This window comes from Cariama cristata, unplaced genomic scaffold, assembly GCF_000690535.1.
Source record: "Cariama cristata isolate BGI_N322 unplaced genomic scaffold, ASM69053v1 scaffold12740, whole genome shotgun sequence".
NCBI lineage: Eukaryota > Metazoa > Chordata > Aves > Cariamiformes > Cariamidae > Cariama > Cariama cristata.
Genome location: NW_009594154.1, coordinates 21,910 through 83,843, shown reverse-complemented (window position 1 = coordinate 83,843; position 61,934 = coordinate 21,910). Strand labels below are relative to the sequence as shown.

General features: G+C 39.4%; 3 protein-coding genes across 3 annotated transcripts; 2 read left to right on the top strand and 1 right to left on the bottom strand.

Annotated features, from left to right (window-relative positions):
* Nucleotides 1-3,137: 3,137 nt before the first annotated feature.
* PDILT (protein disulfide isomerase-like, testis expressed) lies at nt 3,138-29,544 on the bottom strand. Its single transcript, XM_009696967.1, is given in 14 exon segments — nt 3,138-3,208; nt 4,991-5,084; nt 8,895-9,076; nt 9,855-9,977; nt 11,295-11,496; nt 12,446-12,571; nt 13,491-13,573; nt 13,627-13,685; nt 15,938-15,970; nt 15,972-16,058; nt 19,040-19,121; nt 19,124-19,248; nt 29,310-29,368; nt 29,401-29,544. Coding segments are annotated over 14 exon segments (1,470 nt in total).
* Nucleotides 29,545-32,953: 3,409 nt separating this feature from the next.
* On the top strand, nt 32,954-43,538 carry LOC104154838 (acyl-coenzyme A synthetase ACSM3, mitochondrial-like). Its single transcript, XM_009696946.1, has 13 exons — nt 32,954-33,112; nt 33,359-33,569; nt 34,866-35,073; nt 35,936-36,079; nt 36,938-37,094; nt 37,971-38,050; nt 39,028-39,151; nt 39,925-40,005; nt 40,156-40,257; nt 41,740-41,867; nt 41,976-42,075; nt 42,693-42,812; nt 43,452-43,538. The coding sequence occupies exons 1-13, from the start codon at nt 32,954-32,956 to the stop codon at nt 43,536-43,538; spliced, it is 1,701 nt and encodes a 566-aa protein (XP_009695248.1).
* Nucleotides 43,539-46,909: 3,371 nt separating this feature from the next.
* Nucleotides 46,910-55,595, top strand: LOC104154816 (acyl-coenzyme A synthetase ACSM4, mitochondrial-like). Its single transcript, XM_009696936.1, has 13 exons — nt 46,910-47,107; nt 47,969-48,179; nt 48,598-48,805; nt 49,187-49,330; nt 50,083-50,239; nt 50,877-50,956; nt 51,737-51,860; nt 52,367-52,447; nt 52,548-52,649; nt 53,016-53,143; nt 53,836-53,935; nt 54,548-54,667; nt 55,509-55,595. The coding sequence occupies exons 1-13, from the start codon at nt 46,910-46,912 to the stop codon at nt 55,593-55,595; spliced, it is 1,740 nt and encodes a 579-aa protein (XP_009695238.1).
* Nucleotides 55,596-61,934: the final 6,339 nt, after the last annotated feature.

The window sequence follows — 61,934 nt, the reverse complement described above, 5'->3', positions numbered from 1 at the left end:
AATATATTCTATTATATATTAACCCATTCTTATCTCAACCCAAAAGGTTTTACCTTTTTCTAATTTTCCTCCCCATCCCACTGGGGGCAGGGAGTGAGCGAGTGGCTGCGTGGTACTTAATTGCTGTCTGGAGTTAAACCATGAGAAGGGCTCAATCCTGCTTGTGTCTGAGGAGCCACTACAGAGAGCATTACAAGTTTTGTTTATTAAACTGACACAAGTTGGCACGATAGGGGAAGTGAGTTGGTGGTGGGTTATCTGAATCTGGTTAAAACACTTTTAAATTTTTGTTCCAGGAAAATGTTCTGGAACTGACTTGGGTTAGAGGGAAAATGAGACAACATGCAAGGCCACTTGCCTGGCACGGAGGGTGCGTCCTGCCATGGTTGAGGGTTGGAGGAACCCAACCCATCCCAGCCAGTAACGAGGCAGACTTTTGACCACAGGAAGACTTGCCTTTCAGGCAGGCTTTTACCAGATGCTTTATAAAATAGATTTGCAACTCTTGTCATGCGTCAGGGCATGGCATGTGACTCTGCAGTTGGCTCCTTGTCTTGACACAACATCTGAGAGTGGCTGGAATAGAAATGAGAACATCATTTGCCGAGATGGCACATGTTTTCATTAATATGTAATCTTGCACCTTACAATAGGATAGATAGCTGTTTCAGGATTGAGCCTCGTATACAGTGGGTAGGCACAGTGAAAATTAATTTTTTTTTCATTATCTTGAATGGTAAACCCATCTGCCAGATACAGGGTGGTGCTGAACATCGCTTGCTCCATTTTTCTGTGAGGAAACTAATTAAAAGATTATAGCTTCTGTGTTTAATAGTTGTTCAAAATATATTGATGGCACTGCTTGCCATTCAAGTTTCATCATGTTGCAAGCAGCAAAAGGAAAGCATTCTGACACTTCCCTCTATTTGGGAATCAGTTCATCTCATTCGCTTTATAATCTGATCTCCCAGGATATCAAATGAGGGCTTCTGTTTGTTAATGAATGCCCAATGTTAAATGAAAGCTAAATGCAACCAAATATCCAGCAGTGATCAGGTTTACTTTGTGCAAGGCTCTTCCGGCAGTGTCCCAGAGAACTTGTGTTTGATGTCCAAAGGAGAATTGACTTCTTCAGTTGTGTATAAGAGAAGTGGTTTTGGCATACTTCAGTGGTTGAATTGACAAGTCATTGTTTCTGTGTGGTGTTTTTAAATAAAGTCCTCGTAACAAGAGTGCTGAGAAACACTTGTTAACTGCATCCCATGCTGTTCAGCTGGAGTGGGAGTTTCCACCCACAGCAAACTTAGGTTGATCTCTTTAAAACCAGCACCCTGGTATCTGGGATCCCATGTTTCCCTCTTGCCGCTAAGTGAGACTTTGATTTGATTTGCACTGTGTTGAAGTTCTGTCAAAGTTTTGCTCCATCCTAAAAACATGAGAATTAACCTTTCCTTGGCATCTTCAAAGAAGAGTTTTGCTTTAAATAATAATAGCTCAGCTATGGTTCACAATTAGAAGTGCAGGAGTGGGCTGCATTTCAGATCTACCATCGTGACTTTTAAGCTACAGTTCTGCTATGTAGGTTTAAGCTCCTTTTCCCCTTGTAGATGATGTTGCTGGGGCAGAGGAGGGAGCTGCAGCTGTCAGAAACCTGAATGTGTGGACCCCATCTGATCAGTGGTCTTCACCAATTTCAGATAGTCTCAGTAAACCACTCAAGAAACTAGGTCCAAGACCTACAAAACCCAAGCAGGCTGTATTAGGAATGGTGATCTAGCACTGAACGTGCTTCCACAAGAATCTTCTTCCATTAAGAGGATTTAATTGCGGTCCCAATGGACATTACCACAGCAGAGATTAAATTGTGCCTGTGAAGTATTGGCATAAACTGTTTTACTTTCTGTGTCTTCTTGTTAACTCCTCATCACTGAAGGCCAACTGACAGCCTCATGAGGTGACTGCATTGCGTGTTGAGTGCTATTTTTTTGCAAGAACGGTGAAGCAGAGAAGTTAATATTTCATTTAACTCTCTAAGTGTGGGTATTTAATTACACATTGCAGCCTGGATAGCGAACAAGCCATCTGTCATGAACTGCACTTTTTAGCAAATAATTGTAAAATGTAAGAGGTCAAATACTTTAAAATTGTCCATCTCTTGTTGATTTGCGTGACACGTGAGAGTTAGATCTCCACTGTTCTTTTCGTGCTGTATTCTTCGCTGCAGTGATTAATGCTCCTTCCATTCAAATGGGTGTTCCTTCATTTTGTAAGTTTTCACCTTTTTTCCTCTACTTGCATAGGAAAGTAGCTTATTAGTATTAACAAACTGGGAACAAAGTCTGCAGGAATCTGCTTTTGAAATGAAATATTAATAAATTAGCTTCCTTCTCTAATTCTGTAAGAAAAAGTTTCAAATTTTTCAGACTTATTTCTGTTCTATCTGGTCCTTGCAGGAAGGAATTACTATTGTCCAGCAGTTTCACAAGCTGCACTTTTATGCCATGTGTGGGGTGGTTAGGGGACCTAACATAACTCAAATGTGAATCATACCTGTGACTTTGTGTATTACATATGATATTTTTCTTAATGGAATTAAATTATATCTTGATTTCTGTGTTTTCTACTGCTTGATAATAAAAAAAATCATGAACTGCCCCTTGGTGCCCCTTTAGGCATAGCCCGTAGCTTCAGTTATTTCTGTTTATAGAAATGCTCTTTTCAATGTTAGTCCAATCCTTCCGAGAGCACTTAATCTCCATTGAAAACAACCGGACTGTCTGAGGGTAAATTGGAAAGCAACTGGTTGCAAACTAGATTTTGTTCAGAAATAATAGTTTTATATTGTGATCCATTTGCCATGGCACATATACCTTTCTAAATGAGAGCACTTTTATTGATAATAAAGGCATTATTTAAGCAAAATTGACAGTATTTTAAGAACCCATGACAACTGATCCCTGTAAAACTAGGAGTTAAACTGGACTCAGAAGAGAGGTCACACGTAATGAGCCATTGATACTGAATTCTTTTGGTTTTGATGCAGCTCTGTGTTCACTTGAGATGATTCATTCTTCCAGTGACTTTCTTCCAGGAAGGATTCCCCACAGTCTGCAGAATTTTGCTCTTTCTCTGTACTATTAAAGTTGTTCTTTCTCTGTTATTACAGTCTCTTTTTGGCCGAGATCCTCTTCGATTCCTCTGAAGGATCCTTTTAAAAAAGGAAATGCAAGAGCAAAGCTGCTTATTACTGATGTTCACAAAAAGAATTGCTCTAGTAATTCTTTACTTAAAAAAAAAAAAAAAAATTAAGATGATATGCATTGCACATTTTCATCTTTTCTACCAAGGAACGTGAGGGTTTGTTAATGAGGTCAGAAGTAGTGCAGCTGTTGCTAAGATGTGCTTTGTTTTCAAACTTTTACACTGCTTTATGGCAAAGCTTAGATGAGACTGTGTGAAGGATTAATAAGAACTTGGAAAACAGTATTTGCTAAGCAGGTGGGCATAAGCAACTATTTCTTTTTTTTCCTAGGCAAGCTCAAAGGGTACTACCTTCTTATTTATCTTGTTTGTGTGTTTGTGAATGCCCTGAGGTGACGATGAAGAGTTATTCCAACAGGAGAATTCACATCAAGCGCTGTACTGCAAATGGTCTAATACTGCAGTCTTCTGGGAAAATTTGGTGTGTGTCAGGTATCGACAGAGAAAGTGAACAGATGAGCAAATGCCAATTACTTACCCCTTTTGCGACACAGCATGTTTTTGCGTAGTGTTTCCTAAACTGGCTCTTTTACTTATTCTTTAATGTGAAATAAAGTATGAAGAAGAGATTAGAGAATATACACAGCTCTAACATTGTATGTAAAAGACTGTGTGTAAGACTCAACAGATCTACTTCAAACATATCACTAAAGAACATGCAACAGAGGCAGGCAGACACCAAACATAGTCTGCATGTTGGAAAACAGAATTGCGCAATGACTGGGCAGAGCTGGATGTCTGATCCTTCATGGCAGACTTCTGTGTCCCAATATTAGTTTAGTCATCTCTCTCCATCTGTAACCAGCTAGTTAAGCAGTGGATTCGGGAGCAAATCAAAGCCTCTGGTGGAAATAAGTCTGAAAACTCAAAATTGTTTCTCCACCCACAGACAATTTCCATGCTAGTTGAAAACAGCATTAATGATAACTATTGCTACGCTGTGGATCTACTTTACTTCCAAGCAGAATGGGCCCGTGGCTTACACTGGGTGGAGAGTGTCTCCATCTATGTCAGGTTTTTTTTCTGTTGCTTGGAGCTATGTGCGTGGAGCTTGATCACACTGTTCACTTACAGTATGTCTTTTTGCAATGAAGTGTCTGGGATTAAATAACAGGCTGATCTGGGACAGCTAATGCTTATCTGGTTTGATTTACAGTGGAGGAGAAAGGGTTGAGGAATCGGACAATAATCATAACCAGATTGCCAAGAGAGGGGACAACACCTGCTGTCAGTTGTGTCCTTCATGCAGAAGAGAAGCAACACTGAATGTCGCAGGATGAGGTGGGCAATGGATATTTGAACTACTCCAGGTGTAGCTGAAACGAACAGCTGGGGCTTCTTTTTTCCAGCTAAAATCCTGACAAAGTTTTGCCTACACCTGTCAAGGTGCGGGTCCCTTTCTGCCATGGAGTACTTACTACTAGAGTGCTAACATAGTGACTCGGTGAAAGCATAAGCAGTGTGAGAAGAGGTTTTTGTGTGATGAAAACAAGGATGTGAGTGAGCATGTGCCTGCCAGGCAGTAGTATATGACTGCAGCTAGCATGGTCGTGCCAAACTAGTCAGCTTGAAACCAGCTAACAGCTGGTAAGAACCGCTCCAGCGTTGACATGAGCAGTGGCTGAAGCCCATATGTGTGGCTATACTATAGCCAGTTCAGGTATGCTTATACACGGTGTGAACATGCCTTGGATTACACTGCAGATCAGTCAGTGTCTGGATCAAATGCCTACCTTCTGTCCTGGTTCTGCTTTTGTCTTGCTTTGTTCTTCTAAGAATTCAGAAAATGCCTCCAAGGTATGCTCCCTGGCATAGGCCACCTCCTGAAAAGAGTTTTAAGGTTAAGTATTTAACTCTGTAAACAAAATGCTGGAAATAACAGCATGATCAGCTGGGGGATTTCAGTTCGTTAGGCTGACCAAACTCTATGGACTTTTGTGCGCAGTTTAGAAAGTGAGGGCAGAGGCACAGCAGATTCCAATGTCATCTGAAACTCAAGTGTAAAGAAGAAATAGATGTATAGCCCTAAGAAGAAAAGGATTTGTATAAAACCCATAATCATTATTGTATAATACCAGTCTGAGATCCTAACAACTACTGACATCAGTGTCTTTTCTGTGTTTAACAATAAACATTTGCAAGATATTTTGAAGAGCAAAGTATTTTAAGTGTCCAGCCATGATATCCAAAACTGTCTAAAGATTTTGATGGAAATTCAAGTTCTGAAAAAGTTTTTAAATACGCAATCCAGAAATACCAGCTGTTGCACAGCTTGAAAGAACAGCAGGAAGATGAGCAGTGACATTGATTTTCTTGTACTTCACCTTAAGTTCAGGATTACTGAGGGTTTTCTTCTGAGGAAGTTTAATGGAACAAGCACTTTTCAGTTTAGAACTTTAAAATTCTCTGAGTAGGTCTAGGCACTGTACCCTAAAAATGCGTGTCCACCCCCCAATACCTTTGCTCTCTGGAAATATAAAAACATCTTGCACAAGTATTAACAAAAAGTGGTAGAAGCTGGTGTGCATGACATTGGGAATTGTCTGCTGTTACCTGAGTATATTTAGAAATAGCAGATGCCTATTCTCACTTGTGTTAAGCTCACTTACTCTCACTGAGACCAATAATGCTGTGTTACTTTACACTTCTTACTCTTATGCCTGATTTGAGTTCAAAGGACTGTAAACAAAACACTTCCATTCTGGTGAATTCACTAAAAGTATACACAGGTTTGATATTTCCATTCAGGAAGGTATTCTCTTATAATAAATTGCGGTAGCCTTGAAGTTATTTTTTTATGTTTGCAAGCTTAAGTTTCTTCAGAAAGATGATTTGATTCCTCTGGAGGCGATTAATATTCTCAGATGGGTCTTGATTTTTATTGACACTGATGATGGCTGGAACAGCAGTTTCTAAGACCTCGAAGACCTGTAAGGCCAGATAAGCAGCTGATCCCTGCACTGGTTACTGAGGATGTATGTCAACACTTCTCATTAGAGTGATCAGTGCGTAACAGTATGCAAATGTTATTTTTCTCACTTAATCCATAGAAACAAATAGAATCATCTTAAATCCATCTGAAAGACTGCATGTTTTTCTCTTAAATTTGGAGTGAATGATGGCAGTGGATGAGTTGTTCTTCAGCTTCACAGATGGAGCTCAGATGATGCCTGGTCACACTCTCCTTCCTGTAATTCATCGAATTCACTCTCTTGTTCCTTCAGCAATGGCTGTAACTGTTGCCCAGCATAGAAACACTCGATGCTTTGGAAAACAGGGCACATGCTTAAATGCCCAGCTACAGATCTAGGTCTCTTAGCTCATCCAACTCCCCTTAACTCCAGTTAACCTGAAGTGGCTCCTGATTTAAAAATGTTGTCATGTGTCTAGTTTTGCATCCACTAAAATTGGTGACTTGTCATTAACTTCAGGAAAAGCTGAACCTGTTCTTATACAGACTAAAGAGTGACAGTCTCCTGGAAAGAAGATGGTTCATAGCCTGGAGACCTAGCAGATACTTCTACTTGGAGGAAGGTAGTATCTAATATGATTTCATCAGGTGAGAGTGCTTGGAAGGGACTGCATAGTAATGTGTTCTGCCCATGGCTTTGCCCATGGTTCTGCCCATGGAAGTGTAAGAGTATCTGTGGTGGCCAGAGAATGTGATAACCCAGTTCTAGAAAACAGCTTTGGGTTGTGTTATGTTAGCCACATTTCCCTTGGTTTATCAAGAGCAGGTTCAGACTTCTTTACATGCACTTTGATGTGTTTTCTAGAGTCTTCTGGTAGTCATTTCATCTTTAGAGTTCCTACGGCATCTGTGCTAGTGTTCAATTCATCCTTAGTCCTTAAACAATGTGAGGGATCAGTAGAGGTAATTGGAAAGCTCATGTGTTTGTGTTTCTAACATTAACAAAATACCAGAGGCTAGAAAAGATGTCTTTGTAAAATCAAGGTTGCATCAGGTGGTGGTGTTGGACTGTATCTATTTCCTGTTCCTCTTTCTTCATTCTGAACATACCAGTTTTCTTTGGCTCCAAGCCCCTTCTATCACCCTTTTCATGGCCAGAATAAGGGAGTAGAGATTGTAATTTTGGGGCAGTGCCTATACAGTGAAAAACACAGTAAACACTCTGAGCCTTGGCATGTTCTGATACTACATTTGTATCCTGTACTCTGACTTGGGTTAACTTCTAGCAAGGGACAAGCATACATGGGAGAATTCCCAGTAAAACTGCTGGTTGGGTAGGAAATGACTGAGAGCTGTTGCAGTGACTGTGTATTAACAGCTTGAGTGTGTCTCAGATCATTCATGATTATCTGTAGTGAGTAAAAATGTCTGTGGCCAGCTGTTCATGCAGTGCCATAAGAAGGAGGGCCAGAACACTTGAGTCTGCAACACTGCAGACATCTACAGAACACCTGGCACTGGTAGTCAAGTACAAGTTAAAATATCTGGAGTTGAGGAACTAGTATAAAAACATGGTGCACAAGGAAGAACTTCAGATTTCAAATACTCTTTAATTTCAGGGTATTTGTAAGTACGAAACAATCCCTTAATAGTTAATGAAAGTTGTTACTGATGTTTTTTGGCAAACTGATGTTTATTACGAGCATTTAATGGGTTTCTGCTTTTCTACATAAAGACTAAGCATGGTGTGAGTGTGCAGGACTGCAGTTCAATTCATTAGAAGCTGTGCGTGCACATCAAAGAGGAAAATGTCTCCCTCAAAGATTAAATGAGGACATGGGCAAATGTCTTAGAATTTAATTTAAGTTGAGGACTGAGAAGAAAAATGAAAAGCTTAGTAATGTCTTAATTAAAACAGTATCTTAGAATATTTTTTTTTGCTTCAGAGATATTTTCTTTTTAATTAGATTATCTACATAGATGGAGGAATGTAACTAATATTTTTCTTTGCCGCCTCTTTCAGCAGCATTTTCTGATTATTGTGTAACATAGCTGATGCATTAGGTAGCATATTGTAATGATCATTGGTCTTGACAACAAATATTTATCCCCAATTGAGGCTGTGATATTGGAATGAAGTAAAATTACTAGCATAAGTGTATAGAAGAAAGTTTTGGGATTTGGGTTTTATGAAAATGTAGATGATATAACAAGAGTAGTACCAGCATTTTAGAGGCTATAATCATACCTGCTCCAGAAACAACTGGCACAGGGTAGTTCTGTGACAATAAATCTTTTGTCATGGTTTGAAGTAAAAAGGCACTGTAATGATGAGGAAGTATCTGTAAGTTCACTCTGAGTTGAGACTTGCTAGAACCCAACAGGCAGATTGGAGGTTGTTAAACAGCAGAATGTAAGGCTGTAATGACTTGTAGGTCCAAGTCAGTAAATGATACATGGGCTCTTGCCACAGCCTCATATAGAAGAAGATGATAAAGGGTTTCTCCACTCATTCAGGTTCTTGACAGCAATGAATCCAGTGTTGAGTAGATAAGGACCAAAGCTTTCTTGCTTAAAAGATTCCTTTCTCACTGTGATACACATATGCGTACGTACACACACATGTGCGAATGTACACACATACACATATACATACACACATACATACATCCCCCCTCAGTGTGCAGCTGTATGTCCACATTCTTCCCCGACAGCTTCTCACCTGGTAATCTGGTCCAGCAGGGAAGAGTCTGAAGAACGGATAGTGATCTGATCCAACAGACAGGCTGTCATTTGCTGTGACATCTGTCTTCACAATGATTATGTCTTTGTGACTTTCATATTGCTTTCCTAGCTTATCCCAGATTGGCAGGAGTTTTCTCCAGCCATAGGACCAAGGGACATCTGCAAATTTAAAAATAAAAGTAGAAGGATACAGTCTGGCAGAATAGCATATACTAGTGCAATCACTGGGACCCATTTAGCCCTTAAAGTTAACAGGGTTTTGGATTTCAGTTTTGGTCAGTCTCTACTTGAAACCAGGATTGCAGGAACATACTACCTTTTAGAATTTCTGGAATTCAGGGCAGTACAGCTTGTTGTCTATATTTATATTAACACTGCATGTTTGCTGTACTGAAGTAACTAAGGCAGAAACAAATCCCTGCTGGCTGGTACAGGGTGGTAGTTTCTTGCTGAAAGAGTCAAGCAGGAAAGCCGCTTCCCTTGCAGACAGAGGAGGGAAGAAGGAGTTACAATTTGCTAAACCACAGCTGCTCTCTGGGATTTAATCCTAGAGCATTATGACCGGACAACCTCACTTAACTCTCCCTCTGTCCTTGGAAGACAGCCTGACTCATACTGTGCAGCATGCTGTAATGTTCCATTGTACAACATGATGTTCTAGTGTCATTTTGTCTTTCAACACTGAGATTTGATACGGCCTTGACAAATATTTACCTAACGGATCCAGTGTTACGCAGTGCAACCCTAAGCCTGCAAAGGTATCACGGTGTTTCCATAGATGTGACACAAATTTTTCTTCAATACTTTTGTGGGACAACAAAAAATTCATTAAGCTCAGGTTATGTGAAGTGCAAAGATTAGTTTGGTATGTAAGCGTGAGCTTTCATTTTTCACTTCCAATTGATAGTGTTAAAGCAACTTTGAATACAGCAATAACACTTATAAAACATAACAAACACAATCATGGTCTTATTGAAGACAATCCTGTTGAAATTGTTCTCAACAAGGAATTTGACAGGCATCTTGTCCCAGTTCTCTGGAATTTCTTCAATAGAGAGATGTAGCTAAGCAGAAAGAAGAAACACTGCTGTGAAAGTGCGGGGAGCATTGAGAAACTGTACTCCAGCTCAAGTTAATATGAGACTGATGGGACATTTCTTTACCTAATGTGCATTATTACTGTGTGTTATTTTTTATATCTCTGTATCCTAGCCAGCCTTCATGTGCTACCACCTTCTCTCCCTTCAGCGGGGAGCTGGGATCTTGCACCCCTATGTAGTCGGTAGTCAGAATTACTTGTCCCTCTCTTGAATAGTAGATTGTCTGAAAAGGACCCTTTGGAACACTTTTGCATTCATTGTCCCGAGTTCTTGTTGCCCAGCATTCAGGAGCTAGACTACTGAAAAGTTTCCCTATTGTGGGCTCTCAAAAGTGATGTAAAACACACAAGAAAATGCATGTTGCTGCTTAAATGTCTACCTTCACCACCAATCACAGTTCCCACATGATTCCTACAATTTACAGTATATTAGCTGTATATATAGGCAATTTCTTTTCTTTTACATGACAGTGCAGAAGTAGAAAGGCACACGTTCTCCATGGAAGTTGTTCCCTGGTGGGAGTATGCCCCTCAAGCAAATCTTGGTGGAGGAGAGGTGACATTCCCACTTCTTCTGTCCTTCTGCCCACCCTCCAATGTTCAAATCAGGATCTACTACTCAAATCTCTTAAATTCTGCCTGCTGTCAGACTGACTACTTCATCTTTTTACCTCGTGATGGAAACAAAAGTAAATCACTCCAAAGAGCACAGGATAAGCAAAACATTTTAATGTATTTTTCATGTGAGTGTGGAGGATGATGCCTCATTATGACAACAAATAGTATATTTACCATTGGGAATGATCCCGCCTGTGAAAATTCACTCTGATAAACTCACTTGCAACAAATACCAAATTTTACTGCACACTGAAACTGTCAATTTTGTATTTACTGGACTTACCTATAACCTCAAAATCCATTGCAATCATTGTTTGCATCTCTCCCAACTAAGGGAGTGAAATACCTCCATTATAGTATTGGAAAGATTGAGACATAGGGAGTTTTTAAACCATTAAAATATATTAGCTGAAATCAACTAAAATATTGGGCCATAAATGGTTTATCCACTTTTTACATAGGAGGACCGGATAGCTTTGTAGTCCATCTCAGTTGTTAAATACAACTCTGTCAACAACTGTAGATGAATGCATTAGAGTGAGAGTAAATTAATAAACTGATGATCAGAACAGCACACTGTTATAATTTAAAAAGGGATGTTTTGCAAATTTGTTAGTGTTCTAGCTGGTGTAATAGGGGGATCCCTCATTAGTAATGGATGTAACTTTGCTTTTCCATTTAGGTAGCTTTGGCAAAATTATTTTAGGTTCTCCACAGTCAGCTCATCTGCAGGCATTTTATACTTTGCATTGCTTGTCAGGTTTACGATTCTTATGGCAGGAATGTCAACCTCCCTGATGCAAAAATACTCGAACACTTGTCCGTTCCTTGTTTCATTAGTATCCACCAAGGTAAACATTATCTGATAATAAAGAGAGCGTCATGCATCTGGTTCAGTCTTCGACCTGGTTTAGCCGCTTTAGAGAAATGGACCATGGAGCTTGACAGTGGGTTAGGATCTAACCTTCAATGCAAGGAATTGTGTAGAACCTTTTTCTGGTCTCAGTCCAACAACCAGCAGCTCTGTGGACTTTGCCATACCTTGATCCTAGTTAATGGCAAATCTGAAGCAGCCAAAAGGAATGGAACTTTTCCCTCTGTCCTTTCACCTATTTTAATAACACTTCTAAATTACCCCTCAAAGGTCTTATTGCTCTTCCTTATAAATCTTAACAGGACAAAAGAACTGAAACCCCTGTGATCTGTATGTCTTTACCAATACTAATGTGTGATATTTTATTACAAGATGACTTACCATTCTTCAGTGTCTCATGTACTAGGAGAAGGAATAGCACCACAGTGATAGACAACAGAAAACTGAAATACTTCTGTGTATGACTACCTATATCTGTTTATATACATGCAAACACATGTGCTACAAGCAAGGCTATGCAGATGCCTTGCAATGTTTCTCAGGTTTTGTAGCTGGTTCTAGCTCTTTGTTCAGGCAATACTCTGAGATCCGCATGGCATTTCCTAGTGGTGGCAGAAATTGCCAGAACCTTGCTAAAACTATCTTTGGTTGGAAGTTGCTCCTAGAAAGTCATTATTTGTAAAATCAGAAACAGGTTTATTGGGAGCAGCTGGAATTAGTGTTGGTTTGTGTGATCTTTGCGTTTTAAAGAATAATTTTCAAGTGAAGCTTATTTTTCAGCTTGTGTCCTTAACAAATCCAAAGAATAGTTACTGAAACTGTTTTAAAATGGTTTGGTAGACGGACTGACAGCAGTATACTTTTATCAGTAATGTTGTTGTTTTTCCATTGATCTTTTGGTATTCATATTTGCAAAGCAGGATTCAGCATTACAAACCTTTCCTCTAAATTCCCCAGCAGCACACTTGTAGTTTTCATAAATTGCATTGAACGTCTCTGAGTTTGTTGGGGTGAACAGCAGGATATGATTTTCAGCAGGGACTTCAAAAATCTTCACAGATGTCTGGGAAACAAAAGACTGAGCATCTGTTCCACTCTTTGTAAGCAGAACAGTGAATCAGAGGCTCAGCGTATCAGTATCATTCAGTTCTCCTATTGCAAATTTTAAAGACTCGGTTCCCAATCATTTCCATAACTGTTGCATTTTTTTTCATTGTTTTAAAGAAGATAAAGTGAGGAGAATCAGCAGCTACTGAATGTTACCTCTGTTCCAGGAAAAACCTCATTGTTATTCGTAGATTTTTACAGTCAGAAAGGACTGTTCTGATCTTCTGGTCGTACCTCCTGTGTAGCACACACTGAAGAACTAATGCTAAATGTGTGCTGAAAGTAAGAGGCGGTGTTACCCAGGGAGGCCCAACTGCAGCAACTGCAGGAGCTAGACCTGGTTGGGGTGCTTCCTTCACTTCTGGATGAGCTTACGTCTCCTTCCCTGCACACAGCTATCTGTGACATAGGATGCCCTTGGTCGGACTACTTCATAGCTTAAATGTTGGTGCTACTTCTGTTTAGTTTTGTTCTTGTTGGCCACTTCTTCTGTTGTGGACTGGAAGAAAAGAAGATTCCTGGCCAAAAGCAACACCAAGGAAAAGAGGTGAACATCTGTGAAACTCACTGAACCTGACAGCATGTGTTGATTAGAATGTGGGTTGGAAAATAAAACTGTTTTATCCAGATCCTTAAGTATAAATTAGGAGCATGAATGTAGGCAGTCAGATTGGAAATTATCAGTTGTCCAAAGGTTGCTGTTTGCCTCCTACTTGTCTCTCTTGTCTGTAAATATGGTATTTTTTTTGTGTTAAGCTCTTTGAATTTCAGCTAGGAAATTATTTAACCTGAAAAATTCCCACACTGCCTTTCCATAGCCCAAAGCTGCCATGGCAGCTCACTGCACCTTGCCTGCTAGGCTTTTGTACTCCTACCTTCTTAAACACAACAAGAGTGTTTGTTTGGATGCTGTGGTTAGCACGGATGTTCTTACTGGCTGTCATCCCACAAGGCATCTGTCCTGGTTTGGCTAAAACAGAGCCAACCCAGCCTTAAATGGTGACAGCATCTCTGGTACATCTCTTACCATCTCACAGAAAACTTCCACACTGTCATTGTGAAGTTCCTCGTCCCAGGAAGAGTATTTATTAAGATTGTGTCCTGCATCCTGCTAGGATGTGTAGGATTGAGAACTACAGGTGAGGCAAGCCCCTAGTGGCTTGTGAGGTAGAGAGACGAATGTAGCTGTAAAATGAGTATAGCTTGCCATGATTACCTCCAAGGGGAGATCTTTGCAATAGGGGAGAACCTAGGAGTGCTGTGAGACTGCTAGTGCGTTCACCTTTCCAGCTACTGTCAGCTGGCCTAGGTCAATATAGATGGTGTATGGTCCCCGATGTCCTTGCTGCGCTAATCTCATCTGCCCTGTGCTCCCCTGGCACTTCCACACTCTGCAAAGACCTCTGCAGATGGGGAAGGATCATGCCAACAGCTGCTCCCATGCCGCAGCTTGTCTGCACAGCCGGCAGGATGTGATGGATTGGAGAGGAGGGCTCTCTGCTTGCAAGAGGACCTGACTGATGTGTTTGGTGCTTTGACTGAGTGCTCTTCAAGGCAGGGACCTTGACTCCTACATCTGTCAAATAGTCACTATGCTGTCCACCCTCAAACTAATAGTAAATAAGCATGATGAAAGGCAACAGCGCTTCCAGATTTGATTTAATCAGACAATTATTTCATGCTAGATGAATAGTAATTTATATGCTGAGACCTCCCAACACACCCTGGCACTCACATTTGTGAGCAATCTGTGACTAATAGAAGACCAAATACAGCTCTTTATTTACTTGGACGCTATTTTGTTGGCCTCCACCCATTAAATTTCTGACATGCCTTAGCTCATGCTCATCTATTGTTGTTTCAGCCCCCGAGTGAAATCAGAGTCCAGTCAAACACATCTGCAGGCAATATCTGCTATCAGTGTGGTTCAGGGAACTCTCCAGCATCACTGTGATGACAAGGGCTTCTCAATCTGGCCCAGCACTGGAAAACTGCCTTCCTTCATCAACGGCTGCAAGCAGATTGCTGCAAAGCAAAATTCTGGGCACTCTGAGCATTTTCACAGTTTGTCCTATGATGCTGTATATGTTCACCAGCATTGTTACTACGGGGCATTTTGATAATGAATCCTGTTTTCCACATCCATAAAACTTGGGACTATCCACTGTAGCCAGCACATTTGGGATCTTATCAGTCCAGGTATGAGTCCCGACACTGTTTTTAACTGGGCAGAGACATACCAGAATAAAAGTGTCTGTAGTTAAAGAAAATCCTTGATTGAATGTCTCAGATACTAATGAATTCAAGGACACATTGAAAAAGCAGGAAAAAAACTATTTCTATTTTACTGACTTCTGACTACATGCCTTGACAGCTAAAACTTATTTTGCACTATTTGACTATTGTTCTGATTCATTCAGCCTCAAATCTTAAGAACCTTATTCTGCTCTGGAAACTAGTAGCAATTTGTTTGAGAAAGGACTACATGAGTTTGATTGTATACAGTGTAATATTTTATAATTTCCTATCCATGCAGATTTCTTAGTTGGCAGGAGCTAAAAACCAGAGTTAGCATGATATTCATAAAGCTGTGCTGTGCCCTGCCCCCCTGAGTTTCACTGAAAATTTGTTCAAATCATCAAATGAAAAATGAAGAAAAGGTACTCCAGTATATTAGACAATATTTACTGCTTTTTTATGGACTTAAACAGGAAGGGAAGATTCATTCACCAGAACAGCCTGCAACTATTCACATCTCTAATATTATACTGTGTTTGAATAGAAATGCAATGATGGGGTAACCCTAGATTTTTAGATGGGTTACAACTCTGGGCAGGGATTACAACTTTTTGCATTTGGAGACTCCAGTAGCAGTATCACCCACATCAGCAATGTTAAGTCTCTCCAAAGAGAAGGATGGAGTTAAGTAAGGATACGTAGATCAATAGTTCTGCCCGTTTCCCACCAGTCACCAAATTTGGGATGGTTTCGTAGAAGGCCTTTTTCTGAGGAAAGTCTGCTGTGATCAGGGCTGTGCAAACACTGCTGTAGCGTCATGCTCTGAGTGGTAGGTCTCTGTGCCTGGGTACATATTCAGGAGAAGTGCTGTGGTATGAGATTTTCTTATCTCTGCCTGGGCTGCTTATCTAGAAGTGTGAAAAAGTTGATAGAAACAAACAAACAAACAAAAATGCAGAGAAAACTGAGGGCCTGGGCTTTTCAGGCGAGTTCTAGGTCTTGGCATTTGGTGACAATAGCAACCAGTATTTCCCAAAGCTGGAACAGAAACCAGCCTTTTGAGTTTTCCAGTGAATTACCTTAAAAAAAGCCAGTCACTGCCAAATTGTCAGCATTTGATGGCTTCAGCTTGATCAGTAGAGTTGATTAAAACAGTGCTAGGTCCTGTTCTTCTTTTCACCCATGTAATAAAAGCTGAGGCTTGTCTGATCCAATGTTTTTTTTAAAATGACCATCAAAATGAATGACAGAAATTTCTGTGCAATCAGGATAGAGGCAGTGGAGGTGCAGTTGAATACAAATGGACTTGGACTCCTTAGGACTGAGGTCAAAGCTGATTTGAAGTGGGCTTGGGGCATCCAAATTCATCCTCGGGTTCTAGTCACCCTTTAAACTATTGCTGATTCTAGAAGATCAGTGGTGGATCAGTCTGTGTTTTCTGGAATCTCTGTAAATGGCTGTATGTCCAATTAACTGCTTAATCACATACGGAGAATAGAGATGAGGACATTCAGACAAGTAGCAAACCTGTTCTGCAAGTTTTCATGTGTCCCAAAATCACAGTAAGCTGTAAAAAGCTATCGATCTGAGGTTTAATCCAAAATGACTTCAAACCAATTGCAGATTTTATTGAACTGTCTGTTCAATTAAATTAGGTGTCAAAATTGTTCCTTTGGTGCTGCAGAAGGGATCTGATAGGCACAGAGACATGTTAAAATTCCTCTGTGGTGCTGCAGCTTCACTGTTCAGTTTAGACATAAGAAACAAAGCTGAAGTGTCCAAGTTGTCTTTTAATTCTAGAGTGTTCCATCTTTTGAGTTCCAAATTACTGCTACCAGTTTTACTGAGATTACAGTCAGTCTGTTTATTTGGTAAATTCTCTTCAAACTTTCAGGAGTTTTAGGAATCGTGATTCTCTTTAAAAAATATATTTTCTAGCTATCAAATTTTCAGAGAAATGAGAGCCACAAATTGAGGCTCAGGAGATGAAAAATCTCAGCTGTAAAGTAGCCTTTTCATCTCTGTGAGTATGACATCCTTGTTGGACCAGAGCAAGAGTCCAGCAAAGGGTTAATGAAAATTATATATGAAAAAGAAAAAGTCTATGCTGTGAAGTGCTAGAGTCAAGATGTACAGTACAAGTGGGTTATCAAAGATGCAAGTCCCGGTACTGTGCATTTTGGCAATACGACAAGATCAAAATTGAGTCAGACCATTTTACTGCCATCAAGTCATTTTGCAGCAGGCTGCACTGCAACTAGTTTAAAATACTATTTTTTTTTTTAGGGTGAAGCAGGCAGGCATTTGCTCTGAAGTGTACAACCTGCGGAGCAAAGCACAGAGCGTATCTAGTGGCCACATAGTGCTTGATTTCTGCTGTCTAAATGCAGAATTGAGGTCTTGTAGCTTATGTAATTGATATAACCCCCCTGCATATTTTTCATGTGGTTAATCTTTCTATTGGATTGCTTTAAACAGCCTGTGTAACTTGTTTCTCCTGGCCAAATTCTGGCCTTGGAGTTATAAATGATGATTTTTACGAAGCTGAGGATTTGGCTTTCATGCTATGTCCGTTGCCAGACCAACCATTCAACAATTCTCTTCAATAAAATATTTGAGTTAATTTCTTGATTAAGCAAGGTCTGCAGTTTCTTTTGTGGTATCAAGTATATACCAAGTTCTGTATGAGAAGTCATTGGATGGTTGCTGCGCATTTTCAGTTGCCAATTCTCAATGGTTTAAAGGTGATTGGTGGTAGGTGAGATTTTACTAGCTGTTGTACATAAGCATTTACCAGTCAACAAAATGTAATTTAAGTCATTATTGATAGTATATGTGCTCTGAACAGTTCATGCTATCTTGTACAAATCGCAGAGCAGAAGCCAGTTTCCTAACTTCTTGCGTCTTGCTAGTGAGTGTGTCTTAAATAGCAACTCTCTGTTGAAGAGTGAGTGTGTGCATGTTGTGTTATGATACTCTGTATGCACCAGTTCTCACCAGCATACTTGTCAAATAGGTTTACCAGTTTAAAAGAGGTTTTCTTGTTAATGCTGTAGATTTAATCTGAGACCGAGGGTAGGTGCTTTTGCTCTCATGTATCAGCTCCTCTAATAAAAGTTCAGTATGGCAAATCACGCTTTCAGTGGCATTTGTGCAGAAGCTGCTGTTTGCACAAGTCTAGATGATGGGAACTTGGTAAGAAATTCAATAGCAAGGAGGAGCAAGTTACTAAAAATACTGAAGATCAGCTTGCAGCAGCAGCAACCACAGGGGGCTCGGAGTTAAAGTAATCAGAACAGTCGGTTGTGTACAGGCTCAGGAAGCAAACTTTAGTTCCTTTTTTTGTTGGTTGTATTAAACACGTGACTCAAGTATATCTACTTGGCCAAGCATCTGTTAGTGTACTCTAAGTTGTGCAATATTGTCAACTCTGTAAAAGTTTATCATTTTACGCAAAAAAAAAAAAATCTTTCTTGTATATACTTTCAGTGAAAGAAAAACTCTCATAAGACCTAAATTTCCTGGGATTGCTCGTCAGTCCTATTCCAATATTGTTGTCTTTGCTTAATAACTTTCTTTAAAAGATTTCAAATTAATCCATATTTTTTCTGAGCCATGTGTGAGCTCCCTCTGATGGCTAAATTGCAAAATTCTCTTCCTTGGCTTAGGAAGTATACCTGTATATTAAGGAATCTCATGAATTCACCATTCATTAAGTGCGCAGATTATTACTCCAGCCTACTTCTGTAGGCACGCTACCCATGGGAATTACAGTGAACTAGAAGTGCAAACAGAGCAGGCTTAGGACCAAATTCTTGTTTGGCGTATTTATTGATGATCTTTGAGGTCTCTTCCAGCCATAATGATTCTGTCATTCTATGATTGCAGTAAATGGGAGTAAGTCATTCTTGTTGGGGTGATTCTATGTACTCAATGGAATTATGCCAGCAATTAATTTGGCTGTGTGAACTAAACGTAGGGAAGCATATTCAGTTATACACTTGGAAGATTAAGTCAAATCCAAGTTCTTGTATTGGTACAGAGGTAATTGTATATTTAAAACCATGGGCAAAACCAGTTTGCTACCTTGCATATTCTTTATCTGAGCATCTATATTTTTCTTCTCAGCAGCATAATAGACAGGTACAGCCTGTTGTCACATATCATTTATCTTAGTGCATAAGACAGTTTACCTTTGCAGTCTATGGGATCTTCCCTGCTGCCACACACAAAAAATTTCACAGTAGGAAACTCTCATATATTAAATTTTTTCTCAAATCATGTTGGTGTGTGACATTAATTTTGCCACATTAGATTCTTGGAGCTTCTTTTTTAGGCTGTAGTGCAGCCTCAGCAAATTCTTCCGACGAATTCTGAGATGACTGAGATAAACACCTGGAAAGGGTCAAACAAAAGTGAATGAGTTACACAGGCCTCAGTGTGAAGCCTTCTAGAGGAGGTTGTTGTGTCAAGTAGTAGCTGGAGGGGTTGAATAAGGTCTTTTATGACTCAGAAATAAATGAGAAATTATCTTTACTTTTTACTTCTTTGTATTGATGCTGACTGTTCACCACTCCACATGTCCTTGGACCAGTCACAGTGAACAACTAGTAAGATTGCAATAGTCTTCTGTTGGGAAGAAATGGCATGAAATTAAAAAGTAGTTTGACTGACTGACTATGGGTAGGAGTTAAAGGGAGGTCAAGAGTAAAGTTAGATCACATTACTCACATTAGGAATCTTTGATAAGATACCATTTTTGTAAGCACTTCACTGAAGCAAACCTCTGTAATGCAGAAACTACTTTTCCAGTTAAGATACAGAGGAGCGAAGGAGAGCAACAGAGTATGGTCTTTTAGAGACTGGCGATGTGTTTCTTCATGCTGTGCGTGCTGTGTGCCAGCCATTCTCTAGCTCAGATGGGAGTTGTGTGTTTGGAGGAAGGAGAAGGGCCATCCTAGTTTGGGTCCTGGAGCTGTAAGGCATATTAACATGAAAAAAGGACAAGTGAAAGAAACTAGTCACACATCGACTGTTCTGTATTCAAAGTCAAATAAGAGGTAAAGGCCTGAAGCTTTACAGTTTTGCAACTTGGGTTGAAAAGAATATGAATTTAACTTTCTTTTGATAAAATTGAGATACCGTATCTTGTTCAATTTGTTTTATTGTAAAGCAAAACCTTTTTCTTTAGATTCTGCAGAGAGAATGTTTAGTTTCATCAATGTACTTTCCAAATGGGAACAGATAAAAAACATCCAGTTAATCTTGGTTTCATGCATTTGTGTGTGTTCTTGTGTGTCTATATGTGTGTGTATATAGACATATTCAGATATATACTTGCATAAGCACACACACACAAAAGCATAAATCTAACAAAGTAACTGTCTCTTCTTTCACAAAATTACAAATGCACTTCTCTACAGCCTATCTGGTGAAGACATTGCCCAACATAATTATAATCAAAAAGTGAATGAACATTTCTGTATGAGTTCTAATAAATGAAAGATAAAACCAGTAATCTAACTCAGTGCTGAGTTACATTTCTTGCATTATTCATCATTATCCTTGCTCTGAATCCCAGCCATCAATCGTTTTTTTCCACCTAACTGCTACAGCAAGGAGTGTGAAGAGTAGCATTAAATAATGTTATTTTCTCAAAATATTAGCATGATAGGCCCTTCCAAATTCTGTTGCATATAAACCCATCTTAACTTAGGTTCACAGAAACCCTGCTGCTGGAACAGCTACACCAGCTGCTAACATGCCAAAGGGGGTTCTTGTTAGTAGAATAAAATTTAGTGTCTGTTCGGGGGGCACTCAGGTACCATGGTGATGAATAGAAGGTGTTTCTCTAAATAAAGTAAATGAGCCTTAAGGCATCAGTCCAAAACAAATTGTGTTCTAATTGCCTGTAAAATTAGTGTTTCATCCAATAAATTTATTTTGATTTTACAGAGAGATTTTAAGAGATTTTATCCTAACTGCAGTTTTCTTTTTCCAAATTATAAAAATGGTCTTACAAACCTTTTCCCTAACAAGTTTGTAATGTGTTATCTTCTAGCACAAAAAAAAAAAAATGGAGTAATATCTCCAGTTGTGTCTTGGTATGCTCTAGAGGTAACTGCAGAAAGCCATGATATCTATTAGAAGTTCTGACCTGTCAACATAAGAAATAGCATGTCTACCCTATAAAAATACTGCTGCTTCTAGGGACACTGTGTGTTGGGTCTTTCTAAAATGTCTTTGCTTAAAATGATTGCAAAGATAGGTGGGCTTCTAAATAAAACGTGGGGTACTTGACTGCATGTGGCAGGATTAGCCCAAAACAGTTCGATGGAGTTATTGGGCTTTCCAAGAGGAAGGGTGTATGGCTCTGGACAGCGTGCTGTTGGAATAAGGAGCAGGAAGCCACATAGCAATTAGGGATCCAGCACCTTCTGGCTAATTCCAAGGCAATGTTTTATACCCGAGGCAATTTCAATATAATGACTTTTTCCTAATAACATAAGGCTGCACAGCTGTTTTACCACAGCTGGGAATCTAAAAGATCAAATGCTTACTGCACAGTGAAACGGGACTCTCTTGAAAAGGGGCAGAAGAAATTGTTGGTGAAGTCCAGACATAGAAGCTGAAGCCACTTAAAGGCTTCCCAAATATACAGGGAATAATAAGCGTTGTGGACATTACACATGTATGTAGATTCTCTGGGGTTTTTTAGGATCCATTTTTCTCTGAAATATTTCAATTCCAAGCAGATATTTTAAGAATGATCTCCTATTACTGAATGACCTGAATAGGTAGAATTGCAGATAACTAATAAAGTAACTAGCGTGCTTAGATAATGAGAGTTGGTAGAGTTAGCTCTGGAGTGGAGCTGGGAAAAGCGCGTGACTCCATCCCATAAAAAGCAATCACTGTGCTCAGAGACCAGGAGAAAGCCAAGTGCTATGAACATGGTAACTGTGAGACCAAAGTTCAGTGAGTGAACAGCCTTCATCAAACAGATAAAAACTGTTTCCTTGACTACCCAGAAAGCATGTGGAAACATCCATCACGCACCTTTCCCGTGCTTTCCTGAGTGATTAGACTCCTCTTCAGCTTTCCATCAATTCCTTTTCATTCCACTCATTCTCCTTGCCTCCCAGGTGCTTTATTTTTCAAGTTGCTCGAGTGTTGCAGGAAATCATCAGTCATTTTATTTGGAGCCTTTTCTTGAGTTTTGTTTCATTTCCTCTATTTTAGATTTTTATTGACACCGATTGCTTCAGGCATTGGGGTGAGGACACAGCTGCTGAGGCTAACACAGCATCACAGGCTCCAGACTCAAGGAGAGCTGAGCACCAGCAGAGTATGAGGGCAGAATCAGATGAGAGGTAACAGAGTTGGTGGCAAGGTCACCAGGGAAGACATGCATGGGTGGTGGGACACCCGTGTAAACCAGTGTGCTGTGCCACAGCTACCAGAAGTGAGAGGTCCTTCAAAGGCTCAGGAACAGCATTGTATTAACAGTGGGAGAACGTCTTCATTATTGGCAGTTTTAGTTGTGTTGTAAATATAAAGAAGTATAATTTAAAGATTTATTGAGTTTTTTGATTATTTTTTTTTTTGTAACAGGATAGTGTTTGACCTGTCTTTTGGAAGCATCACTGAATTCCCTCCCACCCTGTGTCATTGCTCTTTTGTGAAGTGTCCTTTTCAAAACAGATATGAACCTCCGAAGAAGCATCTTAACAGATTGTCACCATTTGATGCTGGGTACAGAAGATCCTGAAAATAAATTGTCCAGCTTCTGAGAAAAACTCAAGCTCTTAGGCTGAGATATGGGAAGAATTAAAAAGGGCCACATAACTAGGAGAGTTAAAAGCACCTGTGTGGCATCCTCTTGAATCTCTACTCTTTCTTTGTGATAACAATTGAGCTCCAACCAGTCACTTCTTTAAATCACTTGCAGGGGGGAGACTGTAGCGCCACTTTGCTCAGACAGTACTGGCATGTTGTCTTTGTGAGGAGAAGGCCCCACACTGAAGAACAACATTGCATTTTTCAGCACCTTCCCTGATGACTACAGTTTTCCTTATTTTAGGAACTGCTGTAAGAATGCCTCCCTCTAAAGGTCAGGTAGAGCAAATCTTATACATACCCTCATACCACCAAGGAAGGGTGTTGGGTGTGGGAGGATTACCACATTTTCCATTTCATGAGCTATAATAAAGTCTACATATTTGAGGATTTAAATGCATTTTTATATTTCACCTGTCTCATATGTCAGCAACTCAAATTTTGTCAGTTTTGTTTTCCATGGACAACCAGCAAACTCGGTTAACATGAAATCACATGTACATTTAAAGCAAAACCTGACAAACTGAAAGGGAATACCGATTTTTAAATCAGACCATCAAAAATGCTGATTTTTTACAGTTCAAACCAATAGCAGTCTTGTTCTAGGCAGTATAAAACATTTTGTGAGAAACCAGTCCTACCTCTCTGAAGAATTTACAGCATGACTACGTAAGGATCAAGAACAAGGTGGGTATCATTAAGTGTAATCATCTCTGTTTTAGGGAGTCAGTATATTTTGCCTGAATCCACACCAAATGGATATGGCAAAAGTCAGAAAAGAACCAGAAATGTTGTACTTTGAAAGACTCTTTCTCTTAAGTGCATCAATAACCTAAGCTGCTGCTTCTTTTTTGTAGTGCAGCTTACTGAACTAAAATATATTGAAATGTGGACAGTGAAAATTTTTGCTGATACATAAATGTGCTTAGTGACCCTAAAGCATTCTTGAAGTGAGTATACATGAAAGCATGATGAGTTCCTCCTCCTTTAGCTAATTGCTGGTGGCCTCCAATTTCATTCTGCAGTCGATATTGATGGTCTAGTGATCGCTGCAGTCATTGTGAATATGCCTGTTATGCTAAATACTGATTTCCTAGCTGTTAGTTTCTGGCATGGTCAGAAAGTCATTTTAGCAGTTCCACTTTTCATCTTCTGCATAGGCGGCTTTTGCAATTTCACTACAGATACATAATTTTCTCTGTAGAAGACTCTATAAGATGAAGGATGGGTTCATGTTTAACATACCAGAGTAGAAGGATGTTAATCTTGCTGCAGTTGCAAACTTTCTTGTGTGAACTAGAATTCTTGCATTCTCTTCTACAGTGAGATATGGTCCATAATCTCCTGTGCTGACCTCTGTACTTTTAAACTGATATTTGCAGCTATGCAAACATCAAGGATTATTCTACAGTTTGGATCCTTGAGGATTATTCTACAGTTTGGATCCTTATTCAAAGCATTCAATAAAATAAGAATGCGTAAAACACCTACATAAGGAACCCGTGCTAATCAGTAAGTCTGTGCAGCAGGCAACTAGAACATCATCTAGTGACTCTTGCACCTGTCCAAATATGTGTTCCCACTGTCCTGCTTGTTTTTATATGCATAGTTTGCAATCAGTTTAAATGACTCTTTTCAGAAGATTTACTCATAAAAGATTGACACAGATTTCTGATGAAGCCTTCAGGAATGAGGTATGCATGTTGCACTATCTTTCACACCACACTAGGATCCTGTAGGAAGCTTAGTTGTAAGAAATACCTATTCTGGATGGGTTTGAACTGTTTGCCTTCACCTCCTGTGGCGAGGAGACAGCTGTATGCTGAAATCAATTCTTAGCACAGGAGTGAGTATACTTTGGATGTTGGCTTTATAACTGAGCTGACCATCTGATCTATATAATTGATTTAAGATCAGTCATGCCCCCCCCCCCGCTTTCTAGAAATTCCCCCTTTCTATGAACTATATATATACATAGGCAGCATTTTCTTGGTGTGTTGTTTTTTTTTTTCCAATAACATCACCGTCAGCTTTTGTGCCTTGAAAAGGAGATGTTTGTCTTTAAGAGTAGCCCTCATCTTGCCTATTAAATGTCATTATCTCAGCATAGATTCAGTCGCAGGCTGCAGGAATCCTATGGCTGACCCGGTGCCTCACTGATTATGCAAATGTTTGGCTGGAAAAGGTAAACATCACTTTTTCATAAATGAGAGTGCACTTAGCACACAAAGCAGCAGTGCAAGGTGCTTGTCCTTATGTTATCCCCATGTTTATCTAGGAACTGAAAACTTTTCACTGGAAAGGACAGGAGCAGGCATTCTCAGACATCTGGGGAATCAAACATTCACTGGGGTCTGGGCTTTTTCCTGAATTCTTCTGATAGACAGGAGAAAGTGGCGTCAGCATGTGCTTTGCACCCATTTTGTATTTCCCAAAATATGCCACTAGCCAAGTTAAAAGCTTACAGAACTAGAGCTGTAAGGGACTTGGAGAGGTCGTTGGTCTGGTCTAAGGCCAGTTAAACCATATGTAAACCAATCTTGACAGCTGTTTGACTAATCTGGCTTTAAATATTGCCACGAATGGAGATAACCAGAGCCACCCTAGGCATGATCCTCCAGTGCATCATTAGCCTTCCAGGTAAATGGTCATCTTTATCCCTGCCTATGACGTCTGCTGTGTTTAAACTCATTATATTGCCAGTGAAAATTAAGAACAGTTTAATACCTGCTTCTCTGCAGAAACGGTGTATTTGGGTACATTTAACATGTCTCCTCTCAGTCACAGTATGGTCAGTTGCTGATGTGGGCTAATACACTATTATTATACCCCTGGGCTGGAGCGTATTGTGGACTATTTCTGCCTCTCTGGCCTGGGAAAGCCTTAAACATGAATGGTATCCACTGCACTGTTTGGGGGATCTGAGGACTATTCTTGCACGGAGAAGTATGGGACAGTTGCTAAGTCCTGTGAAAACCATTCTGATGACAGAAAATTGGAAATATTTATGAAAGACTTTTGAAGAGAAATGAAATAGAGATGCGCTTTACTGTGTTCGGACAGTTGCTGTCCCTGGGAAAACTAGAGTAAGTTAGTACATGACTTCAACTGGTTATAGTTTGCAGTGATGTGCAGCAATGCTTTTAGTGTTTGTGTTTATATGTGTACAGTTTATTCTCCCTGTGATGAGGTTATTTGTTAGAGTGCTTGGGAGTTTTTGGTTTTGTTTTTTTAAAGCAACAATATTCTGCAATGGAAGTCAACACAAGGACTTACATTGCACTAATGTATAGTATAAACAGTAAAACTCTCCCATGCGAGCAACACTGGTTTAAGAGCTACCTTCTGCTCACAGCAAGTGCTCTGTATTCCCCGTGCTAACAGGCATTTATGTGATATTTAGATCAGTTAAATATGGATGGGGAGATGCCACAAACTGCAGCAGAAGAGTACTTTAAATTGAGCATTGAGATTAGGTGCTCCTAGCACATGCAGGGCACATAACTCAGCTGGGCAGGCAGAAGGGCTTGCATCCACGAGAGAGTTTATTTGCATTGTTTTCAGACATTGTTCTCTGTGCCTTCCCAAAAACCAAAGAGAAGCTGGAACCTCTGTTCCTGTGTCCTTCCTCACTCTCTTTATGCTCCCCCTTCAGCTACCTTCTTATTGCGAAACACAGCTAGGATGAGGGCAGAAGAGTGTCGGATTTCTGGGTCATCAGTTTGTTTCCATGCTGGGTACTTGCCCTGTGTACTTTGCCCAGCTCCTGAGGGTAGCCTGATACTGCTTGGCAGAAAGTCAGCGTATGTTTCTATAGTAAACCTTGCCTCAAAGAAGGCAGACCTGAGGCACTGTGAGAGTGGCACTGAAGGGCATTAGGAGGATTTGGGAGTCTCTGGGCAGAAGACATCAAAGCAGGTCTCTTCTGATAAAATTATTATGGGACTGGTAAGTAGATAATGCTATACAACAGGGAAAGCATTCAGGTTTTCTCGTAATGGATAGGCCTAAGGCAGATCCGAGAGTGTTGAATCAAAGTTTGGAGCTCAGACTTTTCCCTGTGTTGGTACAGCACCAGAACAAATCGCAGTTTATGGGAAGTGGGGGATTCCTTCCCATTCTGTGACGGTGTCTCTGTGATTGAGAATGGGTCGAGAAGAAAAAGGTCTCAGGTCTTGCATTCGTTCTGGATTTCGGAAGCTAATTCCTGGCAGCCGCACAAATTTCCTGTGTGATCAGGGGGAATATTGCTTTGTCTCTCATTATCTAAGTTCCCTTAATAGTTCCATGTTCACATACATTGTTTATTTAGATAGCCTGTTTTAAGGAGTAGGACATAATGTACTAGGGCTTTGTGCCTTCTCTGTGCATGTGCATGTCCCATCCTTAGTCTCTCTCTGCTGTGGCAATGCAAATGATTACAGCAAATGATGTACCACTGGTTCAGCATTGTGGACTGGGGTTTCCTACATCCCAGGGCAGTGCTTCACTGCAGGATAGTTTTTCGTTGCCCCAGAGACTGTTTAGTGGCCTGTCTCTAAAGGGAGCTATTGAGATTGAGGCCAGTGATTTCTAGATAGTGTGTCTGGGCTGTGGAGCTTGTCACTCTCATGAGTGATGCCATAATTCTTTGCAGGGACTGTAGATACCTTTATGGTTTGTAGGGGAAAGCCAATCTATGAGTTTTCAGTAAGCCCTTCAGATAGACATGGTGGCCTTGAATCCAAACCAGAAGGCAGTGAGGATCACTGGAGCAATGTATGGTTGGGGAGCAGTGTTTCATCTCTGACTTTTTTGGAAGATGGAATGGAAGATTGTGTTTGTCCTTCCCTTCTGAAGAAAGTGAGTTGTGAGGGTGGTGGAGATATCAGAGAAAGAGGTCCAAGACTCTGCTCTGAAGTAGGGGGAAGAAATCCTGATTTAGATCTCCCACATCCTTTGAGTACCCAAGTCCCTGTGCTACTGTATTCTGAACAATTCTTTCTTAATCTCTTATCTCTTTATGAAACCTTTCATATGTCTTCTTTCCATTCAGTATTTGGTTGAAATCCTGAAGTGTGTTGCAGTATCTCATTGTTGATGAACTCTGCCAGTACTGAGGAGGTCTGGCTGCAAACTCTTCTCTGACCTGGGCGTTTAGGTTCTGTGCTTCGAATATTACAAAGCTGAGAACAGAGCTTGACTAAGGTTTTTCTGATAATTTTTTTTTCACCAAAATAATGCATCTTCAGAGAGATCAAAACAGTTGACCACTGCAGACTGTATTTGGCAAATAGCTTTAGACCCTGACCCTCCCCAATTAAAAAATAAAATCTTGCTAAATTTCAACACTTTCAAAAGTGTTTAAAAGTCTTAAACATTAAGTTTTAAAGAAATTTCTAACGTGATTGTTCTGAAAGTTTTAAAAATATTTGAAGTTTCATAACATTGTTTCAGGATTAATGAAGTGTTTGGTATGATCCAAACATTTTTAGTTTCATTAATCTGTTAGTGTATTTTAGGTTTTGTTGTTGGAAAAATACAAGTGTTTTCATTACAGATTGACTTACAGCACTACTACTACTATTTCTTGTTGTTATTATTATCATCATCATAATCATCCATGTTTGGTAATGATGCAAAAGAACAACTTACATGCAGTTCTGCAAAGTTAGGATATTGCCTTAATTTCAAATATCTCTTCCAAATATGGAATAGATTGAGATTTTCAGCTTGTGCCTGTCTCTAATGCCTGCCTCCAAAGGAGTGCTAGTTTGCAAGGTGTTTGTATAATTTAAGGCTAAGTGGGTGTGTGCACTGAGCTCAGTGAGTATGGCACAGTGAAGTAAGGTCAAACCCATGCAACAGACACAAAGCTTTTGCTGTCTTATGCAGATTGAAGAGTTTCTGCTACCAGCAAGGTGCTAAGAAATACAGCTCCATGGTTGTGGAGTAGGAAATTATGTGGCATCTGAACTTTTAGATGGATAACATCACAAGAGTATACCTTTTGGCTTTTGTTTTTGTGATTTATTTTCTGTAGGGCTCAGATGGCCAGACCTTCTAACAAAGTTAGCTACTCAAAAGCTACCTCTAGTTTCCTCCCCATGAGGAATGGACATGAACCTAACAGAAAAACCACAATCTGGCCTCCACCTAATCAAGTGCTAATTTCAGGGAAAGAGTCCAATATAATGCAATTACAGATGCCAAAATATTGTAAAAAGACGTTCCCTGAAGCCTAGACACTCACAGAGAGATGCCATCCAGCAAAAACCTCATACAAAGCACTGATGAAAATGTAAGAGGGAGAAAAGCCCTTTTTGTTTGTCTGTTTAAATACCTAGAGTTTCACCCATCACTGCTGTGAAACACATAATTGCAAAATTAGGCAGTGGAAGCAGAGAATGCCAACTCAGCACTGTGTATGAGAACCCATCTTACTCATAGTATCTGTCTTATGTAGTAGACTGGTATTTAACCACCTCAAAAAGGAATAAATTACTGTAGTTATGGTCAGAAATACATATGTGGAGAAAGGACTACTGGAGGACCAAGCAACAGTAAAACAAGCATACCCGAGTGCATCAATCATGCTCTGCAGAACCATCAGGGTAAGAGACAGCGGAAATTGATACTCACAGAACTCCTTCAGCAGTTACTTAGTTTCCTTCAATACTCTGTCAAAGTTGCTTTGACTACAAAGCAGTTTGTAGCTACACTACAAACTCTCAGCAAGAGTACAGCCTTCTCCATTTTTATTTTGGGGAGTTTGGCTTTCTTTGGCTTTGTTTCATTCGGGCTTATGTTGTCTGCTGCCAGGAAGCCTGTGAGAAGCAATAATGGCAGAAGGAAAAACTGGTGTGTCTTCATCTTGTCCTGCCTTTGTCCAGTTACTGAGAAAGAAAGAAGCAAAAGAGCACTAAGCAGCGGGATTTGCTGCTCAAATGGCTGCTGTTGTATCAGCGAAACTAAGAGGCTGATAAGGTTGATAATGGAGTGTACCATCAGTGGAGCCAACTGCACCTTTCCATGGAAGATTGATATAGTTAAATTACTTCCCCATCTTTAGCAGTGTTTGAAAAAAAAAAAAAAAAGTATCTGTAGGGAAGGTGGGTTTACTGTTTCTGTGAATAATCAGAACCCTGGGGAGAGGGTGAGAGAGCATAGGGGGAAACACTTGCCTGCAGAAGCACCAGTCTATTCATAGTGCACTTCTCTAATTAGGCAGCCTGCTCTTATCGCCCTTACCCAGTGCAGAGCTGCAGACAAAACAGTAAGTGAGGTACCTGGGACAGTATTTGAGGGCTGCTCTGCTGCTTGATATTTGGTGGTCTGTTGCACTTAGGGAGCTACTTATTATGGATCTGATTCAGAGCATGCTGAAGTCAGGGAAAAACTCTCATTGCTTTGCATATGTAATTTTAATGTCTGTGTTTCTTCAGTGCCTTGTCTGTGAGGCACCCATCTCTGCTTAAGTGCTAAGCTGTAGCTCAATTAGATACTACTTTGTGGATTAAAAAAGAAGACTTTCATTGGTTTTCAGTGGTAGCACAATTTCATGCAGCTAAATATCTGTACAGTAAACTGGAGGGACCAAATGTACTATTTCATCCTTAGGATAGCTATCAACTGTGTCTGTGAACTATGATGCGTCCCTCACTAGTCTTTTTAGAACATTTTAAGAAATATCTTAGGAAAAGATTAAGAACCGTTTACTAAGAAATGCTTATTTCTGTAAATATTTGCCAGTCTGTAATTGTAGCAGAAACTTCTTTCACCCTTAAACTGTGCTGAAATTTATGAACTGTACCCCCAAAGGTGTGTAGCCTCTCTAGAGGGGACTAGGTATTCTGGTGGTTGTTTTGTTGGCACAGACAAGGACAGAGCTGACTTGAGGGCAGGTGAATCCAAACTAGTAGAACCAAACTGATAGCTGAAGAAATTGCGTTCAATAATGACTCTTCCTTCCTCTTGAGGAGCGGTAAGTGCTGCTTTGCTCCTTCATGCTCTTAAGACTAAAGGATGAAAAATCTGGTATCAGGAGGGCGCTGCTAAAAGAAGGAACGTTCATAATGATGGTTGATGTGGTAGCCTCTTATTTTTTGAGGGTGAAGGATCTTGGGTGGCATATTGCTTCGATTTAGGTTGTTTTCATGCCTGGTGTGAGTGGGGCTGGGTTGCAAGTGAACTCTTTCCTATCAATCTCAAAGGTTTGGGTTGTAATGCACCTTGAGATGTGTTCTATTAGCACTCGTACAGGGTATCTAATGAAGTCAGAGGGAGCTGTGTATTCAGGCTGCTTGCAAGATAAGATCACACATAAATACAGATGCAGCAATCAGGTACTAAAGTAAAAAAAAAAAGCAGAAAGATTGTCTCCTGTTTGACTTCATGGTCTTTTTCTCTTCGTAACAGGCTCTTTTCCAAAGGTGTCTTTCAAGTAACATCCTAGGAGGGTTAAAAAGCATCTTTCAGAACTACAGGGGAAAACTAACAATGCCTGTTTGATCTGAACAGGCCATGTTGTAAGCTGAGAACACAGCCTAAGGCTCTCAGAGCACAGGTAGGATGACAAAACCATTTGCTTAGAGAGAGCTTGTTTTCCCCTGGCTGCCAGTGAAACAAATTGCAGTGAACTCAAATCCCTTCTGGAAACCTCCTACTAGGAAATAGGCACCATTTTGGAAAGGGCTTTTAACCTTTGTATCCTGGAAGGAAACTGCAGTAAGAGGAGGATCATACAGCAGTCAGTCCTGCCAGGACAGATTTGCAATGAGGAGAGGAGTGAAATTTAGTGGAACGGAATAGAAAATTGAAACTGGTGGAGTAAAATGTTTTCTTTTAGGCACACAGCAGATTAGGTCACGTTTCTGCACATTTCTTCTGGTGCTAGCTAGTTCTGGCTCTTCATTTTGTGCTTTACAGTTTGAGAGCTATGGAAAATCTGCCTTCTGCAGAAGTCATAGGCTAGTCAGCAGGGAACATTGGATGCAAGGAAACATTGGATGCAGGTTAAATAAAATTCTTGGACCTTCTGCTTTGTTACTACTCGCATCCTGGAAATTGTTGTGTCATCCAGAACCATTGACATATACCTCACATGTGCACACCTTCTGTTTGTATTTCTGTTTTGCCTCAAACACAGTGATTTTTGGAGTGATGTCAGTTACTGTTATTTATTGGCATTGAACACTTTAAGCTGTCACTACAGCTACACTTGCAATGCATAATGCAAAGGTGAAAGTAACTGTGTAGTATCCCTGTGACATAAGTATGCACTGTTGGCTATTAAATGAGAAGGACATGGCACAGAAAGATCCCTTAGATTTAATGTGGTTGGTGGATTCCTAAGGACTTGATTACACTCAAAACAAGTTTATCAGAAGATTCTGCATCTATGGGTAAAGATTCAGTTTTCTTGACTTCCGAGGCTGGGCTTTAAATAACAGCAGTATCAGCCATTCTGTCTCTTCCACATGTACCTATATGTTGTGTAGGAAAGACCAGGAGAAACTGGAAGTGCTGGAATTTTCTTTGCAAGTTTGTTTTACGATATGTATATTTTTCAAAGTTGCACACTTCAGCTGGAGTACAAAGCAAATGGAAGTCTTTGGAATTTCACCTTCACTTGTCTACTGTTTATTTTGTGTTTATTCCATGTCGCCAATGAAAATAGAACTCACAAGGAAATAAATCAGAGATTCATCAGTTTTATTGGTGCCTAAGTTCAGGGTGAATTGCCATCTAGTGTATATTTAAGACATAGCATAATTACAAAGACCGTTTTAAATCAAGGTGATAAACGTGTCCTCAAAAGACTTTCTAACTAGTAGCATTTTATTTCTGTAAGCAGGCAAAGTAAAAATATAAAATTTACGAGAATCAAGAGATAGATATTTAGAAAAGGACTGGCAAGTGAAAGTTTAGAGATGAGATATGAGATTCATTCATCCCCTGACAAAGTAGAGGACAAAGATTATAATGAAAAAACAGTGCACAATCTCTTTGCCAGCAAAGGAGGAATGCTTTATTTTAAGAATCACATAAAATAATGGGGGAAAAGAGGAGGTGTGCAAACCACCTGTTTATTCAGGCTGGTTTGCATTAATTTATCCAACATCACAAACTAGACAGTGTTCAATACCTGGCTGTTTTTAAACATTTTTTTTTTTCATTTCAGATGACTCATTCCTGTAGGTGTGCATCTGATTTTTTTCCCCACTATCTGATAAAACATCATTTATCATTTGTTAAATCATGGATTCCTCAGTGTTTGCGAATGCTCAGGTCACCTTGCAGATTATTCCATGGATGCAACAGACTTCTTACATCTCAGATTATTTCATATTATGACTCTATAAACCAGTGTGAAAAGGAACTGCCAGAATATTTCAACTTTGCAAGTGATGTCTTAGATGAGTGGTCACGACTGGAAAAGGTATTATTTTTCTTTTACTTCATAGACATTGGAACAAATCTCAGATAATACAAATTAATTTTCCTGATGGATACTGGATAGTGTTAGCTGCAGAGTAGAACACACTGTTTTATTTTCTTTGTAAGAAAGTAGCACTTTAAGAGACTAGTTGCCAGGGATGATTTTCTCAGTCTGGAGTTATTTTTGATCAAAATGAAACCTTTTAAGGTTTGTCTTCATATTTTAATATCTCCTGTTGCATTCTAGGATGGAAGACGACCAGCAAATCCAGCTTTTTGGTGGGTAAATGATGAGGGAGAGGAGGTGAAGTGGAGCTTTGAAGAGCTGGGATTTCTGTCTAGAAAAGCAGCTAATATACTTTCTGAGGCATGTGGTTTGCAGAGAGGAGACAGAGTTATAGCAGTTCTGCCTCGTGTTCCTGAATGGTGGCTACTGAATGTAGCCTGTATGCGAACAGGTGAGTGACCGTACTGATCTCTTGGATGCAGAAAGAAAATAAATAGAAGATATGACAAATATGCTAAATTAATTTGAAAAAAATGTATGCAGGAATATGCTGCTGTGCCCTGTACAATTCAGCTTTCGCACAGAAGGAGAATTGGCAGCACCCACACAGGAACCAAAGCGACATTGTACTAGGTGCTGAACAGACATGGTCCCGTTAAATGGCATCCTCAGTTGAAGCCAATGAAAGTTGAGTGGTTACAATCTAAGGCCAGATTTGACCAGATACATTATCAGTGTGGACAGTTTTAATGCAGTAAGTTATATGACTAAACTGGTTAATAATTCAATACAATGTTTCTTTGTTCTGCTGTTACAGTTTTGCAAATTCTTAGGAAGAATTTGACCCATTCCATTTTTAGACTCCTAAACATCCATGATAGAACAATTCAGCATCAGCAGGGACATGATCAAGTATTTTTGTTCTACTTTTAACCTCTGCGATTCTTGCAGGTTGTAAGTGGGGTTAAGACTCAGGGAATCCAAGTCATATTTTCTGGACTATGATGTGGGAGTATTATTCAGTATCTCAGTGCCTTGGTTTCCCAATTGTAAAATTTGGTAGACACCTCTGAAGGTGCAAGAAGACTGAAATCAGTCTGTAGGTCAAGTCTATTGAAATCTTTGGGAAAAGGAGGTATAGAAATGTACTAAATTGATTTCCCCCCCCAACCCCAAAAAATGTGATTTCAGTCACGTTGTACTCAGTATCCAAACTTAGGTTTGTTCACATTACAAAATTAATCCAAGCTTGAGGGATTTGTTGACTGAGCATTGTATGTAAGCTACCTGGCCTCAGTCTATTTATCCCATATTAGAGGTATTAATTCCTTATTGAAATTAATAATGGCTTTATTCCAGATGTAACTATAATCCAAATGCTGGCCTTATTAATATAGTTAAGGGGATGATAACATTTCCTTCCTGAGTTACGAATCATGAAGGAGGTGCTCAAAAACACTCCAAATCTAGATCTTACTCTTGATCTAGATACCTTTAATATGGATGACACAAAACTCAACATCAGTGTTGCAGGTTTTGGAGGTCTTTGAACTAGATGATCCCAGGTCATTCCTAGGCCACAAATTCACCCAAGCTCTACCTTCAAATGTGAGTTATACTTGACTCCTGTTTCTCAAAGAGTAAGTTTTTGGCAAGTAGCTCAGCTTTTCTTTAGCTGGGGTCGTGTCCTCTCAACATAATAAAGAGAAATGGTCAATTTTCTAAATTGCTTGTTGCTTTTTTCCAGGAATTGTCTTTATTCCAGGAACATCCCAATTAACAGCCAAAGACATCTTATACCGACTCAAGGCTTCGAAGGCCAAGTGCATCATTACCAATGATGCACTGGCACCTGCAGTGGAATCTATCATGCCTGACTGCCAGTTTCTGAAAAGCAAACTAATTGTAGCCAAAGGGAGCAGAGATGGGTGGCTGAACCTCAAAGAACTCTTTGCGTGAGTATCAAGCTGTTTTACTATCATCCCTGTGAGGTGAAGGAAGCTGGATCAGTCAGGTGACATTGCTGATTTTTGGGATTAATTTCCAAAATACAAATGAGTTACATTTTTGTGTCCCTCTGCCAACTCACTGTAATCACTGCATTAAGTACAAATGCCTCCAGCACACTTTTTGGGAGCTTTATTCAGGTCTTTCAGCTTCTCCTTACTCAGCAGCTTACCAGCTTTTAAAAGCTCTCTGCTTCTACTGTGATCACAAGGTAAGCACACAGTACTAATCTTCCAGTTGTTTTGTGCTTGTCTTCTAGAGCCCAGCCTAATGCCTCTTGAATTCAATAAGAAGATACCTATTACTAGCTCTCAGTGCTCAGCTAACATGGCATCAGTTATTTCTTCCCTTGACTACCTTGGTAGCCCACACGGTCTGAATTGTTCATCAGTCTCTTGAACATAAATGCTATAATATGTGTCTAAGACCACTTTACCTGGCATAATAGCCTGAATATGGCCTCCATTGACTTCAGATTGGGAGACTGTATGTGTTGAGGCAGAAGTTGTTTTTGCATCCACCTGCTCTTCTGTAACAAGAACCTTGAGTGGCCTTGCAAAATAGCTGTAGACAAAGTCACAGGAATATGCTGTAGGTGCTGGCATCTTGAAAGTTATGGCATACACAGCACGCTTATGACGAGCAAAACATGCTCTCTCACTCTTACCTGTGGCATCTAATGCAAGTATTTATTTAGTGAGATCATATAGTTTGGGGTAATTTTCCTGTTTATCTGCTAAACCTCAAAAAATACTGCTTCCTTTGTGAAAAACTACATGTAGGAATTGTCATATACTATTTCTTCTGAAGGGTGACATCTGCTGACCATAAATGTGTCAAGACAAGGAGCCAAGACCCAATGCTGATCTATTTTACTAGTGGAAGTACAGGCTCTCCAAAAATGGTGGTGCAGTCCCACAGCAGTTATGGCGTCGGATTTGCGACCAGTGGCAGGTATACCTTGCAGTTGCTCCCAGCATCCTAAGTGACATGATCACAATTGAAAATGTGCCTGTAAAAACTCCAGTAAATGTACGGATTTCATGAGTGTAGGATCTTGCTTCTTCCTTACCTTTCCCCTCTCACAGTGAAGCCCTCATTATTAAAAACTTCTTGAAGACTGAGTTGCGATCATCAGATAGTGTTCTGTCACTCAGAGGGCTGACTGTGGAGTAGCAAAAATGATAGTGTCCTTATAGCAAAATCAGATAAAAGCAAGTGCTTTAGTATTATGTAGACCTTTCTTGAGAACCAAAGCAATCTTGGACCGTAGCATTATGCTTTAAAAGTTACAGTTCGTTTTGAATCTGTAGCTTGGTACTGATTTGCTTTCCCTGCACATATTTCATTTATGCTCCCCAAGGAGTAAGAAATTTCATGAAAATCAAAGGATACATTTTACAAGGCATTCTGAGTTGGAAGTTGGTGGTATAGAGCCCATAGAAGTAATTTGGTTAGTTTCCTAGAGAAATGCGATTTAGATGATGTCTCTAATTCACAAGGTGGGGAAAGCCTACTCCAAATGATCTGTTTGGTTTTTGATCTAAGTTCAGATTCTGCACCTCAAGCGAAGGACATTTTGCAGTGTTCAGGAGAAAAGCAAATACTGGAAATGTTGAACGGGAGGGAATGAAGGGAAATAAAAGAATGTTTAACATCCTTCAACTCTTACAAACTTTCTAAAGATCCCAGCTTGATGACACTGCATCTTCTAATGGAAGCCTTCTGCCCTTTCCTTTAGTTATACTATGACCTATGCCTGAATTTCTCGCACTCCATGAAGCATTTTCTTCATCTCTGCTTTATCATCAGGTACTGGATGAACTTGACTCCTTCAGATATAATGTGGAATACCTCTGATACTGGCTGGGTAAAATCAGCTTGGAGCAGTGTTTTTGCACCATGGATCTGTGGATCATGTGTCTTTATACACAATATGCCACAGTTTAAACCAGCAGTTATTGCAGAGGTAAGCATAACATCTTATGCTGTGAGTTTTATTTCCATCTTGCATAAATGAAGCAAACAAGGAGGGCTCCAGTGCATGGGTCCCCACTGCTCTGTAGTAGCAGGAATAGTATTTCCCACATCCCAAGCAATAATCCTTCCCCTTGATGCCCAGAGGAACAAGTGTTGTCCCTCCTGGTTAGGCCATGTGACATGGCCATAGTGTAGAGGAGGTATGGTGAAAGATGCAGGATAAAAAAACTCAGGATCACTGCTGTCTTGTCCCATATTTAGCCTAAAGTTCACTTCTGGTATGGACTTCCAGCTACTTTAGGCTCAGGGTGAGCATGGGCCAGTAATCACACTATGGCATAGACCTGAATCAGAACCCTGTTATCCTGAATTTTCAGTGAGTTGCTAGAATGCCTATTCCTCCTCTCTGCCATTTTGCAAAAACAGTCAGCTGGCCTGTTCTCCTCAACATTGGCCTTTTGTGTGGAGAGGAGACCCAGACTTTTCCAAGAATAAAATTGGAAAAGCCTTGGTCTAGTTCTCTGTTGTCACTTAGTCTTGAGCCTGGGACACAGTCGCCTTGGAAAGCAGAAAACAATCTTAATAGGAACTACTATGCTCAGTGGTCATTGATTTACATGAGTGATTTTTGTGGGACAGAAAGTACTATGTTTCCTACAGCAGTGGAACTGACTGGTACAGCCACTCTGCAGTCAGGATTCGTAGTCACTAATCCATAGTAATTTTCTGTTTGAATGTGTGTTGCATTTTTATGGTTTTCATTTTACAGACATTTGAGTACCTAAGTTGCGTTAATCTGCACATTTATAAGGTCAGACCCACCATTACATTTTCTTTTCCACAAAATAACTTTCTGTTTTTCTAGACTCTCTCAAGATATCCCATCACGACCTTTTGCACTGCTCCTACCGCTTACCGTATGCTGGTCCAACATGATTTGAGCAGGTACTGCACATCTGCCTATTGCAGGGGTAGGAGAGAGAGGCTGAGATGTAATGCTGTGACAGCTCTGCCTCTTTAGTTCCTTATGTTGCTTAATTTTTTTCAATTAAAGGAAATCTAATTAGCAAAATTTGCTCTCAGAAAAGAAAGCTATGTTCTGAAATGTGAGAATAACTAGTCACACCTTAGGCCATCCAGGCTTCAGGAGTGGGTCTTTGAACAGATGGCACAGAGGAAACAAGTGGTTTTTTTAAGTTGTCACTTCCTCTGAACTTCGGTTCACAGTTAATTTTAAGTCAAGGTTTCAAACACTGGATCAGGGAATTAATGGAGTACAGTGGAGTTGTTCCCATATACTTGAGAATGAAGCGAGCAGTTAGAGGACTTTCACATGCTGAGAGTTATTTGGCAACTGTTCCCACCAGTTTCTTACACTGTAAAATACTCACCTTACAAGAAATAGTCAGTGTGATTTGTAAGGAGTTTTCACATCTTTAGTAAGGTACTTATTCTTCTCACATAGGTTTTTCATCCTGACAAAAGTCAGCCTGGTTTAGCAGAGAGCTCAGGCTCTGTGTTCCTATTCAGCCTTCCTTTTGCTCTAGAAAATTCTCAAGTGTCTTATTTGATCTTGGATGTCAGCACGTAACTCAGCTTTCCACGAACATCTGATGTGCTTGTTCAGATTTCTCCTTTCTTGTCAGCTCTTCCAAGAAAATACCTGTGCTTAGTCTTTTTCCAGAAAAAAATACTTACTTCCAGTGACACAGAGATAAACCACATTATCCTCAGTGGTAAGATGAGCAATCTAGCAGTCCAATCCAGGACTGTGTAACAGGTTGATTATTGTCATTTCCAAAGTAGCTTGTGAAGTTTTAGGCATGCTTACTTTGCAAGTTGAGGGAGGCTCTTCAGCTAAGACCATTCAATGCTCTTTTTCCAGAGTTAAGGAAATTATTTAATTTGCTCTTCCTCTCAAGCTACACGTTCACGAATCTGAAACACTGTGTATCTGGAGGGGAACCACTCAATCCTGAAGTGATGGCAAAGTGGAAAATCCAGACAGGGCTGGATATCTATGAAGGTTATGGCCAGACTGAAACAGTACGTTTGCATTAATTCTTGCAATATACCCTTTCAAAGGTAACAATAGAAAAGGCACAATGTGTTTGGTAAATCAATGGAAAAGATAAGAATAATTTAAATGAAATTTTTTAAAAAGAGGCTATATATAATTATGATTATATGGTTCCAAAATCAATTAGCTGCATATTTTAATGTTTATAGGAAATACTATGACTACAGAGTTCAGGCCCCCACAAAAACTATGCCAGAGATTACCTCAGATCAAATAACTTGTAGAAGATCCATTCATCATCTTTACTTAAAAGGCAAAACTAGAAAAAATAATTTGCTATGGGTATCAATTTGGCCTGTCCAAGCTTTTAGTGAAAAATATTAAATCAGTTCACATCCCAGACTTCTCTGTAAAGTGAATATTAATGAAGCTATTAAGAGTCAGATATCAGGCATTGTCCCCTCTTACCCTTGTTATGGTCCCAAATTAATTGTCCCATTATTGAAATAAGATCTGTAATAATTTCACATCTGCAGTAATTTCACATGTGCTGTCTTGCAAATTCAAGTGTTTGCAGAAGAACCCACTGGCTCAGACTGAGCACAACCAACCTCATTCCACAGGGCTGACCTGAAATGCCTCTCAATCCCTCTCTGATGTGCTTGAGAACCACAGTACTTTAGTCCTGATTCAGCCCTCATCACAACAAAGTCATGAAGAGGTCTTGTGCCTAATGCAAACAATAATAAAGTCTACAAGATGTTGCACGAATTTTAAAAGAAAAAAATCTATTATGCAGGTGACAATATGTGCCAATATGAAAGGAATGAAAATTAAACCTGGCTCTTTGGGAAAAGCTGTTCCACCTTATGATGTGCAGGTATGTCGATATGTCACATCTGAGCTCAGCTGCAATTGTGGGTACAAGAGTAAGGGAACGCTGTCTGTGTCCATTCTCTGTCCTGCACTGTGCAGGACACAGTTATTTTATGGCGCTAATCAAAGCAATAATGATATGTGCTTTCTACAGATCATAGATGCCCATGGGGCTATCCTGCCTGCAGGAGAAGAAGGCAACATCGCTGTCCGAGTTCAACCAACACGACCATTCTGTCTGTTCTCTGAGTACTTGGTAAGTCTGAGTTGGTTGGCCTGTGCCTGCTGAGAAGCTCAAGAGGGACCCAGGGCAAAGTTCTGTTGACTTATTCAAGGAACAGAATTTCTTCCAGGATCTTCACAAGGTCTTACTAGGTTGCTTGAGGGCTTTGAGCCTGATCAGTACATTGTTCCGCTGTTCCAGGAACAGACTGACTGGCAGAGTATAACTTCAAGATGCAACATGAACCAGGGGGTACCTTGTTCCAGACCTGTATCTGACAGTTGGCATGGCCTTCATGTTCATGCATCACTCCTTTCCCTTCCACTCCGCTCTTGTCCTTGGTTAAGGATTAATGAAGGAAGCCCATAAAAGCTACTATAATATGTTGTAAGCTCAGGGAGGCTTTCCAGAGAGCACAAGTATCTTATTCCCTCATACCACTGTCAGAGGTACCCAGATTGATCTTCTAAATCTTGAAAAGTAAGTTACACATTCCAGCACGCACCTATCTCTGGTGTCAGAGAAACCCTTTGTGCAGTTGCCTGTCACACAGGTGATGTGCACAAGATCAAGCTACAGCACAAAAGACAAGCTACAGCACAAAACCTTCAAGTGTAGCTATGGCTTTGTGATAGTGGCATATGTAATTTAACATTACTATTTGAATGGGAATGCTCTACCCACTGAAAGCAGAACAGGCTTTAAAAAATGTGTCAGAAGAATGGCCATTTTGATTCAGGTCAAAGGTCCATATAAGCTAGTATTGCGTCTGTCATCATTCTGAGTTGTAGTACATACTTAAGCAAACACTAGAATCAGGCAAATAAAAAGATACTCTCCACTGCATTTGAACTATCATGTTGAATAAGCTTTGGGGAACCTATCTATGTGTTTAATCCTCTTCTGAACCCCCATAATATTTGGATATTTGTAGCATCCTCAAACAACAACTTGCACAAAGTAATTGCTGACTATGTGATAAAAAACTTCTTTTGGTGCAGTACTATTACCTCATTTTTTCATTATGTCTTCTGTTGTCAAGGTGTTTTTCCTGTGTAATCTAGACCTGATAAATCAGTGTAGATAATGAAGTTTTTCCTGTAGGTCACCTCATTTGTGTTTTGGTCTTGAACGTTAGGGATAAAAAGTTTCCATTGACAGGAGGTTATTGTGGCAACTCCTTGCAATGATAAATCATTTCTCTGAAGAGAGTGGGTTATGCATTTTGGTAATTTTATGTGATGGATAGGCATTTTGATAGAGCATGGCCTTTTTTCCCTAGAACATGAATTCATAGATACACAAATGCTTTTTTCCACCTCTCACGTATTTCCACCACAAAACTGCTAATTAATGTGGCTCTGGTTTTTTTAATTGAAGACATAAAATAGTATTGAACATTCTCATTTTGAGAACAACTTAAAAAATTGCCTTGATCATTTTTAGCACCACTGCAAAGTAAATGCATTTCACTAACAATCGAATACATTTTTGTAAATGTTTGATTGTTGCCAGGATAATCCAGAGAAAACTGCTGCCTCTGTCTGTGGAAATTTTTATGTCACTGGGGACAGAGGGATTATGGATGAAGAAGGCTATGTCTGGTTTGTTGGAAGAGCTGATGATATAATTAATTCTTCTGGGTAAGTCAGTTGCTTTTGGATTTGCTTATTTGCCTGTTAAAATTCAATCTGGAAAGACCAATTGAATGGCTAGCTTCCTATGGCTGTCATATCTGCATTTTCTCCTAGGTATCGTATTGGCCCATTTGAAGTTGAAAGTGCATTAATACAACACCCTGCAGTCTCAGAGTCAGCTGTTGTCAGCAGTCCTGATCCAGTTCGAGGAGAGGTAAAAAAAAAAAAAAAAGAATACAGAAAGAAGTGCACTATATTCTAAACATCAAGTTCCCTATATGTACTAGGCTTCCTTGGACTTAAATATGTAGCAGATTTTTGAAATTAAAATGGGTTAAAAAAATTTAAAACTATACCTTGACAGATCTTAGAATTTCAGAATTATTTCCCTGTTTGCAGGGTTTGATGTGGAAAAATTGTCTCTTCAGACTTATTGTGGCATCTTTTTGTCCAAGAAATAGAATTCAGATTATTTCTCTTCTTGTCACTAAGCACATGATGGCAATAATATTCAGAGTGTTTAATTTTTCTTTTTTGAGCTCCAGGATGAGATTTTCAACTGTCTTTTTTTCTGTTCTACAACTTTTTGCAAGTTTAGTAGTGTATAAAGTTAAGAAGAAAAAAAAAAGTGGGAAAATAACAAAAAATCCTGTGTTGCAGAATATGTCCTTCATAACGTTGCATTCTGTAATAAACAGCCAATGAAAAAGGATATTAAAGAAAAAACTCAAATTTTTGCATTCTGAATTTCCGTACTCAGTTTTGGCAACAAGTATATCCCATTATTCCCACTCTGGAAGTTAATTGCGTCCCTTAACTTTTCTTGCACAGGTAGTCAAAGCCTTCATTGTTTTAGCTCCTGCTTTTGTATCACATGATCCAGAAAAATTAACTCATGAGCTTCAGCAACATGTCAAGAAGGTGACTGCACCTTACAAGTATCCGAGGAAGGTAAGTACACCGCAAAAAGACAGGTCTTCTAATTGTATCAAAAATTGAACAGTTTTTGTCCTGCCTCAGCTTCTTTTCAACTGCATTCTGACAAACACTCTGGCTATACTTAAATAAAACAAAAGAAAAGTAAATTACAGAGTCTGTTGCAGCTATAGCCTTGGATTCACTGTATGTGCTAGAAAGGACCCAAAGGGAGGAAATGGAGACTTATCTTTTATCAGAGTCCAGTCTTCTTTTCGTGAAATACTAGGGTTTTCACAGCAACTCAAATGGGCAAGGCATTCAGCTCTTACCAGTTCCTCCCTTGAGCTCTGTTCAGACTCTCAGATAAAGCAAAGGGGAAATTTCTGCTGGCATCAGAGGGGTTGGAATCCATCCCTTACAACCGGGAAAGACACCAGTAACTCTCTGTCCTGACAGCTGAAGCACTTATCTCTTCAGGATTGTGGTACTTGTCCCTGCAAATACTGCCTGTGCAGTCAGCTAAGATATGTAGTAAGGAATTTCACCATCCCAGCCCCAAGCTGTGCAGCTTCCTGTCTTTTTGCCCCAGCCATAATAAAAGAGTGTCTTTCCTTGCACCTGGGAGATTGGTCAGAATGTATTTGGCTAAAAGTCAGCATTTTTGCCTTTCAGGTGGAGTTTGTTCGGGATCTACCAAAGACAGCTACTGGAAAAATCCAGAGAAGGGTTCTAAGGAATAAAGAGTGGGGAAGAGTATAACATGATCTGGAAACTGAAGAGATAAAATCTCCATCATCCGTACCAGCCATAGGACATCACACTTGGCAAATGGTCATGACCCAGAGCACTGAGAGAACATATGGAGAAACATGCTATGGAAAAAAAAAAGGAGATAACACTCAGATGGCTTGAGGATGTGTGGTATTAAAACTACTTTTGCCATCAACCTACAAATTTTCAGAAAGCAGAAGGTGCAAGTAATTAAGAATGAGGAATGGGAGAGAGAGAGAGAAGGGACAGATCTGGGAGCTAACAAAGGTTTAATTTTTTTACTGGAATTAGCATAAACAGCTTCCTTTTTTAAAAAAAATGTAACTACAGCATTTTGATAATTACAAATAAATGAGAAATTAATAAAAATAATCTTTGTCCTGTAGTGGGTATCAGCAGTGAAGTGATACTCTTTCTTCAAAAACTATTACTGTAACATTCCCAAATTATTTCTGAGTGGAAGGAGAAAGATATATTCTTTAACTGCTTCTCTTCGTCTTGGTGAATTTGTGATCTACTTAAATAGTTAAAGTGGGGGAAAAGAGAAGATACAAAGTGCGTTAGGTTAAGGTGCAAATTATGCACAATTAACAATGGTGTAAATGATTACAAGAAAAAGGTTATTCCACAGAAAGAATTGTGCTGCCTGGTCTGTTTTGTGCTATGTTCTGTTCTCATTACTTTATCATTTGCTTCTTTTGAGGTAGAAAGGGTTTCATTCCAAATCCTTTTTGACAGAGTGTCCAGGTTTCTCGTCTCCAGATAAAGGCTAGTCTCTACAGTGCCTCGTTTGGGAAACACGTCCTGAAAGCCGAATGAACCGAATTTAGAGGATTTACCCCAGCCAGCTCTCAATCTATATTGTCCACAGCAACCAGGTCAGGAAAACATTTGTTTGTCTGAATTCCTAGTGTTGCTGATGATTGAGAAGAAGCAGATGGTACTAAATAAGGAAGAATAATTTCTGATTCTTCAGCAGCAGTTCAGAGGACTTTGCCATTACTGGGTCTTTTTCTTAATTTTCTTACTTCATTTTCACCTCTTAAGTTTGCAGGTGAAAAAGTGCTAAAAACTGTTGAAGGCTTTCACAGCAAAACTTTGCAAACATTTCTGTAGACCACTAAGGAATCCTGGATTTAAAATGTTTTTCATATTACCAGTCTTGAATACCATTTCCATTCTTGAATGCTGTTCCTGAATGGTCTTTCTCTCCTCTTTTCTTTACAGGCTATTGCATAGATTTTTGTCATTTCATTGCTCTGAAACCTGTAGATTATAGCTAAACCACAGGATTAGAGCAGACTAAGAAATGAGAAGTATCTTACTATGTTATTTAAAAGAATAATCAAAATTATTAGGCTTTTCTGTTAAAAGAATGTAAGTGGATCCATTGATTTTTAGCGTTAACAGTGGGAGTCACAACGTCAAAGGTTATGTTTAACGAAAATCTTGATATTTTTACTGGCAGTTGTTACCTTAACTAAGAAAAAACAATAAAAATGAATGTATATCCCAGAATATGACATAAAACCCCTTTATTAATGCCCATTTTCTATGGATGTATTTAGGGAATATTGAAAAGACAGTTTTTCACCAGTAAAACCTTTTTAGATTAGTTTTTTTCACCAGATCCTGTTAATAGAGTTTTGATTTAAAATGTAAGTATCAACTAAACAAGTTTCTGCTCTATAATCCTGATTCTGAAGTGGGTGGCACTTAAGGACATAATAACACTTCATTTTATATCCATGTCCTATGATTCCTTCTCAGGCGCAAATGATATCCTATAGGATTATTTACAGCTGATTGGTATTTCTCTACCACAATCTCCATGTAGCGTGGAGGACAACATGAATTACTGTTGGTTTTGACAAAATAATCTGTTCTGGGTACAAAATCTGCATCCAGTTTGTTTATGCTGGCAGATATCATTAAAAAGATGAAGTTGTGCAAAGTCAAGGTATTTGAGTTCATTCGCCTGATAGGCAGATTAAATATTACTGTAAAAGCTCCTGCCAAGGAATAAGGAGATAATTCCACTGGTAAATAAGTTACTTTTTCTTGGGGAATAAAATTTGACCAAACTGAGATCCATGCATCAGAGATGTAAGGATAAGTAGTTATGGTTGAAGATACAGGAAAATAGGTAAATGAATACAAAGCGAACTTAAAAACCTGGGACAAAGGGCAAAATTTTGCAGCTTCACTCAGGCCACAGAAATTCCACATGGAAAAGAATTTAATCAGGAGTTTACTGATAATTTTCTTCCTAGTTTGTGGATAGCTTCATCCTTTGTAAGAACAGAAAAGAAAATTAACCTGTATTTCAACAGTCACTCACCTAACCTTGTATTGAGTTTAGTAACTTGTGTTTAGTGGTTGAAAAAGGAGAATCAATAGATGGACCCAGGTTTTAGAATCACCATAGGCCTCCGGGACTCCACGGACTCCTGCTCTGACTGTGGACTCTTCCAGACACAAGCCAGTTTTTTTTTTTTCCATGTTTGATAATATTCACGTGCACTTATGAGAAGCCTCTAAATAGCATCAAATTTTTTAGAGCTGAGCACAGTTCTGAAGCAATCTTCTAGACTGCTGAAAATAATAATAAAAACAGGAATATAAAAAGAGAGAAAAAAAAACAGTAGCAATGGAAAGGAAGAAAGTAATTGGACTTGAGAGCTTTTAGGATCATCATGGTGAGTACAGATGGAAGAGGGCATTTACAATGAGCAAATGTAAAGTGTCTAAATCAAATTTGTGGACCTATGTAAGGGATTACTGAAGTGAAGGTTCTTGGGATATATGTGGTGAATGGATATATCAGTCAGCAACTGTTCAAGATAAAGCAGGGAGAATCTTGATGGAAGTAGTCTGGAAACATCCTTCAGCTCCATGTGAAGGAAAAGGAATTGGAGAATCGGCTACTGAGTGCTTTGGTGTAAGAACCAGTAACCTTCTTATAATGCAAACAAGAACATATGATGTTGTGTTTGACTAAAGAGAGTTGTGGGTAATTAGCAGGCCCAAAGAACACATCAAGAATCTGTAAGGATCAACTGAGCTACAGTCAAGTTGCCAGATCAGTACAGTACATAAAGTCCTTAAAAAACTAATGGTAAAAAATATAAGAAAGCAGGATAGGGAACTTCACATTTAATTGAACTGTTAAAAACATCAGTTTGGCGGTGACTAGCCTAAGTGACTTCAATTAATAACTCATCAATTCATAACTGAATTGTCTCCAGATAATCTCAAGATTATTTTCTTTTTTTGTTGTTGTTTTTGCAGGATTCACAGCAACAATTCTGCTGATTTTCTTACATAGTCTACAGCATCTACGTACATCATCTTCTGCCATGAAGTTGTTTAAATTCCAGACTCTAAAATCCTTGTGGACTCTGAAGCCTCCTAATAGGACTTTCCATGCACACCCCAGGCTGCTTGCCTCCGATGTATATTCACAGTACGAGTCTGTCAGGCAGGGCAAACAGGAAATACCAAAGTACTTTAACTTTGCAAGTGATGTACTGGACAAATGGTCTGAGATTGAAAAGGTAGATGATCTTTTGTTGTGCAGATGAGATACTTTAATTTGAAATTTCATTTGAAATAAGTTGGCTTTTTTTCTTTATCAAAAAAAAATCAGTTGCCAAAACCAAGTTGCATTAGGAAATTATACAAAGTCTCGTTCTTTCTTGCTTTATTTTAAAAGTGTCTCTGACCCTTGGTGCTCTCTGTGTAGGTAGAAAGAGCAATGGTAAGTCCCTTTTGACTTTGATTTAACCTCCGAATGGCTGTGCTTATTCCTTCTGCATACTATAATATTAGATATTCACATCATAAAAATACAGGTAACATAACAATAACACTGCATGATATGGCAAATTCTCCTGCAAATGTTTAATTGCATTGCTCCAAAGTGGATTCTGCATTTGTCCAGATGCCCTGTAGTTAGAGACCACTTAACTCCCCTCTTCCTGAGTAATCAGAGTCCTGGCATACCGTGTTGTCCTGTTGTTCTATTTTGTCATGTGGTTGTGCTGCTCCTGTTTAGTAGTATTCCACAACTCCATCCAGAATATCAGGAGTATTATGTGAAGTATTTCATGTTATCTGTTATTTTGTAGGAGCATTAATGCTCAGTGTAAGGTTTAAACTGAGATAGAATCCAGACTAGGACTTGAGTCTGGAGACAGGCTGGTAATCATTTAAGGGTTCAAAAAAGGAGAATTTAGTGGGAATATCTGAGCTTGATCTATAGCAGATCTTGATCCATTAAGGACAACAGAAAAATAATAGCTTATATGCCCGTTGTGAAATACTCAGATCTTACATAATTTGCAGATATTTGTGTATTGTAATTTCATGGTCTTTCAGAAGAAAATGTTTCAGGTTTGAATCCCTGTGTTTGGTAGGCTGGAAAGAGACCATCAAACCCTGCCTTTTGGTGGATAAATGGAAAAGGAGACGAAGTGAAGTGGAGCTTTGAGGAGCTGGGGTTCCTGTCTCGGAAAGTGGCCAATGTGCTGACTACAGTATGTGGACTGCAGAAGGGGGACAGAATTGTAGTGATCCTGCCACGAGTCCCAGAATGGTGGCTGGTGAATGTGGCTTGCATGCGAGCAGGTCAGTGAGCATATCTGAGACTGGTAAAACTGGTTAATGCAAATTGGTTGAGAGGATCAAGAATTTATATGGTTTATAAAGGAAAAGTAATGTAATAATCTAGCGAGTGGCCTAGCTACCTATTACACAGGCAGTCCTGAAGGATTTGCACTAGGTGCCGTAGGACAGATGGCCTGTGCATCAGGCATGGAGATGACAGAAGGCAGGGAAGAGCCATGGAAGTCAGCAGACAGTTCCACATTTCATTCTTTACAGGAAACCACAAGCAGCTGCATTACTCCACTATAACTGTTTGGCTTGGGAATGCCAGGGCAAATTTATCTCGGAGGTCAGTTTGGGAATAGTTAATAGTTTAGATTCTTAGAAAAGAATCAGATATAAGAAATGCCATCTCAAACTAACTTTATTACTTTTCCAGGAATTGTCTTAATTCCAGGAATATCCCAATTATCTGCCAAAGACATATTATATCGACTCCAGGCATCAAAGGCCACATGCATCATTACCGATGACACACTAGCTCCTGCCGTGGACTCAGTGGCATCTGAGTGTCAGTTTCTGAAAACCAAACTAATCGTGTCCAAAAGCAGTAGGGAGGGATGGCTGAACTTTACTGACCTGTACAAGTGAGTATGAGTTAGTGACACTGCAGTCGTGATGCAGAAAGCAGACCTGTTCTCCACAAATGCTCATTTATAAGTATCCATTGACTACAAATACTCATCAAATGCCAACATTAATGTGTTAATCGTGACTGCTTGATTGCTGATCCACATCAGAGTTGTTTACTAACAGTGGTTTTGTTCTGGGAAGTTTCTATCCTGTTCTTCTTAAGGGGAAGTCTGTCTTTGAGGAAGTGTAGCTCCACATTATTTTAGTCTAATTTGATTAAAAGCTTCTGTGAAGCTTATTTGGGGTAGGAGTTCTGCAATATGCAATACTTCATTACATTGTGAAGCCTGTGTAAAGTAACTATTGAAGTCACGAATGCATTCTCTGTTTTAAAGAAACGAATCTGCTGACCATTCCTGCATCAAAACAAGGATGCAAGACTCAATGAGTATCTTCTTTACCAGTGGAACCACAGGTTCTCCAAAGATGACTGAACATTCCCAGGGCAGTCTTGGTTTCAGACCCCTTTTAAGTGAAAGGTATGAAAGGTTTTAGCCTCGTTGAACATGGGATAATTGAAGCTACATAGTAGAACTGATGAAAAATTACTGAATAAGAAATACCAATGTACAGCCCCCGTCCCTCTCCCTATGAAATTGGACTAGAAACACCAGTAGATTTCTAGGGGAGTAGGATCACCCCCAGTGTTGCCATTTCTCAATGAATATCTCTTACCTTTTCTTTAGAGTGGTTCAAAGGACAGCCATCAGCTGGGAATACTTCAGCGCAAAGAACCAAGAGAGACTGTGCTGTTTGGGCTGCAAAAAGCTTTGTGACATGTAGATGAGCAGAGGCAGATTTTATATTGGTTGCACAGATCACCCTGGTCCCTCAGCAGCCTTAGAACTGAAATACCTGGTGTCCAACACAGCATCCATGAATGCTGCTGCTTCAGCGCTATCTTCCTATCTAGTAGAAAGTCACTTTAATGAAATTTTTTCCCTTACTCTATCCTGTGTTATGACTAACATCATACATGTATGATATACGTGTGTGTGTGTATATGTATTTATGCAAACATATAGTTAGGTGCCCTTCTATCCTAGAATTAGCTCATAAAATAAACTTATTCAGAGTGCCCAGTGCCCATGTATCTTGTCAGAAATCTTGAGCTTCTTGGGGTTTTTTTTTGTTTTCTTTGCTTGTGGTTTGGGTTGTGGGGTTTTTTTAAGCAAAAATTTTTCATTATCTTTTCATTCATTTTTCGTTCATGTCTTTTTCGTTCTATCAGGTACTGGTTGGATTTGACTCCCTCAGACATCATATGGAGCACAGCAGACACAGGATGGATATTAGCTTCACTGGCATCTATTTTTGATCCCTGGGTTTTTGGATCATGCATCTTTATACATAAACTACCACGGATCGAATCAGCAGCCATCCTAAATGTAAAGAAAAACTCATGGAGATATGTTAATCTGCAGAAAGGGCACAAAAAAATGTTTCTTAACATCATCCATTGATTTCATGAGGGTTGTGTCCATAGTTGTGTTTCAGATGCTGTATCCATTGCATAAAGCTCCTATTTGCATTTTTAATGTACTCAGAAGGGGCCAAACGTGCGGTTCATTCATATGTTTTATCCATAGCTGGTGAGCACATGAATGAAAATCATCCAAAAGCAGCACTAATTACTTGCCTTTTGTTCTAGTGACTGTGGAAGTAATATCAGCTGGTATAAATGCAGACTGAAACTGAAGCGTTTCTCTGCCTACGCTGGTCAAGGTGAAAGTGAAAACCTCCCTATAATGTAGACAGTAATGGACTTATTCTGTCCATACTCTAAGCTGTGCAATCTGGGTGTCATGTACACATGTTAGCATGGGATTTTGTCTGTTCAAATATTCTGTGAATCTCTGTGTATTACACCAAGTGTAGGAGGGTTTCTACTCAACTGAGAGCGTATTGTGCTTTTACATAGAAAGGAGAACTACATTTGCCCCCTATATCACCTATTTACTGTACATCCACAAGGTAATTTTTTCTCTGAGCTTCATATGTCCATCTTGTTGTTTAACCCATTAGACTCTCTGCAGATTCCCCATTGACACACTGGTTGGTGCTCCAACATTGTTCCGCATGCTGGTGCAAAATGATCTCTCCAAGTACGTCAAGAAATTATTTACTAATGTTTAATTTACCCTAACTAAACTTTAGTGATCTCCCAGATCTAGCTACTTGACCCAAAATAGGGTAGTAATTTATTTAAAATATTCTTTGTGAAAAGACTGTCATACGAAATTTGAGTTTTGCTGAGTTTTATGATCAGAGAAACTTGATGTTTTCCCTCAGAATTCTGAGACTTTTACTGAACTTGTGAGCAAATCCCTGAGGGTATGAAACTGAGCACCTATGAAATTCTTTATCATAATTTTCAATTACCACATTAATTGTCCATGCTTTGGGAAGGACTGTCATCCTAGAAAGTCAATGTCAACATAACTGTGAGGGAGTGACTTGTGGCAGTTGTATATCATCCCCTGCTCCAGTTCTCACTGCCTGCCACAGTTCCTTCCTCTCCTCTTGCACTTTCTCACTTGGGCTGTTGCAGGGGGTCAGCAATTAGGGCCCTGGCTCAGCAAATTGCTCTGTGGTTAGTTATAGTCATGTCCTTAACTCCCAGCTGTCTTCAACAAAAATTTTACTTTATTTTTCATGTGTGTTTAACTTCGACTACTACTACTCATATGTATAGTGTTGAGCATAGACTGATATCCTTGCTGTATCCAGAGCCAAAGGATCAGGAATCCTCTGATTTCTCCAATTCATGGGACTAACTCTCCCAGTAAACAGCTCTCCAGTATTGTTTGTTTATAGTTGCATGCTCCTTGTCTTGCCCAATAGTTTTAAGTATTGCCTCTTTTGTTTTTTAACTCATTGTGAAGCTACAAATTCATGAAACTGAAGCACTGCATGAGTGGAGGGGAGCCACTCAACCCAGAAGTCATGGAGCAGTGGAAAAGCAAGACTGGGCTGGACATCCATGAAGTATATGGCCAGACTGAAACGGTAGAGTCAATATTCTATTAAGTCTTTGTAATTCCTTTTTCCTTTACGATGTTTTAAGGTTTGTTTTGAAATAATACAGCCTATTTCTTCCTTCACGTTTCTGAGAATGTTTCAGTAATCTCCTCCCCTGATAACTTCTGATAGAACACCCTTTCATGGCTCTCCTCTCAGAACCTGCAGAAACATGGATTGTTGGGAGGAGATATGCTCTAATATTTCCATAAATGTCCTTAAGCAAATTCCAAGTGACAAGCAAGAGAGCAGAGTTTGAATCTAAGGAAGAAGACTGGTGAGCAGAGGGCGTGAATTCTTTGCAGATAATGGAACAGGATTCTTTCAGGGAGTCTCTTGATTTTGCTTATCTGTACCATACAGTGCTGACAGAGAGAATCCTATGAATCTTAATTCCTTACTTTGGAATTATTCTAGAAAATACGTTTAATGAATTGAATGTGAATGTAGCAGTTTTCTATTGCCAAACTTTGTTTTGATGTTTATTTTTCCAGGGAATAATCTGCTCTGTTTTTAAAGGAAGGAAGATTAAACCAGGATCAATGGGGAAGGCAGCTCCCCTTTATGATGTTCAGGTTTGTTTGCTGCTCTTTAGATTCTTTCATAGGGTTTTTTTGTTTCATTGGTTTTGGTTTTTTCTCATTGGACTAAAATACATGTTGGTTTTCATTCTAGATCATAGACAAAAATGCTAATATTCTGCCTCCAGGACAACAGGGGGAAATTGCTGTCAGAAGCAAACCTATAAGACCACTCGGTTTATTCTCTGAATATGTAGTAAGGACTTTATTTTATTCCTCACCACCACTAATCTCCCCAAAATCTCTCCAATTGCATAGTGGTTCAAAAGGCTGAATATTTTTCACCAGTTTATTATTTATTACCAGAGTAATTTATTTGGATCGGTGGGTGTTAGAAAAGGGAAGAGAAGAATTTGCTCAAGATTCAGTTAAATCTCTTTTTAAGAATCAAAATGGTTTTTAAACCTATTTTATTGTCTTTTATAGCAATGTCAGTACAATTCTTGAACATCCTTGACTTGAAAAATTAAGTTCCAGTGCATTTAACATTATGTGTGTTATAGCATAATGTATAGCTAATGCATGCTCAAAATCTAAACTACTGTTTGTAAACCACTTTGAGGATAACCCTAAGAAAACCGCAGAAAGTGAACGTGGGGATTTTTATGTCACTGGAGACAGAGGGACTATGGATGAAGATGGATATTTTCGGTTTATTGGAAGAGACGATGATATCATCATTTCTTCAGGGTCAGTTTGCACGCTTCCTTTCTAAATCTGCCATTGTATAATCTTACTTTTACATGTTGTGTTCCTGGTGAGCTTTTGACATAATAGTCCTGTGATGAATGTATTGACCTCTTGACTTAGGAATACTTGCCTTTTTTACTCGCTTTTCATAGACCTGCAGTATCATCTTGGTGATGTCAGTGGCATCTCTGTATCCATTTCCCCGGCAACATCTCATCCGTTTCAACAAAGAGTGAAGACTTCCATTGACAGAGAAGGGATTTTAATCGAGTTTGTTTTTTCACTAAAATTGAAGGACATCTCTAACAGCTTCAAAGAGCATTGAAACATTTCATTTTTAAACATGTTGAAATGACACAATTTGATATTGTATGATATGATACCATAACATGACATGAGCTGGTACTGCGGACCCCAGCTATCGGTGGTATGGAGCTCCAGCTTAGGAACCACAAGGAAGCGGGAGCGATGGAGATGTATCCATAGCCCCAGCATTCCTTTACCACATGACCACCATGAAATGCTCCTAAGTTCTAACACAGCCAGCTTTCCCATGCTGCCTAAAGTTTCTATAGTTGGTTGTTAGTTTTGTTTGGTTTGGTTTTTTTCTTCAATATGACAATTAAAAAACATTTGGTACTGGTTTTCCAGCTCATAAAACCAAATCCTATGATTTTTGTTTCCTTACCTAGATATCGCATTGGGCCATTTGAAGTAGAGAGTGCCCTGATAGAGCACCCAGCAGTAGCAGAAACAGCTGTTGTCAGCAGCCCAGATCCCCTCAGAGGAGAGGTAAGGATGCTGAACAGTGATGGGGGAAGCAATATGTTTAAAAATATAACTATATAAAGCAGTTCCTACTTTACTGAAAAATGTACAGCTCTAAGGCAGTCATGTCATCATGGGTTATCCTACTTGGGACGACAAGTAAAATCCCTTCCCATTTACATGCCTTTGCTCTCCGTAGTTTCTGTTCATCCCAAGGAGGTCTTCTCTATGGAGAACATTACAGTAGTGTTTACTTTCCCCTTGTTGTTAAACTCTTGTCTATACACTGAAATTGTCTTCCCAGCTGTCTTGGTGTAGCCAAAGTTATACTATTAACTGCCATAGCATTAGACTTGGGCTACATGTATGGAGAAAGCACAGTCCTGTGCTGGGATGATATGGGCCTACTGTCCTCAGTGTGAACTTCAGAGAGAAACAAAATGTCCCTCAGCTTCAGGGAGAGCTCTGCACATACACATGCAGAAGCTGGGCACAACCATTTCTCATAAGGTACTGGTTTCTCTGTTCCTCCGTTTTGCATGTCATGACTCCGAGCAGTACTGCTCACTGGTAACCTGTACATCAGCTCTTAAAAACAGATGGTGTCAGATTGCTTTTGATAACCTTGCCTTACAGGTCGTGAAAGCATTCGTAGTCTTGTCCCCAACCTTTTCATCCAGTGACCTGGAGACCTTAACCTGTGACTTGCAGGAGCATGTCAAGAAAACTACTGCTCCATATAAATACCCTAGAAAGGTAAATGTTTTTGACGAGAAACTTTAAACCAGGGCACCCTTCCATAAATCTTAGAAGAATTACTGTTTGGATTTTCATGATTCACCTGAAAGAGACAGTGGTAAAGATTCAGCTAGAGCGCTGGCTCCAGAAAATCTTTCCTAAATAACATTAGTTTACATTGTTTTTCATGCATTTGAGTAAAGTGTTTGTTTAAACGTCTCAAAAATTTCGAGGCTTTGTATGATGTCCTAGTTAGATCTGCATGTTCTAAGTCAGGCTTACAATCATAATTCTCCATTTTGTATTTAATCCTCAACCAAGCAATCTCTGGTGACTTTAGGGTAGTACCTGACTGAATCTGAGTAAGTTGTTATCTACTGGTGCTCACACTTAATAGAGGAAAGCCCAAGAGGATACACTCGGTGTTTCTCAGTAATCCAAGCGCTACAGGAAAAGAACTACTAGCAGTGCCTTAGCTCACTTATGCAGAACTGGTAGGAACTAAGGACCGTTAAAGACTTTGTGCCAATAACATCCCTTTTTTCTTCTTTTTGTCATTCATCTCTGACCTCTGATACCATTTAGGTATTTGTCCTTCTGTTACAGTACTCATGTTACAGTACTCAGTTTGGTTAACTGGTAGGCAGCTATACAGATGTTTGGCTGTCTAGGCAGCCAAAGAAATTGTTTTGCAAGTGGCACAATGTGCTGTCTTGATTTGGCTTGGACTTGATCCTTTAAGGCAAGTAGTTCTTACTGATGGGAGTCCTCTTAGTTTTCCACATGTGCTGAGAGCCAGTCATTGAAAACCAGCTCTCTAGAACATGCTACATTGTTTTCTGTCTTTTTTTTTATTTAGGTGGAATTTGTCCAAGAGCTGCCAAAGACAGTCACTGGGAAGATCAGGAGGAACGAATTAAGAAACAAAGAGTGGGGACGGATATAGCATTGTTTGGAACTTAATGGAACTTCTTTTATTCCACTAACACTATATAAATTTCTCTGATATAATTGACTTCCTTCTGATCCTATGCCTGAGGATCAAAAACTAAGATAACACCAAGATGTGATGTTTGCACCTGCTTGCAAAGCTTCTAATGTCAGTGCCACCGTTTCAGTTCCTGAAGCACCACTGGGAAAGGGAAAAAACCATACAACTCCGTTCTAGTCCTGAATGTCCAAAGGTTCACCAGAATTTGGCTGGTCACCCATCTCTTTTAGAGAGCATCCAAGATCAGTGAAGAGATATTGCTGACATCGATTGTCTAGTTCCAAGCCAGAAAAGGCAGGCATGGATTTGAGTGGGTCAAATGCTCTGTCCTTAAATGCAGCATGTTTAAACTGAATGCAGCCCTCCTATCATTTACTGAAGTTAGAAAGACTCCTCTTTATTGATACCACCATATGACCTTCATAAACCTTTCTTGTTTAATGCATGTGTTGATGACAAGCTATGCCAGCTTCTCCCATGCTTTATCCACAAATACTCTCTCATACAGAAGTAGCTTCGTTGCTCACCCTCTGTTCTGATCTTTGCACACAATAGACAAAACTCCTGTACCACTTCTGATGGTATTTAAAATGAAGTTTGCTGTTGGGCAGGTGAACCAACCAGAGCATGGTTCTTTGCCAGAGTAGACACTTGCTACAGGACCAGTCTATTTCTGCAGCCACTTAGATGTGAAACCAGTGAAGAAAATCCCTTGATCTGTTTTGGATGATCACATCTCTGTTTAACATTTAGCTCTTAGCTTTATGAAACAGCATGTACTGTAGTGTACACACCCTTACTTCTTACAGTTGCACATGCAATAGTGGGCCAAACTTTAAGACTATATCAGTTCTTAGCAGTTCATCCTCAGGTTTTTTTAATTTTATGTACTCAAAAATGATTTCATTTTCTGGCATGAATTTTCATTATTTGACAAAAACATTGCCAGCCTTGGAGTCCTCTTCTGTTCATTAAATAAGAAGAAATTGCTGGAGAACAATAGCATCTTTAGGCAGGAAAGAATGTCTTTTACAGCTGCGTCTCACTGCCTGGAGTCTCCACTGCAGCTGTAAAGTGAGATTTGGAGAATTCTAATTTTGAGAAAGTAAAATATTATATTGCTTGAGAGCAAACACATTTTTTATTTCTGTACTAGTACTTCTGTCCTAGCTAGTATAGACAATTTCTGTACTAGCAACTGCTGAAATGAAAGCAACTGTCAATAAATACGTTTACTTCATTCTTTTTTGGCAGTAGTTTCATTTTTTTAATGTTTCTTAGTATTTCATAGACATTTCAGAACGTGTTTCACTATTTCACTCCTAAGGTTTCTAGGAGCATTAGATTACATGATTATAAAATGAATCATTAGTTTCTTGAATGCACTTGTTTGGACATGTCAGTTGTCGCTGCCTCAAGCTCTTTTCTATAACCAGTTCAGTTTCCTTTAAAAGTCACATATTCCTGGGCCTTCCAGGGACTCTACATCTTCTAGATCTTTCTGCTTCGTTTCAAATAAACTAGTGTTTGAAAACAACAAAAAGTCCTCAAAAGGTGTAATGATAAACAAGTATACAAACTGGAATTCAGAGCTCCTGGAAACTATCCTTGTCTCTGCAGTTAGTTGTTTGGGCAGTTAAACTCCAGTAATGCCTGAGGATTAGGAGGCTGATTTCTGCCCTTCCCCCCCTCCCCAATTTAAGGGCCTAAAATCAAGCTACTAAAATCAGAGTTGGGCAAGTTCAGAGCCTTAAAAAAAAGGTCTGAACAACGACACTGAAGACAAGAGTTTTACCACTGATTTCAGTGGGGTCATGGCTCTTGACTCTCTAAATTCTAGTGTGGCTTATTAGAATAATTTGCTCCAGGCTTCAGTGCTAGAACTGTCACCTATGGTAATCCCTTGCTTAGCTGACCTTAGAAACTGGGTTTCTGTTGTTCTCTAGTACCCAGTTTTTTGCATGAATGGGCTGGGATCAAAGTCAAGCAGACTGCCAAGTTATTCCTGCCACGTGCTGTTGCTGTAGTCTGTGAAGTGCTCTGCTCCATGCTGCAGCAACCTCTTATCATTGATACTCAGTACACTTTTCTGCCTCCTGTTCAAGGTCAATGGTTTGTTTATATCTCATCCTCTGCCCAGAATCAGAGAATTGCCAATATATGTCCCCTGATCCATGCAGAACGATTTCAGAGATACAGGCTTGCAGCTACAAGCAGTTGAAGGCAAAATACATCTCTCTAGCACATGGCTTTCTTTTGGAATCACAAAGTTTGAAACTTGACTGGGTTGTATCATTCTAGCTGAAAAATATAATTTTCAATAGACTAGCCTTTCCCTTTGAGATCTCCTCTCCATCCCTCTTACAGCCCAGCTTCAGTTTTATGTTATTCTCAGAGACAACAGAAAAGGTAATACCTGCATCAGAAGAGGTATTCTGTATCAAATATATTTTGATGCAGTATTTCCTGAGAGTTTTGCTTCTCATACATTCCCTATGAAGGGAATGACTTTGGTACGTATGGTCTCTGTAGGGATTACAGAAGTGCAATATTATGAGGAGGCTGCAAAACAACTTCACCCAGATGTTAATGCTGCCAGTGCCTCTGCACGTTTTGCCTAATGTCTGCAAAGACAATGCTGTTCTCCATTGTATCAGGCTGACAAGGAAACAGAAATGGATCATAACGAGGAAGTTGCGTTCTTGAGACTCTCTGGTCTTCAGCCTCATGCTTCGGAAGATAATTGGCCTTTTCTTTTGGTGTTTTATATGTGTTTAGAACGGGCAATACAGCTCTTCTGAGGACAGCAAACAAGGAAAATAACTGATTATAGTTCTTTTAGAAGACTTGTTTCTTTCTTTCGAAGTTTTATAAAGTAGAGAAAAATGTTCAGTTTCAGCTGGGGTCAGGGAACATGTTTCTTCTTCAATATTTTCCCCTTAGTGGACATACAGTTTTTTTCTAGGTTTGGGATAGTGGCAGCACAAGTCCTGAAAATGCATTGCTACAGATGGACTAGCAATTTTATGCAGCAAGATTCAAAATCCACATTTTTGGTGGTACAATGAGAACCATTTGTCAGTGTCCCCTTCTTTTGAAGGTATGTCTCTTGTCTTCCAACTACTAGCCAGGAGTGGAATTCCCAATGCAAGGTTGGGAGTATTTGGCATGTTTTTAAACTGTGAGGCATGTTATTATGCATAGTATAAGACTAATAACTTGCACAAACAACGTGAATTTATACTGAAGACTAGTTTGAAATAGTAAAAACTGTTTTGTAGTAGGTATGAACAAAAGACCCCATCTTTTGCTTTAAGAACCCCTCCGAGGTAAATGAAATGAGAATTGAGATTATATTCAGTATGTGAGAAATAATACTTTCATATATGATGCTATCATACATCATAAGAAACTAATAAGTTGTAGAAATGCATAGTATGTGCCTAATGTTGCATGTATACATATATACTCTGTGTGTGTATATATATTATGTGTATCTATTTTGGCACATAAAATTGCTCTGCTTGTATTAGTAAGAAAGTTAATATTTAATTTTATGTCTAAAAATCCTTAATACATTTCGAGAATGTGTTTGGAACTTGGTCTTGCAGATTTGCTGGATGGTGATTTTTGTGACTTTTCAAGTGTTATTTTAGCCAGTCCATTGAGCAGGAGCATTTTATAAGTGATCTACAACTTCATCTCCTTTCCCACAAGCCAAAAAGTTGGAATAAAGCTGTAACGAAAAACAGAGCAGCCATTAGGTGAGTTTGGTTTTAGATATTCATAAGGCTTTTCAGATTGTTGATGTAAAACCAATTATTATGCTAATACTTGATCTGAGTCTTAATAGTCCCCCTGTAAGAATAAAAAAAAGAACACAATTTATAAATTAAATGGGTGTAAGCATATCTGTGTGAGAAATGTTCATTACTGAAAAGATAAATTAGAGAATGGGTAATTTGCCAAGTTTGGCCATCACATTCAAGTGACAGATTTAAGATGCAGACCAGAACTCACCATCAGTGTCTGAGCTTCCATCAGCTGTGGCAGAACAACAGAGTCCAGCAACTGCTTGTTTCCTAATGGATTCCTTTATAGTCCTAAAATCCAAAATAAAATTCTCTTCAAGCACAATCTCACAGACTTCTAGCAAGCATAGAAAATTAAATCCCTCATTACAGCAAGAAGTTTGTTTAATGTGATTCTACCAGAAGAAAAGGGAACAAAATAAGGTTGTGGTCAAATCTGGCTGCAGCAGGGCCTGTCTGCTAAGGAGCCCATGCTCTGCACAGCTCTGTGCTCTCAAGTCAGGTTCCCTGTGAGAGAGGAAAGCTGCAAGCATCACGGTCCTCTGCTTTTTAAGGCTTCTGTGAGCGCCACACATTTTGGATGAATGGGCTCAACTGGAGAAGGTAACATACTTTGCCTCTTTAATTTGGGCATTTACACTTCCAGTGGGTGGTACAGCATATGGATACATTTCCAAAAAATTGTTTATCTCAACTTTTTATGATGCTTTCGTAGAAGATCAGTATTTGTTTTCCTGTGGTACTTTGAGACATGGTTTAGTGGGCATGGTGGCGTTGAGTAGAAGGTTGGACTTGGTCTTTGAGGTCTCTTCCAACCATAACGATTCTATGATTCCTAGGCAATCATGTGCAGAGGTGAGGTTATTTGATGGGTAAGGGGCCAGGCATTCACAGCTAGATTCTTTAAACCTCATTGTCTATTATTATTATTGTGGTCAGACTGGCTAGTTCTGGATAGAAAGCATTGTTTTCTTAGTAAATTAGATAATGGAAATCTGAAGGAAGCAGAGGGGACTTTGTGCACTTGCCTGAATCCCATTAAATACTTCCACAGTCTTTTTTTCCCTTACCATGCTTATGATCTGCAGCAAAACGATGCTAAAGGTAAACCCCTTCTACTAGGTGACATGAAGATACACTCCTGAGAGATTCCTGAAGGAATTAGGCCTGTTAATGAATGGAAAGAGTATTATGTAAATTCACAATGTCTACATCTGCTTAACCCCATATGTAAATTCTTTTTTTCTATTAAATGCTTCCTTTATAATTTTTCTTCTTGTCATTACCAAGCTTTGGATTAATTTGAATTCCTTTGATACGCTATGGGGTCTGTCTGATACAGGCTGGATAAAATTTGACTATTGCACTTCATTTTCTCCATGGATTCAGGGATTATGCATCTTTTCACATCACAAGCTACAGTATGATGCAGCAACTATTTTACATGTAAGAATGAAAACAGTGTGTCCTTGAAAACAAAAGCTGTTGCATTAGTGCTTTGTTAATGCAAGTCATGAGGGGATACAGTGCTCTCAGTAGAGTGGAACTTCAAAAACATAGATTCAATTTTTGTACCACCTACAGACATATGGATTGATCTAGGGCAAGTCACATCTCTTTGTAATACCAGAGATTCTTTCTGAGTAAAAATGAGTAATGAAACCTCCCTCTCCACTGTAAACCATCCTGAGGTATGCTCTGTTCCCACCAAATAACGGTGTCACTGTCTCTTTGATTTTTGCTTGGTGTTTACTTGTTGGAGTGCCCATGACAAGAAGTCTCAGCAAGTTTGCAGGAAATAGAACTTTTTTTTTTTTAACCCCAGAGTCTGTCTACGTTTTATATGACCCACTATTTATCACATGATATTGCAGCGTGATCTTACCAGCTATCTGTTCCACCGAAGCCATGTTGCAGGCTGGAGCTTTCTGCCTTAGTCCCATCCCACACAGAGTGTGTCATGCACTGTCAGAGTCCAATAATTTCAGAAGCTGAGATCCTCATGGAGACTTGCAAAATTGCCATTTCTGCTTGTATGCAGCTGGACCCTAGATTCAAACCATATTCTTTCCTTCAGTGATTCTAATGCATTTATTTATTGTTTTTTTCCCCCAATATATATGAAGTTACAAATTCAAGAGCCTGCAATACTGCATGAGTGGAGGGGAGTCTAACCACCCTGCCATGATGGCAGAGTAGAAAAATAAGACAGGGTTAGATATCTATGAATGTTATGACCAGACCAAATCAGTATGTTTGCAGTCACTCGCACACAGTGTATATCCTGTGGAAATATCATTACAAATGTCTAGGGTCAAAGTTCCCTGGAGAAAATTTTTAACTCGGACCAGACTGTTCCATGGTGCCACTTCAGTGGTTCAGATGAGGAGGAACTCCAAGTCCCATAAATCCAAGTTTGTGGACTTGGTCATCCCTCTAGAAGAAATATCAGTAGAATGCTGACACTAATGACAGCGTAGCC

Bases quoted from the DNA above. Each gene is read 5' to 3' on its own strand.
- LOC104154838 (XM_009696946.1), top strand. From the start codon at position 32,954: ATGCTCAGGTCACCTTGCAGATTATTCCATGGATGCAACAGACTTCTT. The intron at 38,051-39,027 runs GTACTGCACATC...CTTCCTCTCAAG, and splicing joins GTCCAACATGATTTGAGCAG to CTACACGTTCACGAATCTGA. The intron at 42,076-42,692 runs GTAAAAAAAAAA...TTTCTTGCACAG, and splicing joins CTGATCCAGTTCGAGGAGAG to GTAGTCAAAGCCTTCATTGT.
- LOC104154816 (XM_009696936.1), top strand. From the start codon at position 46,910: ATGAAGTTGTTTAAATTCCAGACTCTAAAATCCTTGTGGACTCTGAAG. The intron at 47,108-47,968 runs GTAGATGATCTT...TGTGTTTGGTAG, and splicing joins AATGGTCTGAGATTGAAAAG to GCTGGAAAGAGACCATCAAA. The intron at 48,180-48,597 runs GTCAGTGAGCAT...TTACTTTTCCAG, and splicing joins TGTGGCTTGCATGCGAGCAG to GAATTGTCTTAATTCCAGGA.